This window comes from Macaca fascicularis, chromosome 13 (genome assembly GCF_037993035.2).
Source record: "Macaca fascicularis isolate 582-1 chromosome 13, T2T-MFA8v1.1".
NCBI classification, from domain to species: Eukaryota; Metazoa; Chordata; class Mammalia; order Primates; family Cercopithecidae; genus Macaca; species Macaca fascicularis.
The window spans coordinates 52994407-53066495 of record NC_088387.1 but is presented as its reverse complement, the minus strand read 5'-3'; the positions used below and the strand labels follow the sequence as shown (position 1 = coordinate 53066495).

The following is a 72089-nucleotide window of genomic DNA, read 5'->3' as shown; positions in this document are numbered from 1 at the left end:
TGGATGTAAGCATTTGGATTTATTTCTGGGTTCTCTATTATGTTCCATTGATCTATGTGCCTATTTTTATACTAGTACCATGCTGTTTTGGTGACTATGGTCTTATAGTATAGTTTGAAATCAGGTAGTGTGATGCCTCCAGATTTGTTCTTTTTGGTTAGTATTGCTTTGGCTATGCGGGCTCTTTATTGGTTCTGTATGAATTTTAGAATTTTTTTTCTAATTCTGTGAAGAATGATAGTGGTATTTGGATGGGGATTGCATTGAATTTGTAGACTGCTTTTGGCAGCATGGTCATTTTCAAAATATTGATTCTACCCACCCATGAGCATGGAATGTGTTTCCGTTTGTTCGTGTCATCTATGATTTCTTTCAGCAGTGTTTCACAGTTTTCCTCATAGAGGTATTTCAATTCCTTGGTTAGGTATATTCCTAAGTATTTTATTTTATTTTTTTGCAGCTATTATAAAAAGGTTTGATTCTTTGCTTGGTCGTTGTTGGTATATAGAAGAGCTACTGATTTGTGTACATTAATCTTGTATCTGGAAACTTTGCTGAATTATTTTATCAGTTCTAGGAGCTTTCTGGAGGAGTCCTTAGTGTTTCCAAGGTAAATGATCATGTCGTCAGCAAACAGTGACAGTTTAACTTCCTGTTTACGGATTTGGATGCCCTTTATTTCTTTCTCCTGTCTGACTGCTCTGGCTAGGACTTGCAGTACTATGTTGAAGAGGAGTGGTAAAAATGGGCATCCTTGTCTTGTTCCAGTTCTCGGAGGGAATGCTTTCAACTTTTCCTCTTTCAGTATTATGTTGGCTGTGGGTTTGTCATAGATGTCTTTTATTACATTAAGATATGTCCCTTGTATGCCTATTTGGCAGAGAGTTTAATTGTAAAGGGATGCCAGATTTTGTCTAATGCTTTTTCTGCATCTATTGAGATGATCATGTGATTTTTGTTTAAATTCTGTTTATGTGGTGTATCACATTTACTGACTTGTGTATATTAAACCATCCCTGCATCTCTTGTTTGAAACCCACTTGGTCATGGTGGATTATCTTTTTGATACATTGTTGGATTTGGCTAGCTAGTATGTTGTCAAGGATTTTAGCACCTGTGTTCATCAAGGATATCAGTCTGTGGTTTTCTTTTTTGGTTATGTCCTTTCCTGGTTTTGGTATTAGGGTGATGCTGGCTTCACAGAATGAATGAGGGAGGATTCCTTCTTTATCTCGTGGAATAGTGTCAAAAGGATGGGTACCAATTCTTTGAATGTCTAGTAGAATTTTGCTATGAATCTAGTCCTGGACTTTTCTTGTCGGTAATTTTTAAATTACCATTTCAGTCTCACTGCTTGTTATTGGTCTGTTCAGGGTATCTAATTCTTCCTAATTTAAGCTAGGAGGGTTGTATTTTTCCAGGAATTTATCCATCTCTTCTAGATTTTCTAGTTTATGTGCACAAAGGTATTCATAGTAGCCTTGAATGATCTTTTGTATTTCAGTGGTGACAGTGGTAATATCTCCTGTTTCGTTTCTTAGTGAGGTTTTTGGATTTTCTCTCTTCTTTTCTTGGTTAATCTTGCTAATGATCTATCAATTTTATTTATCTTTTCAAAGAACCAGGTTCTTGTTTCATTTATCATTTGTATTTTTTTTTTCAATTTCATTTAATTCTGCTCTGATCTTGTTTATTTCCTTTCTTCTGCTGGGTTTGGGTTTGGTTTGTCTTTGTTTCTCTAGTTCCTTGAGTTGTGACCTTAGAATGTCAGTTTGTGCTCTTTCAGTCTTTTTGTTATAAGCATTTAGGGCTGTGAACTTTCCTCTTAGCATCGCCTTTGCTGTATCCCAGAGGTTTTGATAGGTTGTGTCATTATTGTCATTCAGTTTGAAGAATTTTTAAATTTCCATCTTGATTTTGTTTTTGACCCAATGCTCATTCAGGGTCAGGTTACCAAATGTCCATGTATTTGCATGGTTTTGAAGATTCCTTTTGGAGTTGATTTCCAGTTTTTTTCCACTGTGATCTGAGAGCATGCTTGATGTAATTTCAATTTTCTTAAATTTATTGAGGCTCATTTTATGGCCTGTCATATGGTCTATCTTGGAGAAAGTTCCATGTGCTGTTGAATAGAATGTGTATTCTGCAGTTGTTGGATGAAATGTTCTGTATATATCTGTTAAGTCCATTTGTTCCAAGGTATAGTTTGAATCCATTGTTTCTTTGTTGACTTTCTGTCTTTATATCCTGCCTAGTGCTGTCAGTGGAGTATTGAAGTCCCCCACTATTATTGTGTTGCTGTCTATCTCATTTCTTAGATCTATTAGCAATTGTTTTATAAATTTGGGAGCTCCAGTGTTAGCTGCATATATGTTTAGGATTGTGATATTTTCCTGTTAGATTAGTCCTTTTATCATTATGTAATGTCCCTCTTTGTCTTTTTTAACTGCTGATGCTTTAAAGTTTGTTTTGTCTGATATAAGAATAGCTACCCCGCTTGCTTTTGGTGTCCATTTGCATGAAATGCCTTTTCCACCCTTTTACTTGAAGTTTATGTGAGTTCTTATGTGTTAGGTGAGTCTCCTGAAGGCAGCAGATAGCTGGTTGGTGAGTTCTTATTCATTCTGCAGTTTTGCATCTTTTAAGTGGAGCATTGAGGCCATTTACATTCAATGTTAGCATTGAAATGTGAGGTACCATTGCATTCATCATGCTCTTTGTTACTTGTGTAGTTTTGTTTTTTTTTTTTTTTTGAGACAAACTCTCACTTAGTCGCCCAGACAGGAGTGCAGTGGCACAACCTCAGTTTGCTGCAATCTCCACCTCCTGGGTTCAAGCAATTCTGCTGCCCTCAGCCTCCCGTATAGCTAGGATTACAGGTGTCTGCCACCATGCCCAGCTAATTTTTTTGTATTTTTAGTAGAGACAGGGTTTCACCATGTTGACCAGGTTGGTTTTGAACTCCTGACCTCAAGTGATCTGCCCACCTTGGCCTCCCAAAGTGCTGGGATTATAACAGGTGTGAGCCACTGTGCCTGGCCTGGTTTTTTTGTTTTTTTGTTTTTGCTCTTTAACTTGCATTTTTGTTTTATAGGTCCTATGTGATTTATGCTTTAAAGAGGTACTGTTTTGATGTGTTTCCAGGATTTGTTTCAAGATTTAGAACTCCTTTTAGCAGTTCTTGTAGTGGTGGCTTGGTAATGGCAAATTCTCTGAGCATTTGTTTGTCTGAAAAAAAAAAACAAAACTGTATTTTTCCTTCATATATGATGATTAGTTTCACTGAATACCAAATTCTTGACTGATAATTATTTTGTTTGACGAGGCTGAAGACAGGGCCCCAATCCCTTCTAGCTTGTGGGGTTTCTGCTAAGAAATCTGCTGTTAATCTGACAGGTTTTCCCTTATTGGTTACCTGGTGCTTCTGTCTCACAGATCTTAAGATTCTTTCCTTCGTCTTAATTTTGGATAACCCGATGACAATGTGCCTAGGTGAAGATCTTTTTGCAATGAATTTCCCAGGTGTTCTTTGTGCATCTTGTTTTTGGATGTCTAGGACTCTAGCAAGGCCAGGGAAATTTTCCTCAATTATTCCCCCAAATATATTTTCCAAGCTTTTAGAATTCTCTTCTTCTTCAGGAACACTGATTATTCTTAGGTTTGGCCATTTAACATAATCCCAGACTTCTTGGAGGCTTTGTTCATATTTTTTCTTTTTTTTCCTTTTTTTTTTTCTTTTGGAGACAAAGTCTCACTCTGCCTTCCAGGCTGGAGTGCAGTGGAGTCCGGTCATTGCAGCTTGTTGAGACTGTCTTTGAACAAAGACTATCTACTTCAGAACACCCTTTGGTGCAAAACTTTCATGGTGTTAGTTTCAGATTTATTCCCTTTAACTCTAAGCCACTCAAAATAGTCACAACTATAGACATTCACAAGTGCTATAGTAGAAGAGCTCTCCTCTCCTTTATCTTGCAAAACACAAATAAATGAGCTCCTTCTAGTCTCTTTCTTTCCCTTCCTGAGCAACATTATAACATTTCCCTAAATCCATTAGGTGGGGCACTGCTAAGTAGATACCCATGCCAGGGAGGATAAAGTGAGAGTAGAAATCATTGTTGCCCAGTGCATTAGTCCATTCTTGCATTACTATAGAGAAATACCTAACGCAGGGTAATTTATTAAGAAAAGAAGTTTAGTTGACTCAGAGTTCTGCAGACTTTACAAGCATGTGCTAGCCTCTGCTCAGCTTCTGGGGAGGCCCCTGGAACATGGCAGGAGGTGCAGCAGGAGCAGGCACATCACATGGCCAAGCAGGTGTAATGCAAAGAGAGGTGTCACACTATCACAAGGACATAACCAAGCTATGAAGAATTGGCCCCCATGGCCCAAACACCTGCCATCAGGCTCCACTTCCAACACTGGTGATTACAATTCATCATGAAATTTAGAGGGGGCAACTATCACCCAAGGAAGGGTGTCAGGATCTAAGCAGGCAAGGAGGGTGTCCATATGGTAAGGAGAGGGCCATAGCCAGGGTGGGCAAGCAGAGCCTGAGTGTGGTAAGGAGGGCATCCATGCAGTGGAAGGGGTGCTGCTGGCCATGGGAAATTGGTGGCATGCAGGATGACGGAGCAAAGAAATAAATATATGAAAGATAACAGGAGCCAGGTTTCTTACTGTCAGAGAAGGGAGTTACAAATACGGAAAATGAGAAACTAAAATGAACCCTAGTATTAAATTTAAATTGAATGGACTGAGCACAGTGGTTCACACCTATAATCCCAGCACTTTGTGAGGGCAAGGCAGGAGGATCACTTGAGCCTAGGAGTTTGAGACCAGCCTGGGCAACATAGTGAGACCCTACCTCGGTAAATAGAAAAGAAAAAAGAAATAAGTAAATTGAAGATACTGGTGTGAGCTGATGTTTTCATTAGATAGATAGACATGACATATATATATATGTATATATATATATAAAATAAATTGATAATTTACCAATATGTAAATATATTATGTAGCATGTTTCCATCTATGTCATTATATTTCTACATATATTGGTGTATATGTATATGCATACACATATTCCCTAGCTCTGTCCACTGAAAAGGCCTAGGGCAGACCTACTCCAATAGCAATGAGCATATATTGAGCTCAGATCCTGGCTTCTTAGTACTATTCTCTTATAAAAGGAATCATGCTACTTGAAGAAATGGCTGATTGCAGGATCAGGGCAGGAAAATTATAAGTTGAGCCTGGAATATCTTGTGCCCAGCAGTAGGAAGTACTCAGTGCATAGTAAGAGCATATCTATAGGACATAGAAGTCAGTGTGAGGCAATCCTCTGGGCAAATCAGGAACAATCTGAGCATCAAAATGAAAAACAATCGTAATGGATTACAACCCACTGAATTGAATAGGATGCCACGTCCATGCTGATGTAAATAAAATAAATGAATAAATTGAACATTTGGTGAGAAATGGAATATATACATAGTTCCCAAGTATCTCTCAACAAAATTCTTAGTAAGTACAAAGGGAAAAGAGTAGCTACAGTGGAAAAGCTTGGCAGAAGCCACCCTAGTCAAGTGATCCGAGTGGGCAGAAACAGTGTTAGAACAAAACAAAATCATGTGCCACCTGATGGGAGGCAACAAGAAGAACACAGCAACACTTCAGTGCTATTTCTGACAAGGATGAATCCAACCTGAATGACAGCTGGAATCCAACCATAAGGATGCATCAACTGAACTGTAAACTCAGGGACATTCCACTAAATAACTAGTGTGTAATCTTCAAACGTGCTAAGATCATTAAAATGAAGGAAAGATTGAGGAAGTGTTGCAAACTGGAAGGGACTAAAGAAGCATGACAACCAAATAACTCATGATTCTGAACTGGCTCCTTTTTCTATAAAGGACATTAATGGGATAGTTGGCAAAACTTGATCAGGGGCTTAAAGATTATATGGTAACAATGTACCAATGTCCATTTCCTGATTGTGCTGGCTGTTTTGTGGTTATCTAGAAAAATGTCCTGGTTTATAGAAAATACAAAAAAGGATTCAGGAGGAAGAGGAGGCAGACCAAGATGGCTGAATAGAACCATCCAGCAGTCATGCCTCCCTTAGGAACATCAAATTGAACGACTGTTTACACAAGAAAGCACATTCAATAGGAACCAAAAAAAAAAAAAAAAAAAAAAAAATGAGGTAAGTAATCACAGTACCTGGTTTTAACATAATATCAAGAAAAGACACATTGAAGATGTGTCTTTCTTCATTCATTGCCTACACCACCCTTGTCCCAATCCCAGGCAGTGCAGTGCAGGCAGAATCTGTGTGCTTGGGGGAAGGACAGCAAGGTGATTGCAGGACTTTGCATTGAAACTCCATGTTGCCCTGTCATGAAGAAATACAACACTGGGCAGAAGTCCACCAGTGCCCAAGGAGGAAGCATTTAGACCAGCACTGGGCCAGAGGGAAATCCTCTGCCCCAGAAGGAGGAAACCAAGTCTTAACTAGCTTCACCACCAACTGACTAAAGTGGCCTGGGGCCCCAAATAAATTTAAGTGACAGTCATGCCAAAAGAACTGAAGTTCTTGGGCAAGCCCTGGTGCTTCACTATTCTTAGAGGCTGTGGGTTTGGGGTGCAACCCTGTGTGATACCAGCTGCAGTGACCAGGAAAGTTCCTGCATCATCCCTCCCCTAACTTCAGGCATTGCAGGATGGAGGGAGACTCCTCCTGCTTAGGGGAAGGAGAGGGAAGATTACAGAGGACTTTGTTTTGTAACTGGGTAGCAGCTCAGCCACAGTAAAGTGCTGGGTGGAATCCTGAAGGCTTCTACTCCAGGCCTTTGCTCCCAGAGCATTTCTAGGCTCACCTCAGGCCAGAAGGGAATCTGTTGTCCAGGTGGGATGGACTGAGGTCCAACATGATTCACTACTTGCTGACTAAAATTGCCTTGGATCTTGAATAAATATCAGCAACAGCCAGGCAGTAGCAGGTATGGGCCTTGGATGAGCCTCAGTACTGTGCTGTTCTAGGAGGACGTGGGCTTCAGGCACAACCCAGAGTGGTGCTAACTATGGTAGCAACAGAAGTGCCTGTGTCACCCTTCCCTAAACTCCAAGCAGTTCAGCATAGAGAGACTCCTTCTTGGGGCAAAGAGAGGGAAGAGGGTGATGGACTTTGCCTGGGAACCCAGAGAATTTTCTATCTTCCCCACGTTCACCAAGGCCGTGCATCTGTGAGTCTGCAAGAGCTGCAGAATACCTGGGCTTAGGGTGTCCTCTAGTGCTGAAATGACTGAAATGCTTAAGTGATCACAGGCTTAGGTAAAAACACTCAATCCCCTTTGAATTCTTGGAAAGCCTTCTCACAAAGAATGAATACAAACAAGGCCAGCCTGCAAAGACTGGAATAAACACCTAACTCTTCAATGCTCAGACATTGATGAATGTCTACAAGCATCAGGAACATCCAAGAAAATGTGACATCATCAAACAAACTAAACAAGGCACCAGTTATTAATCCTGGAGTGATAGATATGTAACCTCTCAGACAGTGAATTCAAAATGGAGGTCTTGACGAAGCTCAATTAGCTTCAAGATAACAGAGAAAAAACTCAGAATTCTATCAGAGAAATTTAACAAGGAGATTGAAATAATTTTAAAAATCAAACAGAAATCCAGGAGTTAAAAAATTCAATTGACAAACTGCAAAGTGCATCAGAGTGTCTCAACAGCAGAACTGATCAAGCAGAAGAAATAATGGTGAGCTTGAAGACAGGCTATTTGAAAATATGCACTCAGAGAAGAAAAATGAATTAAAATACACCTACGAGATCTACAAAATAGTCTCAAAATGGCAAATGAAGAGTTGTTGGCCTCAAAGAGGATGTAGGCAGAATATAAGATGTAAGAGATAAAGGCAGAAAGTTTTTCAACGAAATAGTAACAGAGAAGTTTCCAAACCCAGAGAAAGACATGAATATCCAGGCACAGGAAGGTCAAAGAACACCAAGAAGATTCCATTCAAATAAGACTAAATCAAGGCATATGAAAATCAAATTCTCAAAGGTCAATGACAAGGAAAGGATCCTAAAAGCGGCAAGATAAAAGAAGCAAAAAGCAAAACCCAACTATATGCTAAACAAAGTCACTTTACCAATGAAGACACACATAACCTGAAAATAAACATATGGAAAAAAAAATTCTATGCAAACGAAACCTGCCCCCCACCCCTGCAAAAAAAAGAAAAGAAAAATAGCAGAAGTAACTATGGTTATCTCAGATAAAACAGATTTTAAGATGACTATGGTAATCTCAGTTAAAACAGATTTTAAGAAAAAACTGTGAAAGAAAGCTATTAAATAATGATAAAGGATCAATTCAGCAAGAAGATATAACAACTGTAAACATATAGGCACCTGATGCTGGAGCACACAGATATAGAAACCAAATATTATTAGAGCTAAAGAGAGAGATAGACCCCAATACAATAATGGTTAGGGACTTCAACACCCCGCTTTCAGCATTGGAGAGATCATCTAGACACAAAATCAACAAAGAAATATTGGACCTAATCTGTACTATAAACCAAATGCTCCTAACAAACATTTATATAACATTTAGTTCAACAAAATACACATTCTTCTCTTCAGGACATGGAACAGTCTCAAAAATAGATCATATGTTAAGCCACAATACGAGTCTCAAAATTTTTTTAAAAAAGTGAAATCATATCAAGTATCCTTTCTAACCACAAAGAAATAAAACTAGTAATCAGTAACAACAGGAATCTTGGAAACTATACTAATATGAAAATTAAACAACATGCTCCTGAATGATCAATGGGTCAATGAAGAAATTAGGAAGGAAATTTTAGAATTTCTTAAAACAATGAAAGTGGAAATAAAACATCCCCAAATCTATGGGATACAGCAAAAGCAATACTAAGAGAGAAGTTTATAGTATGTATATCAAAAAAGTAGATAATAAGTACCTATATCAAAAAAGGAGAAAGTTTAAATAAACAACCTAATGACAAATCTCAAGGAACTAGAAAAGCAAGAACATACCGAACCCAAAGTTAGTAAGAGGAAAGAAATGATAAAGATCAGGGCAGAAATAAGTAAAATTGAGACTAAAAAATCAATACAGAAGATCAATGAAATAAAAAGTTGGTATTTTGAAAAACATAAACAAAATTGACAAACTTTTAGTAAACAAAGAAAAAAGAGAGAAGATCTAAATAAATAAAATCAGAAATTTTAAAAAAGGAGACAACAACTGAGACCATAGAAATACAAAGAATCATTAGAGACTATTATGAACAACTGTATACCAAGGAACTGGAAAACCTAGAAGAAATGCATAAATTCCTAGACACATAAAACCTAACAATATTGAGCCATGAAGAAATACAAACTGAAAAAAACAATACTTTAAGTTCTAGGGTACATGTGCATAACGTGCAGGTTTGTTACATATGTATACTTGGGCCATGTTGGTGTGCTGCACCCATCAACTCGTCAGCACCCATCAACTCGTCATTTACATCAGGTATAACTCCCAATGCAATCCCTCCCCCCCACCATGATAGGCCCCAGTGTGTGATGTTCCCCTTCCCGAGTCCAAGTGATCTCATTGTTCAGTTCCCACCTATGAGTGAGAACATGCGGTGTTTGGTTTTCTGTTCTTGCGATAGTTTGCTGAGAATGATAGTTTCCAGCTGCATCCATGTCCCTACAAAGGACACAAACTCATCCTTTTTTATGGCTGCATAGTATTCCATGGTGTATATGTGCCACATTTTCTTAATCCAGTCTGTCACTGATGGACATTTGGGTTGATTCCAAGTCTTTGCTATTGTGAATAGTGCCACAATAAACATACGTGTGCATGTGTCTTTATAGCAGCATGATTTATAATCCTTTGGGTATATACCCAGTAATGGGATGGCTGGGTCATATGGTACTTCTTGTTCTAGATCCTTGAGGAATCGCCATACTGTTTTCCATAATGGTTGAACTAGTTTACAATCCCACCAACAGTGTAAAAGTGTTCCTATTTCTCCACATCCTCTCCAGCACCTGTTGTTTCCTGATTTTTTAATGATCGCCATTCTAACTGGTGTGAGATGGTATCTCATTGTGGTTTTGATTTGCATTTCTCTGATGGCCAATGATGATGAGCAAAAAAAAAAAAAAAAAAGAAAAAACAATAACAAGTAAAGAGCTAGAAACAGTAATAAAAAGTCTCCCATCAAAGAAAAACCTGGGACCGGATGGATTCACTGCTGAATTCTACCAAATATTTAAAGAACTAATAACAAACCTACTCAAACAATTCCCAAAAAACCAAGGAGGGGAGAATACTTCCAAATTCAGTCTGTGAGGCCAGCATTACCCTGATACCAAAACCACACAAAGATACAACAACAAAAAAAAGAAAACTATATGTCAATATCTCTGATGAACATAGATGTAAAAATCCTCAATAAAATAGTAGGAAATCAAATTCAATGTCAATATCTCTGATAAACATAGATGTAAAAATCTTCAATAAAATACTAGGGAATCAAATTCAACAGCACAATAAAAAGTTGGAATGTAAAGATGGTTCAACATGTGCAAATCAGTAAACATGATATATTATATTAACAGAATGAAGGACAAAAACTACATGATCATTTTAATAGATGTCAAGATGGCATTTAATAAAATTCAGCATCCCTTCATGATAAAAATCATCTCAAGAAACTGGGTATAAAATAACATACCTCAACATTATAAAGGCCATATACAAGAAACCCACAGCTAGTGTCATACTTAATGGAGAAAACTGAAATATTTTCCTTTAAGATCTAGACAAGACAAGGATGCCCACTTTTACCACTTTTCTTGAACATAGTATGGAGAGCCCTAGTCAGAGCAATTAAACAAGAAAACGAAATAAAGGGTATCCAAATTAGGAAAGAAGAAGTCAAATTGTTCTTGTTTGCACATGATATAATCTTACATTTAGAAAAACCTGAAGACTCAGCTAAAAAATCCATTAGAACTGATAAACAAATTCAGTAAAGCTGCAGGATACAAAAACAACAGACAAAACATCAATAGCATTTATATATGCCAACAGCAAACAATCTGAAAAAGAAACCAAGAAAGCAATCCTATTAACAATAGCTGCCAAAAAACAACAAACCTAGAAATAAACTTAACCAAAGCAGTGAAAGATCTCTACAACAAAAACTGTAAAACATTGATGAAAGTTATTAAAAAGGACACACAAAAACAGAAAGATAGCCCCCATGTTCATGGATTAGAAAAATCCATATTGTTAAAACGTCCATACTACCAAAAGTGATCTGCGGATTCAACACAATCCCTATCAAAATGCCAATGACATTCTTTATGGAAATAGAAAAAAAATCCTAAAATTTGTATGGAACTACAAAAGACCCTGAGTAGACAAAGTAATCCTGAGCAAAAAGAACAAAGCTGGAGGCATCACATTACCTGACTTCAAATTATGCTACAAAGCTACAGTAACAAAACCAGCATGGTACTGGCATAAAAGCAGACAATAGACCAACTGAACAGAACAGAGAATCCAGAAATAATCTACACATTTACAAACAAACTAACAAGTTTGTTTTTGATGAAGGCACCAAGAACATACATTGGGGAAAGGAGAGTCTCTTCTGCAATAGTATTGGGAAAATTGGATATCAATGTCCAGAAGAATGAAACTAGATTCTTACCTCTTACTATGTATGAAAGTCAAACCAAAATGGATTAAATACTTAAATGTAAGACCTGAAACTATGAAACTACTAGAAGGAAACATCGGGGAAATACTTCAGGACATTGATCTGGGCAACGATTTTTTGAGTAAGATCTCAAAAGCACAGGCAACTAAAGCAAAAAGTGGACAAATGGAATCACAACAAGCTAAAAAGTTTCTGTACAGCAAAAGAAACAATCAACAAAGAAGCAGCCTACAGAATGAAAGAAAATATTTGCAAACTATTTAACTGACAAGGGATTAATAACCAGATATACAAGAAACCCAAACAACTCCATAGCAAAAAATAAAATAATCTGATTAAAAACAGGCAAAATATCTGAATAGACATTTCTTAAAAGAGGACTTACAAATGGCCAACAGGTATATGAAAAAATGCTTAACATCACTAATCATCAGAAAAATACAAATCAAAACCATGTGAGATATAATCTCACTCCAGTTAAAATGTCTTTTATAAAAAATAAATAAATAAAGATTCTGACAAGGATGCCAAGAAATGGTAATACTTATACACTGTTGGTGGGAATGTAAATTAATACAGTATAGAAACAGTATGGCTGTTCCTCAAGAAACTAAAATGAGAGCTCCCATATGATCCAACAGTCCCACTGTTGGGTACATATTGAAAAGAAATGAAATCAGTATACTGAAGAGAGATCTGCACTCCCATGTTTATTGTAGCACTATTCACAATAGTCAAGGTATGGAGTTAATCTAAGGGTGCATCAGTGGATGAATGGATCAAGAAAATGTAGCACATATACCCAATGGAATATTATTCCACCATAAAAAGGAATGAAATCCTGTTATTTGTAACAAAATGAATGGAACAGGAGGACATCATGTTAGTAAAATAAGCCAGACATAGACAGAAATATCACATGTTCTCACTCATAGTTAGGATCTAAAAAAAAAAATTGATCTTGTGGAAGTAGGGAGTAGAATGATGGTTACCAGAGGCTGGGAAGGGTAGTGGACAGGTGAAGATAAAAAGGGGTCCAGTAATAGAACAAAAATGCAGTCAAATAGTAGAAATAAGATCTAGTGTTCAATAGCATATTAAGGTACAGTTAACAATAATTTATTGTATATTTTGAAATAACTAGAGGAATGGATTTGGAATGTTCCCAATATAGGGAAATAATAAATTCTTGAGGTAATGGATATCCCAGTTACCCTGATTCAAACATTACACATTGCATATATGTGTCAAAATATCACATCTTCCTCATAAATATATACAAATATTATGTATTCATAAAAATTAAAAATATTCAGGAATAATGGATGTCAAGATGCCAATTTATACTCAAATGAGTAAGGAAAATAAAGCTCTTCTACTTGCAACTTTTGTATAACTTTGTAACTGTGTCAAAATAAAAATAAATGATACATAATTGTTATGGAACTGGTGCCCATTTGTTTACAAAATGTACAATATATTCTACTTTATGTATTATTTTTTCTAATACATTGTTCCTAGCAAATGAGACCATTAAAAAGGAATGTTATTATTATTATTTTTTAAGAGTGTCTTGCTCTGTCGCCCAGGCTGGAGTGCAGTGGTGTAATCTTGGCTCACTGCAACCTCTGCCTGCCACATTCAAGTGATTCTCACGCCTCAGCCTCCCGAGTGGCTGCACCACCACGTCCAGATAATTTTTGTATTTTTAGTAGAGACAGGGCTTCACCATGCTGGCCAGGCTGGTCTCAAATTCCTGGTCTCAAGCAATTAGACCACCTCAGCCTCCCAAAGTTCTGGGATTACAGGCGTGAGCCACTGCACCCAGCCGGAATGTTACTTTATCTGATCAAAATTGCATTTTTACTTTGAACAATAAAAGCCTCTACTTAGTGATTATTCCAGCACTTATCTTTCTTAACTAAGTAATGAGAAGTAATGACATTAAATTTACCAGCAGGCTGTTTAGTTTCTGAAATTAAATACCCTAACAGAAGCTAACTACCTCTGCTGCTCAGTTTTTGATTTAATTCAGTGAGCAAATTGGAGTAGACTTCTTGGTCAGGTGACATCATTGATATGAGAACAAGTTGGGACTGTTACTGGCCCCCCTGAGAATGTTTTTCTCTATGGCAGTTGACGTTGAAAACCTGCGGGGTGCGTGTGCGTGTGTGTGTGTGCAGGGTGGTTGTAGAGGAGAAAAGGGTGGTATGGGGGCCCAGCAAAGGCAGGCATTTACTAATGCATTCTAGCTTTCACCTTCTCAAAAAAAATTTTTTTTGAATGAGATCTGAATTCCCAAATGCAAGATACAGAGCAGCTGTCAAACTTAAGTTCTGAGTTTTCTAATGTAATATTTTAATTTCATAATACTAACTTTGATTTTAAATAAAATCTAATATTTTAATTTCATAATACTAACTTTAACTCTAATTCCATAATTCTAACAACTGTTAGAATGACTCCCTATTGAATCAGAATTCGAGTAAGCTGCAAAATTTGAGTCTAAGTTTCCTCACACTTAAACTAATAACCATAGTAATGAGAATTAAATGAGATGACAAAAGAAGCTAGCATGGGGTTAGATTCATAGGAAACAGTCAATAAATTGTGACTCATGATTATTTGGTTTGAAAGGAGGCACAGAAACAATAGCTATTGGCCTTCAATAAACTACATAGCCTCTCTGATTCTCTTTTTTAATGCACAACTCATATTTAATATTCTATCCAAGGTCATTTTCCTCTCCTGATGGAGGAGGCTAACCTGATGGCCTTAGTAGCTTGGGGTTGAGGGTGCGACGGAATGGTCTATCTCATCATCGCCTTCCCCTCTGTTGTCCTGGGATAGCTGCTCATAAGGAGGGCGGTGTTAGACATGAGGGAGGCAGGTGACTCAGATGTATGCCTTAAGTGAATAGACCTGGAAAACAGGGTATGGACCAGACACTGAATCAAGCCAGACAGAGGCAAAGGGAGTATTTGAGATGAAAGGTGTCAAGTACGTAGTGCGCAGGGCCTTGGAGTGATTCCTACACTAAGAAAGTAGCTGTGGAAACTTTACCCATCCCAATCCCAGCTCCTGCAGGTGGGGCTGGCAGGGGACTTAGAGAAGCAACCATGGTGCTTCTCAAGCAACCAGACATCATGGGTGGCTGCTGAGGGGAGGCCCAGAGCTTTCCCCAGCTGAAGTAGGCTTTGATAAACTCTGGAGTGCTTCTAAGGAGCAGGTAATTGTACCTCTGGAGGTCCAGGACCTCTTCAGTCATACACCTAAGTCCCTATTTTGGATCACTGAAGTGGTTTCCTGAGGGATGGTGTGGAGAATCGGATGAGGGGTGACCTCTGAGCTTCAGCGCATCACAAGCAGCGGCCTTCTAACCTCAGATCTGAGGTCTTCTTCCTCAAGGCACAATTAATGCAGAGCTGCTTACTGAAGGGGGGGAATAAACATCCCCCCAGCTACTCCACACCACCATACTGGTATAGGTGAATCCAGGCTCTGTGTGTTTAAAAGGAGAAGAATTCACAAAAGACAAAAGAGTGTGTACATGTATGTAGAATGGGTGAAGGAAGCTTGTCCCCTGCTCATGCGTGAGCACGTGTGTGTGTGTGTATGCAAACCTCTGATCTGTGAGCAGCCACTTCTCCCTCCCCTCTGAAGGCCTCCCTGAGTCACAGCCCTTCCTTCCCAAAGAATTGCCCCTATTTGCCTTATAAGGCAACACTGAGGCTTCTAATTTCTCTTCTTCAAGCTATCGGAAGTAAAATAGCAGGTGCCAAGAGGCGTGGCCCAGGGTCACATTGCCACAGTGACTCAGCAACAGTCATTTTGGAAAGCAAGCCCCAGTGTGGCTGCTCATTCTTCAGCAGGCTTTCCGAGATAGGCACCGGAGAGGCTGCCCTGTGCTGCCTGCCGCTGCCGGGAGCTGCCTGGTGATTGTCCCCAACTTGCTTGCCTGCTCTGACCGTGCCCTGGAGTCAACAGACAATAATTCCCAGCCCCTTGGAGAAATTTCAGGAGGCTCCTTGTGGGTGTCCCAGTAGGAGCCAGGAGTGGTGCGGTGGGCATGCCCTTGACATCTCTTCCATCGACCCACTAAAATGTTCCCAGAAGGCCCAGCCTGCTTCTGAAGGCCCATCAGCTAGCTCAACCCCAGGCATCTCATTCCGGAAACAATAACCTTGTTTGTCCCCATTTTCCCACCTCTGACTAATGAAAATTTTTACCCTAGCGAAGGGGATGGGCTGGAGGGGAAAACTGGGGTCCTGGATACCAGTCAGAGGTGAGATGGAGATGATATTGTGAGGAGAGGAAAGATAGATGTGAGATATACCATGAAGGACAATGGCCCGGCTTGGTGACTACCTACACAGAGCTGAGTGGCACGTGGAGGCTAAGGCCAGGATTCTGAACATGGGGATGATGGTCTTGCACCCATTTTCCAGCCATTGCTTTAGATTTCATTTCCACTTGTTTTTTATTCTTTTTGGATAGTGTAGAAAAGAGTAACCTTGATACAAGAGGACATGGGCTCTGTGTCCTCCTTGTAGACAGGTTGTCTCTCTTCTGAGGGCTTTACTTTGTCATCTATAAAAGAAAGAGGCTGGGCACAGTGGCTCATTCCTATAATCCCAACACTCTGGGAGGCTGAGACGGGTGGATCACTTGAGGTCAGGATTTCGAGACCAGCCTGGCCAATATGGTAAAACCCCATCTCTATCAAAAACTACAAAAATTAGCCAGGCATGGTAGTGCACCCCTGTAATCCCAGCTACTCGGGAGGCTGAGGTGGAAGAATTGCTTGAACCCAGAAGGCAGAGGTTGCAGTGAGCCAAGATTGCACCACTGCACTCCAGCCTGGGCGACAGAGCAAGACTTCATCTCATAAACAAACAAACAAACAAATAAATAAATAAATAATAAAATGGGGAACGATTGTGCTTCATTTATCCAAAGAAAATGAAAATGAAATGTCTGTAAGCTAGGCCAAATAAGTGTAGATAATTGCAGCCTCATTCTGTCTAGCAAACTCACCCTTGTATCTCGTGCCAGGTCTCAAGAAACACCAAAAAGGGCCTGAGGTTCACCTTCCTTGCTCCTACACCCACCTTGTGGCTGCTTTGGGAATGGCGTGCTACAGTTAAGGGACGGTAAGCAGAAACAAAGAGAAAGAAAAGGCTTGGCAAATTTACAAATAGAAAATGATTTGTTGGTTATCCCCCAATTTAGTTAATAAGTCTAATGCATTGCCAGTCAAAAGCCCTTGATAAGACGGTTCTAAAATTCATATGGAAAAATAAATGAGCAAGAATAAACAAGACAAATTTGAAAAATAAGAAAAAGGGAGAGAAAAATAATATTCAAAAGCTACAGTTATAGGCCTGGTGTGGTGGCTCACGCCTGTAATCTCAGCACTTTGGGAGGCCAAGGTGGGAGGATTGTTTGAGCTCAGGAATTTCAGACCAAGCTGAGCAACATAGTGAGACTGCGTGTCTATTTTTAAAAAGAAAAGAAAAAAGAAAATGATTAATGTGACAGGTGGCATTTTCCAAAGACAGCCACAGTGGTGTCTCCAATCCCACTTGCCCTTGGCAAAATGACGTTTCTATGTTTCATTGGCATTCAAATGTCAGAGTCAGCATTCAAAGCCAGGCAGTTAATGACATCAAACTCAAGCCCATGACTACTCACCAGCATTGTTCTGAGTAATCAATGCCTTCAATAATCCTACTAGGTAAAACTTCTGGTAGACCCATCGGAAAGAAGAGGAGGCTCATACAAGAATTGCAAATTGCACTAGACAGGAAAGGAAGAAATAAAGAACAGAAGACAGGGATTTTATGAAAAAATATTTGATCTCATCAGTAATCAAGGAAATAAAATTGAAACAAAGATGAGATGTGATATCATAACTACTAAATTACAAAACTGAAAAATAAAAGAAATTGTTATTACAAAATTTACATACTCATATACTACAAGAAGTTAAATTTAATACTTTAGAAAGCAATGTGGCAGTGATGATATACATGTATTATATTGTGTTTAAAAAGTTGGACTTAGATTTACTTCTAAGAGTTAATCTTAAGGAAATAATTCAAAACAATAACATTGTTTTCACACAAAGATGTTCTTTGCAAAGTTATGCGTATAATTAGAAAAAGTAACCCTATTTTCTATCAGAATGTGAATGAGTAATAGAAATACATAATAAAAGAAATAAGGATATACTTTCACTTATAGAAACTATGTTAATAGATAAATTTGCATAGGAAAATAACAGGAGACATTATGCAAAAATAATCATAGCATGTGAGAGCACTAAAGTCAACTCAATTTTCAAGACGCTTAATAATTTTGCCATTCTGTTTAAAATTTATTTTTAGAAGAACAAAACTGTTTTGATGATGCTCCTGTGCAGGCCAGTCTCTTTCTAGATCACAATTTATGTCTTAAAGAGTCAAAACCAGGAAATCCCCCCCTGTCATCTGGCACAAAACAGGTTTCTTCCTGCCCTGTTGGGATATGGTAGCAGCCAGCAATCAACTACCCAGGGCCATCCAGAAGTTCACCAGCACTGCCCCTGTGCCTTCCACAGGGAGGAGTCAGGCCTGGAGCGTCCGCGGTGCCTGCCGTGGGTGTCTGACATTCTTCGTCATCAAGGCCTGTCTGCTGGCAGCTGAGGTCCTTGACAGTTGGTTAATCTGCAATGGAGTTTAAAGCCAAAGTCGGTAGTTGAATTATTCTGTTATCCAGATTGAGGATTAACACCTCTATTGAGTTGATGTGGAAAATGGCTCAGAAAGTCCCCTTGACAAGCTCTCTCTTTATCAAAAAACCACTCCAATCTCACCTACTTTGCAATTTGCAGTAAGTGCTGGTATTAAACAAAATTATAATAGGTAGATTCAGAGCCTGCCCACTCTTCCCAGCACCCAGAGATGAGGAAGCAATAACTCAACCTTGGCCCCCTCCGAATCCCCTAGGGTGAATCTGATTAGGTCTTCACAGAACCCAAACCACCTTTCACGACCTTCCTCCCCTGGAGAAAACAGGTCCCCACGCTTCTCTCTTACTGGGCTCCAACCCATCCTCCACATGAGAGCTAGAAAGGGTTCTACAAAAATCCTCTGGTGACCTCCCATTGCACAGGTGATAGAAAACACTGCTGCCGCACCCTACAGGGCTCTGCCTAGCCTGGCCCAAGGCTTTTCCAGCAGAGTACTTGAACTTGTACCACCCTCCACCAGGGACATTCTCTTCCCCTTCTCCTAAAGTCACCAATTCATCCTGGTTTGCCTGGCACTTTCCTTTTAGCGTTGAAAGTCCTACATCCTGGGAAACCTCTCATTGCCCAGCAAACCAAAGCAGTGGATCAAGCTACTTTTTATTCCCCAACCCACACTCCTAAGGTCTTATCTTAAAATCCACTTGCCAGAGGGCCTGGCTCCTCCCATCTCCCCCACACCCACCATATCTAAAGTGGGTCCTGATTGCTATTCTCTCTCATGACACTCTTCTTTTGCTTGAGGCACCTTTTAATTATTTGCTCCTTCATTCACAATTATTGAATTTCTCTTAGGTGCTCTGCATGGTGTTATGGGCTAGGGCTAAAGCAGGAAGCTGAGTAGACAAAGCCCCTATCTTCATGAGCTTACATCCCAGTGAAAGGCAAGAGTATAAGCAAAGGAATCCGTAGGTAAAACACATAGTATGTTAGGTTACATTCGGTGTGCGAGAGAAAAACAAAGCAGGGAACAGGGATAGAGATGTCAGGGTTAAGGATGCCATTTGCAGTTTTCGATAGGGCCCCCCCGGGAGGCCTAATTGAAGTTACATTTTTATAAAGACCTAAAAGAACAGTAGAGAAGAAGGAAAAGAATTCCTGAGGGGAACTATTCTGATGGGTTGAACAGAACATGCAAAAGCCCCAGGTAAAGAATAGCAAAGAAGCCAGGATAACAGGAGCTGAGGGTGCAGAGGAGAAGTAGCAGGTGGTGAAGGCAGAGGAAGTGGAGGCCTGACTCTGTGGGTGTGGGACCTGGTAGGCCATGTGGCTCATGTGGCTTTTCTGCTGAGTGAGACGGGAAGCTAAGCTGGGTTTGAATCAGGGGAGTGACATGATCTGCCTTACAGTTTAAAAAGGGCACTCTGGCAAACACCTGTTAAGAGACTTTTAAAATATTCTGGGTAAGAGATGGGGGTGGATTAAATAAGGGTAGAAGCAGTAGAGTTGATGAGAAGTTATTTAATCCTGTATATATTTTGAAGGTAGGGCTGGGGAGATCTCCTGATACCGTGGATATGGGTGGTGTGTTAGTCTGTTCTCACACTGCTAATAAAGACATACCCGAGACGGGTAATTTATAAAGGAAAGAGGTTTAACCGACTCACAGTTCCACATGGCTGGGGAGGCCTCACAATCATGGCAGAAGAAGAAAGAGCAAAGGCATGCCTTACATGGTGGCAGGCAAGAGGGCTTGTGCAGGGGAACTCCCATTTATAAAACCACCAGACCTCGTGAGACTTATTCATTATCACAAGAAAAGTATGGGGGAAACCGCCCCCAGGATTCAATAATCTCCACCTGGCCCCACCGTTATTACAGTTCAAGGTGAGATTTGGGTGGGGACACAGCCAAATCAGGTGGGAAACAGAGTGGAGATGGTTCCAACGTCATAGTGCTTCCATTCCCTGAGATAAGAAAGACCTGCTGCCTGTGATGCAGCAGGTTTGTGGGGGGTGGAACAATTGGAGATCACTTTTGAACAGGCTGATTTATAGATCATTAGACATCAAGGAGAACGTTAGACATATGAGTCTAGAGCTCAAGAAAGACACCTGGGCTGGAAATGTATATTGGAAGTTGTCAGCATAGAGATTATATTTAAAACCACGACACTGAATGCAATCACGAAATGAGCTAAATAGAGACAGAAGAGAGGAAAGGCCCAGGAGCTAAGGTTGAGGACACTTCTTAACTTGGGATTGGGAAGATGCAAAGCAGAAGGAGTGGTCAGAAGGATAGAGCAAAGCCACACACGTGTGGTGTTCTGGAGGCCCATTGAAGGGTTGGAGGGTACTCAGCTGTGTCAAAGACTGCTGGTTGGTCAAGGAAGAGTGGGGCTAAGAATTGACCATTGCATTTAGTATTGTGGAGGTCATTAGATGTATTTAAGGCAGTTTCAGTGCACTGTTCGAGCTTAAGCCTGATTGGAGTAGGTTCAAGGGAAATCAGGAGGAGACAGTATGAACCACTCTTTCAAGGGATTCTGCTGCTAATGGAAGAATAGAAAGGAGGGTAGTACTTAGGGTGGGAAGTGCAGAAAGGAGAGGAATTTTTTTCTGTTTTATTTCTATCATTATTGTCATTTTATTTTGTTTGAATGTGGAAGGCAAAACGCATACATTTTTTGCTCACAGGAATGATCTGGAAAAGAAGCAAAAAAAATAGGCAATGCAGGGAAGAGAAATTGATGATGATAGAAATGCGTGAGTGAGTCAGAAGCAATAAGGTCTAGGATCAATGCAGAGGTGGAAACTGGGCTAGGAACGCAGACAGCCAGTCCTAAGAAATAAGAGAGAAGCTAGAGTTTATACACACAGATGCTGGAAGGTGGGTAGACATAGTGGTAGGAGGATATGGAAGTTGTTTTCAGATAGCTTCCATATTCTCAATGAAATAAGGAACAAGTTTTATCAATCAGTGACCAATTTGGAAAACATGAAACATTCTCAAACAGAGAGAATTTTAATGGAAGGAATTGGGTGCAAAAGGCTGGAAGTACTGAAGAAGACAATGGGAGAGAGGGGACCTGTAAGGCGACCAGCGACTTGCAGGCTAAACTGCTGCCAATGCTGAGCAGGAGCTACCTCCTCTGTAGGTGCTGGAAATGCTGGTGTGGCTGGAAGCTGCAGTTGCCTGCAGGCAGCTGCCATTGTCAAATCCAGAATAAGAATGATTTCTCTCTTCCTCCTGCTTTCTAATCTGTGTCAGGGTCTCCTTGGCAGATGCTAACTGGAAAGCAGCTGACAACAGTTTGGAAAATAGAGTTTTGAGACTTCTGCCCCCTGCAATACAAGGAATATGTTGAAAAGTCAGGAATCAAGCTAAACACCACAAACCACACAAGACTGTCATCTGAGAATGAGGATGGGGGAGAGATATCGGAAGTTTGGGGAGAGACGAAAAACATGCAATAGTTGTCTGGCAGAATAACAGTGTGATTGGACTTGAAAAATACAGTATAATTTCCTGTGAGTTTTAAGTTCACCCTAGAGGTAAGTGAATGTGAATTTAAAGCTAGACCACTCAGCATAGCCACCAAGTAGGCAACGATGTGGTTTAATTAAGAGAGTTCACTGAAGCAAGAATGGGACAAGGGAGTGGAGGGTATGTTCAAGAGAGTGATTATAACACAGGAAGGTAATTGGCCACAGAATTTAAGCTGCATATGGAAGGAAGTAAAGACATGGAGCAGGAGTAGATAACAGACATGTTTATGTACTAAGTTCTTACCTCCTCCACAAACTAAGAATTCCTTGACATGAAGGATCAAATCTATGTAGCTCACCATTGTGTTCCTAACACCTAGAATTCCACTTAGCTCACAGTAAGAACTCAATAAACATTTGTTTGGTAAATCAATTGAATAAATGGATGCCATACTCCTTAGTAGGCTGTAAGCAGCATCAGGTCAGGGACCAGGTCTAACGTGTTCATTTCTGTCTCCTCAATACTATTATAGTGTCTGGCACATTGTACATACTTTGATATATTTGTTAAAATGAAATGAATCCATTGGAAAGGCAAAAAAGCAAACCCAGCAAACAAAAGAAGATAATATCATAAAAGATACAGGGTAGGCTGTGTAGGACTTGTAGACTCTAGCCAAAGAGAGAGAGAACAAATGAAGGCCTGGTGGTGATCAGTATAATCCAGTAAAATGCCAAGTTCAACTTGAGTCTGAGAAGATGTTACACTTCCCAGTCTGTCTCAGCGAAGGAATGTAAAGAAATGTGGCAGCACCAGAACAGGCAGGGGTCATTCTTGGCACAGGCAAAGACTGTTATTGATGCCAGGGGCAAAATGAATGAAGCCTGACTCAAAGTCCAGGCTCGGGGTTTGAAATTGAGAGTTGAAAGGCCAAAAAAAAAAAAAGAAAAACAAAACAAAACAAAATCCAATCCTCTCTCCTACCAACTCCCCCAATCCTAAACTTAGGATACAAGCAAAGCAGTTGTATTGCCAACTGGGCTGTCCTCCAGGAGAGGGAAAGCCAGGCCGCCCTGGGGAGCCCAAACGTGCTGACAGGCAAAGGGGAGTGGGTGGGAGCCATGGCAAGTGCTCACTTACTCAGCCTGGGAGGGTTTAGCCCTGGACAAAATCATGAAGTTGGCAATGTTGGTTCACGAACTCTCAGAAGCTTGGCTTCTGGATCCCAGGCAAGTCTTAAATCTGCTTTCCTTAATGTGAGGTTAAGTCCTCTAATGCTTCCCCATGTCTGTTTCAAAACAGCTTACAGTTGGAATAGATGACAAGTCTCTGCTATGATAAACATCTCATCTCCCCTCGTTGACAGAAGTCTCTTTAGGGGAAAAGACTTTGTTTCATTCAACTTTGAGAACTCCACAACCCCCAGGACCTATTCTGTAGAAGATGCTCAAGGAATGTTTGTTCAAAAAGTGAGTTAATTAATGAGTTAATGACTGGGACACTTCAATGTATTATTTCTCCTATGGACCAAATTTATGCCTTCATAGCATAAATTTGGAATAAGTTTTAAATAACTTATTTCTTCATTAGGAAAATGCAAATCCAAACCACAATGGGGTACAATCTTACCCCCACTAGGATGGATATAATCAAAAAAATAAGTTTTGATGAGGATGGTTTGATGATTCCTCAAAAAGCTAAACATAAAATTACCATAGGACCCAGAAATCCCACTCTCCTGACTGTGTGCATACCCAAAAGAATTTGGGTATACACAAATTTGAAAGCAAGTACCCAAATACATACATATACACACATGTTCATAGCAGCACTATTCACAATAGCCAAAAAGTAGAAGCAATCCAAATGTTCATCGCCAGATCGATGGGTAAACAAACTATGACATACGCATACAAAGCAATAGTGTTCAGCGATAAAGTGGAATGAAGCACTGATATTGCCATGTGAATGAACCTTGAAAACACACTATGTTAAGTAAAAAATCCAGACACAAAAGGATATATATTGTATGATTCCACTTGATAAAATACACAAAATAGGTAAATCCATGCAGACAGAAAGCAGATTGGTGTGTGCCAAAGTCTGAGGGAAGGAAGAATGAAAGTAACTGCTTAATGATTATCAAGTTTCCTTTCGGGGTGATGAAAATGTTCCAGAGCTAGATAGACATGATGGTTGCACAACTTTTTGACTGTGCTAAACGCCAATGAATTGTCACCTCAAAATAGTTAATTTATTTTATATGAATTTAACCTCAGTTTTTAAAAAATTAGCATAATAAATTATAAATAAATAAATAAATAAATAAATAAATAAATTCTCTTATGGCATAATAAATTATCCAAAACGTGAACACAATTAACATGTATTACATTACCCAGTTTTTGAGAGTCAGGAATCCAGGAGGGCTTAGCTGGGTGGTTCCAGCTAGACTAGCTCATTGGGTTTTAGTCAAGATGGTGCCCTGGGCTGCAGTCCTCTGAAGGCTTGACAGGGGCTGGCAGATCTGCTTCCAAGATGGCTCCTCACATTGCTCTTAGCAGAAGGTTTCAGTTTCTTGCTACATAGACCTCTCCATGAGCCTACTTGAGCATCTTAAAACATGGCAGCTGGTTCCTCCAAAGCGAACGATCCATGAATGTACAAGGCAGAAGTCACAAATGTCTTTTATGAACTAACCTAGAAAGTTCCATACCATTATCTCCACAATATCCCATTGGTTGCACAGGTCAACTCTATTCAGAGTGAGTGGGACCTATACAAGGATATGAATTCCTGAAAGCAAGTATCCTTGGACACCATCCGGAAACCTAGTGACCACACCCTATTCTCCCTTACATAAGAGATAATAATGAATTAATGCATCATCCACTCAGCCTAAATTTGACCACCAAAAGTGGAGTATAGGAGGCAGCCTTAGGAACACATGACAGAAAGCAAGGGAAACATTGCATGTGAATAGTATCTGTTGGGGGAATGAGTAGATCATGACTGAGTATGTGCAGAAGTTGCTTCATGCACATGTGTTATAATGAGAACATATATCTTGCAACAATTTCCTGAAAACCCAAAGTTTCTTTGAGGCAAGAATCTCCTAAGTAGTGGGAGTACTGATCTCTGATAACAAGACATCTAACTCATAATAGCATATTGGGGATGTTATAAGGGAACTAAGGAAGGGGATCTTGTCCCCTCTTCCTGTCTCCCAGTTTTCTTTCATGGGTTATTACATGCTAGCAGATAGCTTCCTCAACCCCTCCTAGGCATGTCCTACTGCCCAAGCTGAGGGCCACTTCCTTCCCTTCTCTGAAATGGCAGCTTTGCCAAGGTTACAACCCTTAGCTCCCAGAATGTACTCCAATAAGACAATAGGCACGGCTGTGTCATCTCATGAGTCAGAGCTTCCAAGATCCTGCCCCAATCAGATTGCTGATCAACACATTCCTGAAAGTTAGGCAGATCACTGAAATGTTACCAAAGTCTTGACTTGGGTGCGACACTATTCGGATGCCTTCATGGAAGCAAGGGAGCCAAAGGCTGGCTGCTTTTCATTTGGAGAGAAAAAAAAAAGTGATCAGGCTGTTTGAAGTTTTCAACTGAATAAAAACATTAGAAATAAGAGAATTCAGCTTTGTAAAAGACTGTGTCAGCTGCCTAACAAGATGGGGTGGGCTGGGAACCCTGGCTGCCAATTTACCTGGAATGAACCTCAGAAAGAAGTGGGGTAAATCAAGCCGTTAAGATTGGGTGCACATAGAGAGAAAAATAAGTAGCTCAGGATAGATACAAGACGCCGCAAGATAATGGGTGCTAAAATACTGTGCCTACTCAGAGGTTCCTGCTTTAGAGAAAGTATTAAGGACAAAAGAAAAGGCACAGAAACATCCAGGGAAACTGAGCCAGAAGGAGAAGAGCTAACAGTGCGGTCAGGGCAGTTGGTGTCCTGGAAGGCAGGAGTCCTGGGTTCCTGGATGTATATAGAAATGCAGGAGGCGAAGAAGGTGAGAGAGGAAGAACCGCAGGGTAGAAGAGGGAGAGGGTTGAAAAGAGCCATAGAAAACAAATGAATATAATCATAATTGAATATAGAGATGGAAAATAAGTAGCACATGCATGAAGAAGGCCAGGCGTCCTCATGTGTATCAGACTGAATGGAAAGAGCTAATGAAAAACAATCAAACCAAACCAAACAAGAATATGAGAAGGAGAGTTTGTATGTGGGCCATGATGATGTGATTGGGTTACTGACTTACATTTTTCATTTGCTTAGAGATTAGGGAAGAAATACAAGTATATGGGCCAGGCACAGTGGCTCACGCCTGTAATCCCAGCACTTTGGGAGGCCGAGGTGGGTGGATCACCTGAGGTCAGGAGTTCGCGACCAGCCTGGCAAACATGGCGAAACCCTGTCTCTACTAAAAATACAAAATTAGCCAGGTGTGGTCCCGTCCCTGTAATCCCAGCTACTCGGGAGGCTGAGGCAGGAGAATCGCTTGAACCCGGGAGGTGGAGGTTGCAGTAAGCCGAGATTCACTCTAGCCTAGACAACAGACCGAGACTCCATCTCAAAAACAAACAAACAAACAAACAAAAACAAACAAATACAAGTATATGAAAATACAAGTATATAGTTTTGCATGGGCAACGTTTACTAATTAAAAAAATAATTCCTTGGTTGTGATGCCCATGGAGTTCTGCAAAGGTGGAAAGACTAGGGAAATAGCAGTACTATTACAGGGATAAATATAGAAGCCTGCATTTCAGGATGAAATTAGTAAGTCTGGCCGGGCGCGGTGGCTCACGCCTGTAATCCCAGCACTTTGGGAGGCCGAGGCGGGCGGATCACAAGGTCAGGAGATCGAGACCACGGTGAAACCCCGTTTCTACTAAAAATACAAAAAACTAGCCGGCCGCGGTGGCGGGCGCCTGTAGTCCCAGCTACTCAGGAGGCTGAGGCAGGAGAATGGTGTGAACCCGGGAGGCGGAGCTTGCAGTGAGCCGAGATTGCGCCACTGCACTCCAGCCTGGGCGACAGAGCAAGACTCTGTCTCAAAAAAAAAAAAAAAGAAAGAAAGAAATTAGTAAGTCTGAAATAAGGATGAGGAAGTTTCTGGTTCACAGCAGGCAATAAGTACATTAAGGAGAAGATCAAAGCATGTTTAGCAAACACAGAACAGAACCAGGGATCCAGCAAGAGTCTTTTTCTTGTCAAAGGTTCCAGGATGCGAGATAAATGGCAAACAATTTTGTAGACACCTGACTTTCATTTTCCTTTTTCTTCACCTCCTACCCTCAAATCCAAGAACAAAAATATTAATGATGTCTCTCTGCCAACCTTACAATTGACCCATACTGGAGTTTATAAAGAGGATCATTTTTCCCTGTACATGCTATGCTGTTCAGGTTTTAATTGTCTTCCTCATTCATATTGTCATACTTGATTCCATTATTTGCCATTAAATTCAACAGATATTTACTGTGCACTGACTATGTACCAGACACTGCCAAGTACTCCAGGAGATTCAGAGATGAATAGTATGCCATCAGTGCAATCTGTTCATTTATTCACTTAACATAGATATTTTTAAAAACCTACTCTGTGTGGTCGGGTGCAGTGGCTCACGCCTGTAATCCCAGCACTTTGGGAGGCTGCGGCGGGCAGATCATGAGGTCAGGAGTTTGAAACCAACCTGGCCAACGTGGTGAAACCCTGTCTCTGCTAAAGATACAAAAAATTAGCTGGGTGTGGTGGCGCGTGCCTGTAATCCCAGCTACTCAGGAGGCTGAGGCAGGAGAACTGCTTGAGCCCGGGAGGCCAAGGTTGCAGTGAGCCAACATCAGGCCACTGCACTCCAGCCTGGGTGACAGAGTGAGACTCCACCTCAAAAAACAAAACAAAACCTACTCTGTGTCAGGTACTGTTTTAAATATTAGACACTAGAACTACAGCAGAGAACAAAACAAAGTCTCTAACCTCACAAAATTGATAATCAAGTGACATAAATGTCCAATTTAACATCCTGACCAGACCAACCGTACAAATAGATATAACACAATAAAACATATAAACAGCCAAAGTAAGGTACAGGCATGGAACTGTGATGATTCCAACTTCTTTAATAACTTCATTAATAATTCAATAACTATTGAGTTTGTGGTCTGTGCATGGTGTTTTTGAATTACTGAGAGCAATAGAGATATGAGTATGCTATTATCTGAGCCCTGGGTGACGTATAGCCCCCAAAATGCAACTACTTGACGTTCCTGTGGCCAATTTTTATTAAGCACTGTAAGGACTGAGCTGTCTGTTTTTCCTCCCTGGGTCATTCCAGTGCCCAGACTTGCCCATACAGAGCATATGTTCTCAGAAGAAGTGTCTGTTTAGTTCTGGTCTTCTGGAATTTGATCCAGGTAGCTGGGCCACCACCAGTCAGAGCTTGAGCAAAAAAAAAACCAAAAAACAGATAATGTATGAAAAGGCCTGAATTGATTCTTGACTTATTATATAAAGGCAATATTTTCCTATGTCTCAGGACTTCCAGGGCTGGTCAAAATGTTCTTTATGGAAAAACGTGCCCTGAAATAAGAGGTCAGAGGAGAGAAACAAACCATGTAGCAGGAGCAAAATATCAGGACATCCGGAAAGTCCACCAGGGTGGATGTTTGAAGAAGTGAAATTAGGTCAGCTTGGTGGGTAGACAGAGGGCAGCGCAGGACCCACCACATGATTTTTGGTTTGGATGAAGAGCGAGACCAGATTGCTTTTCAATCAGTCTAATTGTGCAGTGCAGGCTGTCTATTTTGGTTTCATGAGGTTTGTCTCAATCACCCACACTGTTAGTAAAAACACTTTTAGGGAATTGAGAAGTAGAAACAGTGAGCTCATTGATTTTTTTATCAGAACCATTTTGTGAGATCAATGTTTGCAATGTTCACCTTAGTTGCTGAGGTCATGGGCATACCAGCCCACAAAGACTTGCTCATATGACATGTTTACCTTGGAACCAATGTTTACCTTGGTATCAGGGTGAAGAGAAATACTCAGATGTAGTTAAAGAAAAGCAATAACTGTGATTACATAAACTTGCCTTTTTTCCTCCCTAAATGGTATCCAGATCACAGGAAACTACCCAGAACCCCTTATCATGGCAATAGTTGAAAGGCATAGGACTATACAAACCAGATTTAGAAAATAAATGGGACATGGAAAATTCTCCTATGCATGCTGTTGCGTGGGGCATGAGACATCATGAAACACCTTATAAGTATATTTTCTAATTTCAAATGTAGGTGATTATGTTCTCAGAACCAAAATAGCCATGGAAAAGTTCTTTTTTCCCCATGGACTCTTCAAATTAAACTCAAGTAGAATTTAGAATTTTCAAATATTAATTCGAAAAAACATAGCCTCTCTGTTTTGGAACGTCTGAACAAAGAGTCTCTCCCAAAGGAGGTAATAACTAAGATCTTAAAGGTCCAGAATCCTTGGGGGTTACGTAGATATTCATATTTTAGGGTCTTCTTTTCCTAGACTTGTCTTATTTACAAATTTCCAGTGAAGGAAAGTTTCAGACATATTTAATATATACCAACACTAATAGTTTCATAACATAGTGTTGCTATTTGCAGCTCATATATTTCCTCTATTAGCCTTGCAGTATCATGATGATTATTCATAGAGTAGCTGTTTTCTTTTCTTTTGTATATGTATCTCGCCTTTGTTTGCTTTCGTTACATGTGGGATGTTGTGTGGGATATTGTGGGGTGGGGGAGAAGGGGAGTTCCGGAGCCTTCAGTAGACCAGATGAGGCTGAGGATGGAATGTAGGGAAACATTCATTGTGCACTTTCTCACTTTGTCCTGTTTCTGCTCCCACCAATTCTCTCTGACTTACTCTCTGATGATTAAAATTCCCTCAACAAGCAAGGAAGGCCACACTGAGAAGAAATTATTAACTGCAAATATCCAATAATTAGTCACATTTAATTAGCATAATCTATTTCAAAATAAAGTGCAAATAAGTGGTTCATGGTCTTTTATTCTCAGGCAAAGTGGAGAATCTAGAGGAAAGGAAATCAGGAAGATATCAGTTTCCAGAGAGGGCAGAGAGGGAGTCTCAAATGCTTGGAAAGAGAGGGGAAGGTGCAGAAAAAGAAGACTGAGAAACTGAGGTCTCATCACTTATTTTACGATTTGGCCTGAGATGGTCCTTCCCCAGGTGCACATCAAGTGGCTGGGCAGGCTGCCTAATATTTAGCCCAGTGATTAGCAATACATGTAGAGTGAAGCAAAAGGTATCCCTGACTGAACTATATAAAGCTTTGTCTCCTGAGTAGCCAGCATATCAACCATACTGAGTGACAGTCTCCTGATACACTGGGTCCCCCACGCCATGAAAGATGATGGGAGTTAGAGATCATTTAAAGAAGGCTCCAGCCCCAGCAGGGCTTGGGGCTCTGGACTCTGAGTTCACCCGAAGCTAAGGCAAAAATGCCTTGATATTTGTTTCCATTTCAGTTTGCATCTTCTATCCTTGTGGTCTTCTTCCTAGCCCCATCCCTGGCCATGATAGTGAGTAAGGATGGAGAGAGTTCAACCTGTCTAGTCCTCCTTTAGCAGAAGCATTTAAAAAAGTGATAATTAAGGGCAACCTTCTCAAATTTCCTGTGGGTACCTCTAAAACCTGCAAGGCATGGGCAAAGTAGGAACTCTGAACTTTCAACTTTTCTCATTGTTGCTTGGTTTTCTCCAGAACATCCATGACAACCATCCTCTTAATGGATCTGTTGGGACTCAAATTATCCATGTCAGTACCTTTCAAGGTATGGTCAGCATCCGAGACAATAATGTTTTCAGTGAGTGGGACGGAATCCTAGACTACAAGAATGTAAGATGAGAAACTCATTCATTACAATGTGAAAGAAAGCCATGTCTGGTCCAAAATGTAGCCTTGTGCTTTTCCAGAGAAAAGAGGACATTTGCCTTCTCTAGGTTTAGGTCCTTGATGGACATGCACATTATTAGGTAAGGGAACAGCTTTTCTGCAGTTGCAGTGACTTCTTTTTGAGCCAGAAAATATAGGAGGAATTCCAGCTGGTCTATAGGGATCCTACATCCCCTATGTTCCTGTGAGGTGTTGACTGTAATCGGCCACTGAAGGTCTCTGATCTCAGAAGCCTCCGTGTCTTGTAACTGGTATGTGCTGTAGAAGTTATTTTGTCTTGACTCCTGATTTTAATGCTAATTTCCTAAGAAAAAGAATGATATATTTTCATTTTTAGAAATCTGACTGCAACTTGCCCATCACTTTCGATGGTAAGACCTAGCAGAAAGACCCAATATTGAGGAGGCTCCACCTGTGTGCTTGGCCTGGCTCTCTGAAAGAAAAGCACTATAACCCCAGGGACATCACTCAGCCTTTGTGTGTCTCAGTTTTCCCATCTGCAAATCAGCACCAATAGGTACCATTTCTACCTGGCAGGATTCTGAAGAGTTAACTGAAGTAGAAGCACACACTCCTTGTTCTGTCTGGCAAGGCCCTGTCCCATCTGGCCCCGCCCTCTCCCATCTGGCCCCACCCCCAGTCACATCCATGACATCCCCTCCATCACTCTGGGCATCTCAGGAGGGGCACCTCAGACACAGGCTTTCTCTCTGCTCCAGCCTGTATCTGCTCTGCTCCCTTCCCTGACCACTTTCCTCACTAGTCACCTAACCCACTCCTGATTTCCTCAAGGTAATGTCCCCCGAATCCCGCTAGAGGGCACACAGTCTACACAGGCAAGTGATTTTTAACTCTGCTCTATGCCATGGAGACTTTTCTTCAAACAAAAATATTCCATGGTAGTCTATGACATGGAACAGAAGAAGCCGGAACTACTCCGGCAGGCGAGCCTTAGGCTCAGTCAGACGCAGCTGGAGAACCACTGCTCTACTCCAGGCTGTGAGAGGCCAGATGAAAGGCCCAGGGACTCATGGAGTCAGTGGCAGACCCAGGGCTAGAATCTGAGTCTAGAGGGCCTGGCCCAAGGTTCCTGACAACCTCGTACGTTCAGAGAGCACTCCGTAATTTTCACAGTGCCCTCACCAGCTCTCACAAGCAGTTAGTTTCTCCTGTCATCTTCACAGCACCCCTGTGGGAGAGGGGCTATCATTATTTCTGCTTTCGGATGAAAAAACAGAGGATTGTGGAGCCCACTGAGGACCATGATGGTTGCTAAGTGGCAGAACAGGACCTGCAAGTCAGCCTTATTATTAGATCTAACTCCCTATCCCTCCCATCCCACCTGTCCATTCACTGTGTGCAGAATGCCCTGAGAGATTCCTTTCCTCACCCACATCACAGGACAGTGCCAAAAGCCCCGGGAGTAGCAGGGCTCTGCACATGTCAGCAGTCCTGATGCTGGCGTTTTTCTGGTGCCCAGAGTGGCACTCTGCTGGGTGCTGTACATCACAGTCAGAAGAGCAGTCGTGCCACACTGATAGAGAGTGGATGTCCATTGATATTGTGACTGCAGGAATGACGTGTTTCTCCTGTGCTGCTTTAAGGCCCTGTTGGCGGCTAACATATTTAACAAGATAGCCTGTGTTCTGGCCAAGATGGACCAAGTAGTCTTCCCAAGTTTGGATGACATTAGCAAGGCCCTGGACAAGCAGGTAAGTGAGGCCGGTTCACTGTGGTTCCCTTTTAGTTTGGTGTTTTCCAACTCTGCATCCAACGTCCTAGGACAAGGCTGTGCACACAGAGAGACTTGGGTCAAGCTTGTTCTTAAGGCCCATGAAATTCTACCATCATACCAAGCACTCCAGGTGCAGTTGATGGCTCATTCAAGTCAAGTCATAATTTAATCAAATAACAGTTCTATGGGGTGATCTCATTTTGATGAATTCCAGAAGGGTTTGAGCTACATGTTAGTGAATATAAATTGTTGAATGCAAATACCAGAGTGAATTGATAGAATATTCACATTCTCCTACCTTCTTTCTCTTCTGCCAACCCCCTAAACATATCCACACATATTCTCTTCAGTCGAAAATAAGCCCAGGACTGCTGAAGCTCTCTTCCCCTCGGCTTCTTAAATGACAAAAGTAGTCCAGTAAGTTAAAAATCAGCAGGTGGTCCTGGGCAAGTCATTGAAATCTGCTGTCATTTGCTTAAGTAGCCTGCACAGCACACTTGGCCGACACTGATATCCATGGCAGGAGGTGCTGACTCTCCGGGGGGTAAAAAACAATACACTTCAGGTCACATAAAAATAAGGCAACTTACCAATTTTTTTTTAAGAGAAAAGCTGAAAGTATCCCATCTGTTTTAACAAGCAAAAACATAATATAATGCAACAAAAAAATTAAAGCATTCTATATTTTCATTAGAGATGAGAAAGCATTAAAGAGCGAATGAATTATTAAGTTTAAAGGGTGAAAGGAGTGGACAGGAAAAGTCACCTGAATGCACGGGCAGATTTTTCTGGAGGAATGTCATCACCTTGTGGCCAGAGAGGATATTGCTATTAGAGACTTCAAGGTTCAGAGCTATTCTGGTCAATTCTATCACCCCATGCACTGCCTCCACTTACTCATGGGCCAGGGTCTCAGATCCTTTTTGTCCTGTCTGCTGTGCCACCTGCAAATGTTGTCTCATCATTTTGATGTGTCACCCCTTCCAGGCTTTTAAGCATTACCCATCAACTCGCGGCCTGACCCACACTGTTTTACCCAGTCGGGTCTAGAACTTAGCACAATATGGAATGCCCATTAAGGACATGTGCAGAGATGACCCCACCTACTTTGCCCGACAGCAAAAAGAAGGTATGTTAGCAACCAAGACCAAGACCATGGGTGAGTCAAAAGGCACAGTATGACTTTTAGGTTATTGACAAATTCTAATAACAGTTGTTGGGTTTGTTCTATTTATTTGCTACTGGATATAAAAACAATGGGGCCTAGGATGTATTCACCTCTGGTTGCAGAGATGATTTCCTGACAGCGGGGCTTGTTGAGAATGGGGAGCTAACTTAGCTTTATCGGGAGGTTAAGTTCAGTCATCTCATCAGTGGGATTTGACAGTGGGTAGATATCCTCGCTTGACCCAAAGCCTCATCGCCCCCTGCCCAAGCAACACAGTGTCCAGCATCCCATCATTAGAGTCTCATTGCTTTAGGATCTCCAGTTTCCTCTTCTGCAAGCTGCCCAGAGGTTGGAAGGCAAAACTCTAATAGTTATAGATCACTCTGGAAAAGGAACATCTCAGTGGCTGGCACTCCTGCTAGGGATGCGGTAGGGGAGCAGTGGTAACCAGTTGGGAAAACTACTAGGCAAGACTTGAAGAGCCGCTTTCTAGCCCAGATAGTCAATAACCACTTCCCATTAGGCTGCTGCCAGTCACTTACATCTTAATATAAGTTAACCCAATGAACAAGGTTTCTTCATAACAGGAAGATCCAGCAGGAAAACAGGAAGAACTTGAGGGGCTGGGGTTCAGAAGGATGATCAAGGATCATCCTCCTCTGCCTACCCCCTGAATGGTGTGCCTGAAAGTGATGGGGAGAATGGAACCAAGCTGGAAAACACTCTTCAGGATATTATCCAGGAGAACTTCCCCAACCTAGCAAGGCAGGCCAACATTCAAATTCAGGAAATACAGAGACCACCACAAAGATACTCCTCAAGAAGAGCAACCCCAAGACATATAATTGTCAGATTTGCGAAGGTTGAAATGAAGGAAAAAATGCTAAGGGCAGCCAGAGAGAAAGGTCATGTTACCCACGAAGGGAAGCCCATCAGACTAACAGCGGATTTCTTGGCAGAAACTCTATAAGTCAGAAGAAAGTGGGGGCCAATATTCAACATTCTTAAAGAAAAGAATTTTCAACTCAGAATTTCATATCCAGCCAAACTAAGCTTCATAAGTGAAAGAGAAATAAAATCATTTACAGACAAGCAAATGCTGAGAGATTGTGTCACCACCAGGCCTACCTTACAAGAGATCCTGAAGGAAGCACTAAACATGGAAAGGAACAACCGGTATCAGTCATTGCAAAGACATGCCAAGCTGTAAAGACCACTGATGCTAGGAAGAAACTGCATCAACTAATGGGCAAAATAACCAGCTAACATCATAATGACAGGATCAAATTCATACATAACAATATTAACCTTAAATGTAAATGACCTAAATGCCCCCAATTAAAAGACACAGACTAGCAAATTGGATAAAGAGTCAAGACCCATCAGTGTGCTGTATTCAGGAGACCCATCTCATGTGCAGAGACACACATAGGCTCAAAAGAAAGGGAGGGAGGAAGATCTACCAAGCAAATGGAAAGCCAAAAAAAAAAAAAAGCAGGGGTTGCAATCCTAGTCTCTGATAAAACAGACTTTAAACCAACAAACAAAGATCAAAAGGGACAAAGAAGACCATTACATAATGGTAAAGGGATCAATTCAACAAGAAGAGCTAACTATCCTAAATATATATGCACCCAATACAGGAGCACCCAGATTCATAAAGCAAGTCCTGAGAGACCTAAAAAGAGACTTAGACTCCCACACAATAATAATGGGAGACTTTAACACCCCACTGTCAATATTAGACAGATCAATGAGACAGAAGGTTAACAAGGAAATCCAGAACTTGAACTCAGCTCTGCACCAAGCAGACCTAATAGACATCTACAGAACTCTCCACCACAAATCAACAGAATATACATTCTTCTCAGCATCACATCGCACTTATTCCAAAATTAGCCACATAGTTGGAAGTAAAGCACTCCTCAGCAAATGTAAAAGAACAGAAATTACAACAAACTGTCTCTCAGACCACAATGCAATCAAATTACAACTCAGGATTAAGAAACCCACTCAAAACAGCACAACTACATGGAAACTGAAAAACCTGCTCCTGAATGACTACTGGGTACATAACGAAATGAAGGCAGAAATAAAGATGTTCTTTGAAACCAATGAGAACAAAGACATAATGTCCCAGAATCTCTGGGACACACTTAAAGCAGTGTGTAGAAGGAAATTTATAGCACTAAATGCTCACAAGAGAAAGCCGGAAAGATCTAAAATCAACACCCTAACATCACAATTAAAAGAACTAGAGAAGCAAGAGCAAACACATTCAAAAGCTAGCAGAAGGCAAGAAATAACTGAGATCAGAGCAGAACTGAAGGAAATAGAGACACAAGAAACCCTTCAAAAAGTCAATGAATCCAGGAACCGGTTTTTTGAAAAGATCAACAAAATTGATAGACCACTAGCAAGACTAATAAAGAAGAAAAGAGAGAAGAATCAAATAAATGCAATAAAAAATGATAAAGGGGATATCACCACCAATCCCACAGAAATACACACTACCATCAGAGAATACTATAAACACCTCTACACAAATAAACTAGAAAATCTAGAAGAAATGGATAAATTCCTGGACACATACACCCTCCCAAGACTAAAGCAGGAAGAAGTTGAATCACTGAGTAGACCAGTAACAGGCTCTGAAATTGAGGCAATAATTAATAGCCTACCAACAAAAAAAAGTCCAGGACCAGATGGATTCACAGACAAATTCTACCAGAGGTACAAAGAGGAGCTGATACCATTCCTTCTGAAACTATTCCAATCAATAGAAAAGGAGGGAATCCTCCCTAACTCATTTTATGAGGCCAACATCATCCTGATACCAAAGTCTGGCAGAGATACAACAAAAAAAGAGAATTTTAGACAATATCCCTGATGAACATCGATGGTGAAAATCCTCAATAAAAGACTGGCAAACCAAATCCAGCAGCACATCAGAAAGTTTATCCACCAAGATCAAATTGGCTTCATCCCTGGGATGCAAGGGTGGTTCAACATAAGCAAATCAATAAACAAAATCCATCACATAAACAGAACCAAAGACAAAAACCACATGATTATCTCAATAGAAGCAGAAAAGGCCTTGGACAAAATTCAACAGCCCTTCATGCTAAAAACTCTCAATAAACTAGGTATTGATGAAACACATCTCAAAATAATAAGAGCTATTTATGACAAACCCACAGCCAATATCATACTGAATGGGCAAAAACTGGAAAAATGCCCTTTGAAAACTGGCACAAGACAGGGATGCCCTCTCTCACCACTCCTATTCAATGTAGTGTTGGAAGTTCTGGCTAGGGCAATCAGGCAAGAGAAAGAAATAAAGGGTATTCAATTTGGAAAAGAGGAAGTCAAACCATCCCTGTTTGCAGATGACATGACTGTATATTTAGAAAACCCCATCATCTCAGCCCCAAATCTCCTTAAGCTGATAAGCAACTTCAGCAAAGTCTCAGGATACAAAATCAATGTGAAAAAATCACAAGCATTCTTATACACCAATAACATACAAACAGAGGGCCAAATCATGAGTGAACTCCCATTTACAATGGCTACAAAGAGAATAAAATACCTAGGAATCCAACTTACAAGGGATGTGAAGGATCTCTTCAAGGAGAACTACAAACTATTGCTCAATGAAATAAAAGAGGACACAAACAAATGGAAGAACATTCCATGCCCATGGATAGGAAGAATTAATATCATGAAAATGGCCACACTGCCTAAGTTAATTTATAGATTAAATGCCATCCCCATCAAGCTACCAATGACTTTCTTCACAGAATTAGAAAAAATTACCTTAAATTTCATATGGAACTAAAAAAGAGCCTGCATTGCCAAGACAATCCTAAGCAAAAAGAACAAAGCTGGAGGCATCATGCTACCTGACTTCAAACTATACTACAAAGTTACAGTCACCAAAACAGCATGGTACTGGTACCAAAACAGATATATAGACCAATGAAACAGAACAGAGGCCAGAAATTACACCACACATCTACAACCATCTGATCTTTGATAAACCTGACAAAAACAAGAAATGGGGAAAGAATTCCCTATTTAATAAATGGTGCTGGGGAAACTGGCTGGCCATATGTAGAAAACTGAAACTGAATCCCTTCTTTACACCTTATATAAAAATTAATTCAAGATGGATTAAAGACTTAAATGTTAGACCTAAAACTATAAAAACCCTAGAAGAAAATGTAGGCAATACCATTCAGGACATAGGCATTGGCAAGGACCTCATGACTAAAACACAAAAAGCAATGGCAACAAAAGCCCAAATAGACAAATGGGATCTAATGAAACTAAAGAGCTTCTGCACAGCAAAAGAAACTACCATCAGAATTAACAGGCAACCTACCGAATGGGAGAAAATTTTTGCAATCTACCCATCTGACAAAGGGCTAATTTCCAGAATCTACAAAAAACTTAAACAAATTTACAAGAAAAAGACAACCCCATTGAAAAGTGGGCAAAGGATATGAAGAGACACTTCTTAAAAGAAGACATTTATGCAGCCAACAGATACATGAAAAAATGCTCATCATCGCTGGTCATCAGAGGAATGCAAACCAAAACCACAAGGAGATACCATCTCACACCAGTTAGAATGGCGATCATTAAAAAATCAGGAAACAACAGGTGCTGAAGAGGACGTGGAGAAATAAGAACGTTTTTACACTGTTGGTGGGAGTGTAAATTAGTTCAACCATTGTGGAAGACAGTATGGCGATTCCTCAAGGATCTCGACATAGAAATACCATTCGACCCAGCCATCCCATTACTGGGGATATACCCAAAGGATTGTAAGTCATGCTGCTATAAAGACACATGCACATGTATGTTTATTGTGGCACTATTCACAATAGCAAAGACTTGGAATCAACCCAAATGTCCACCAGTGACAGACTGGATTAAGAAAATGTGGTATATACACAGCATGGAATACTATGCAGCCATGAAAAAGGATGAGTTCATGTCCTTTGTAGTGACATGGGTGAAGCTGGAAACCATCATTCTGAGCAAACTATCACAAGGACAGAAAGCCAATGAAATAAAAGAGGACACAAACAAATGAAAGAACATTCCATGCCCATGGATAGGAAGAATCAATATTGTGAAAATGGCCACACTGCCCAAGTTAATTTATAGCTCATCCCCATCAAGCTACCAATGACTTTCTTCACAGAATTAGAAAAAAGTACTTTAAATTTCATATGGAACCAAACAATGTGGGAACTAAACAATGAGAACAGTTGGACACAGGGTGGGGAACATCACGCACTGGGTCTTATTGTGGGGTGGGCGGATGGGGGAGGGATAGCATCAGGAGAAATACCTAATGTAAATGACGAGTTGATGGGTGCAGCAAACCAACACAGCACATGTATACCTATGTAACAAATCTGCATGTTGTGCACATGTACCCTAGAACTTAAAGTTTAATACAAATAAATAAATAAATAAATAAACAAATAAGAACCTAAGCTTCTTGCTGAGTCCATTGAAATAATTTTTTAGTCTCTCTGGGAGTGCCTAAAAATAGCTAAGAATGAGCCCAGTGATCTTCCAAGCAGGGAAATCGTCTCTCTTCTTTTCTTCCTCCCTTGGGGCAGCCCCTGTCATTGACATAGGCTGACATATTCAGTGCTGCACAACTGGGAGAAGGGGCCAGGGAACCCACAGCCCCCAGAGTCCTCAGCCGAGCTGTCTCCACTTGCTGCCCCTCCATGGCGTCCTGCCTTTGGGCAGACACTGCCATCTCTGCCACTAATCTGGGGAGCCTCAGGGGGCTTAAGGAGCATGAGCCCTCTGGACCCAATGTAGAAATAAGAAAAATGAGTCTCTCCTCACCCTTTGGCATCTCAATCATTCATGTATGCCCTGTGTATTAGTCTGTTTTCACATTGCTATAAAGAACTGCCCGAGACTGAGTAATTTATAAAGAAAAGAGGTTTAATTGACTCACAGTTCTGCATGGCTAGGGAGGCCTCAGGAAATTTACAATCATGGCAGAAGGGCAAGCAGGCATGTCTTACATGGTGGGAGGTGAAAGAGAGAAGGAGGAACTGTCAGACATGTATGAAACCACCAGATCTCATGAGAACTCACTCACTATCAGGAGAATAGCATGGGGTAAACTGCCCCTATGATCAATCACCTCCCAACAGTCCCTCCCTCAAAATGAAATTTGGGTGAGGACACACAGCCTAATCATATCACCCTGCAATGTATACCCTAGTTTCTTAGAGAAACTAGTGAAAAGAAAAGGGAGGACTTTTCTCATCTGTGGCTACTGTTGTTTTTATACTCAGTCCCCACCCACCACCCTGGGACCTGGAATATGAGTTCCCTGGGGACTGGACCAGGGACAAATTTGAGCCTGAAACATCACAATGTGATTGAACTGCTCCTTCCTCTCCAGAGTTTACTGGATTAGGACTGTGTCCCAGCCCCCTCTTTCCTGAGCAGGTCTGCCCTGACAGAGTCTTTAGTCCTGCAAATGGGCACTCGGAGGATTACCAAGAAATCTTTAAGTAATGTCTAAATCCCAGCTGGGACCCACTCAAAACTCTCTCGCAATAAATAAAACTATCCTGCAGGAATTCCATCCTTGCTCAAGAGTCCTTTCCCAGAGACAGCAGATCTAAAACAGAGGTCAAATTTCCTGGCCTCCTTGTTTCAAGAAAGGCACTCCATTGACAGACTTCCCTTTAGGGGGAATATCTTAATTTCCTTACTAGTCCTTTCCACTCCTGATGGTGTCACTTCTAATTCTCCCTGTCACTCCTGCTTCTCTGCAGCCTAGGGAAGAGCCAGCTGTGTCCAAGCTCAGGACCGTGGGTATGGGCGAGCTGGCTTGCCAGCCCTGGAAGGCAGCTGCCCAGTGTTCATTTTCTGGCTACCTGCTCGCTCTGTGCTCTTAGTTTCCTTCCCAAGAGATCAGGAGCAGTGCACCTTATCCTTCCTGGAATGTGCTGCTTCTCCTTGTCCTGCTGTCTGCTTGGGGCAGAGAGACCCTCCCCACAACTTAACCCATATGTCAGTAGTTATTCCTGTGGAGGCCCTCCATTGAGCTGAGTTAGTTTGGGCAATGCTTTACACACAGGCAGTACCCCAGCCGTCCACAGCAGGCAGAGCTGTAGCTGTCCATTGACTCACATCCTCCCCATCCCTGAAGGGAGACCACAGCACTGGGTCCTCTGGCCTGGCTCCAGGCCACAGGCAGCTGGAACCCGGGCCTTTCAGCGCTGATAGGCTCTAGCCATGGCCAACTTCTGTGTATCTTGAGACTGCTGAAGACTGAGTGGGCCTCCTTTTTATTTTGCGTTTTAAATTTTAAAAATATATTAACATTTTTATCGAGCTATACAATAAAGTGCAGATTTTAAGTGCACAGCTCAATGAATGTTTACATATATACATTCAATGTAGTCATCAACCAGAGGAAGACATAGAACATTTCCAATGCCCCAGAAGGTTTTTTCATGCCACTCCCAGGTAATACCCAACCTCACCCTTGGCCCCCAGGGAGTGGAAAGGGAAAGTAATAGAATTATCCTTTAATTTATCCTCAGCATAATGGAATACGCTGAGGAGTTCTCAGCAAAAATCAAACACACGCTGGCAAGTCTCTTGAGGTGGGGGTCAACGGCAGATGGTAAGGGGTTGGCAAGTAGCCCCAGAATTCTCCCTATTGTGATTAGTTTGGGTCAAACAGGAGAAAAGAGAAGCTAACAAAGGTCATGAATAAGAGGACAGGATGATTGTCCATTGACCTGGTGTTGTGTACCTAAGGCCATGCCCTTACGGGTGTAGCAACAGTAACTTTTTAGAGGAAGACTGAAGGGTGAGCTGCATCATTAGAAGCAGTGAGGGGTGAATTCCTGGGCTGTCCCTTCTTGGGGTCATATACTGCTGCATGATCTGGAAGGGCCATGCTGCAGCCAGGGAATCCTTCCCTAGTGGTTAAAAGCATGCTGAGGAAATGGACTTACCACCTTAAAATAGGGTACACCTAGACCCTAAACCCCAAGAAGCACTTGATTCCATTCTTGAATGTGTGCTGAGCCCTTTGCTGCAACATCAGACATTTCCTCAAGAGCCAAGGGAGAATTAGGGACAGTGTCTGGACTGATAAGAAGGAATGGCAGGCCAAACAGAGCTGGGCAGTGAGCTTCAAGTGACAATTGCTTAAAGTTGTCCTAGGAATAGCCCTCGGTATTGGGTTTCCACAGCATGAGTACAGGAATGTGGTGAGCCTGGAATTTTCAAAGGGGCTTTAGGGGTTAAAGAAGTGGAGACCCCAGTGCTGGGGTGGGCCCAGATCTAGAGGCATGTGTACTGATTGGATTTATCCAGCCTCTTTCAGGTGTATCTGTAAGGAATGCTTTCAGCTATGAAAAAAGAGAACTCAGTCACAGTGGCCTAAACAGACAGAGACTGATTCAGACTGATTCAGATCATGTGAGTACAGAGAAACGTAGTCCCAGCTGGTGCAACTCGGGAATAATGCAGTCAGACATTCTAGCTCTTTCTTTCTTTCCTCAATCTTCCTTCCCTAGGATTGTTGCCTTATGGTCCTAAAATGGCCAATCATCTCCTGACTCCTCATATCCTCATTGAGGGGAGGATGACAGGAACGCACAAAGGGCAAAGTCACATGCCGGCTGAGTCTGTTCCTCCTTATCAGGAATGAGAAATCTTTCCCGAAAGCCCCACTTAGCAATTTCTACTTACAACTCATTGGCAGGAACTGAGATCATATGGCCACCCACAGGCCAATCACAGGCTGAAGAAAATGATATTGCTTTATTGTCTTAAAAGAAACCAAGATCCGGCCACTGCACTCCAGCCTGGGCGACAGAGCGAGACTCCGTCTCAAAAAAAAAAAAAAAAAAAAAGAAACCAAGACTGATTTAGCCCAGGCTTTCTCAGTCTTGGCACTGTAAACATTTGAAGCCAGAACATTCTTTGTTGTAGGGCGGTGCCCTGGGCATTGTAGAATGTTTAGCAGCATCTCTGGTGTCTACCCATTAGCATACCCTCCAGCTGTAACAATCAAAAATGTGTCCAGACACCACTAGATGTCTTCAGGGGAGGGGAGAAAAATCACACCCCAGTTGAAAACTACTGATTCAGACCAATCATGATTAATTCCCTGGAACCAAAGGAATGTATTTTCTAAAATTAAGGTGGTGGTTGTTGTTGTTGTTGCTGCTACTTAAATTGGAGCCGTGTTAGAAGGAGAGAGGGAGGTGGGGAATAGGGATTGGGTAATCAATGGACTGGTTTTGCCACAGAATATTAGACAACTGTTACCAGCAACAGATGAATAAGCATTTCTTTTAAAGGTCATATCCTCTTTAGTTTCTGCCTGTTTGGGGTAACTTTATTGTCTTCAAATGGCTACTGTTTATATTTTTTTCCAGGTTTATAATTGTTATGGCAGGAAGGTTAGTCTGATATCAGCTACTTCATCATTATTAGAAGCTAGAAGTCTCAATATTTTATTAATTCACCAATTTATGTTTATTATATTTGAGTTAACAAGTGCTTGAATTCATTCATTCAGTCAGTTATCCAAACAGATATTTGTATAATAAAGTATTTGTTTGGGTCCATGTGTTCTAATCCTGGGAGCTCTGAATGAACAAATCCTATTTAATTCTATCTCAGACGAGCAAAGGAGTTTGCATGACATGTGGCATGTCATTTACTGTGAGAAACACAATTGTATGGGAAATAATAAAAATAAGAACCTCATCTACATGCCTCACCCAGCTTCCTGCAAAAGCTCCATTGGCACACTCATATCCTGGGCCAGGCTGCTCCTTCAGGCCAGCTTTTAAAACACACACACACACACACACACACACACACACACACACACACACACAAAAAAAAACATCAGTATATTTTATGGGCACAAATAAGAAAAGGAAGACAGAGGGACCAGTGGAGACACAGAGCAGGCAATAGACACACACACTGGTCATGTGTCCTTTTCAAGAGCTGCCCATTTGGGAGACAGTCTCACCCACCTCAAAGGTCTTTTTGCAGAGCCAGGGCCTGCAGCTCCTCCAGGTCTGGGGTGGCCTCAAGGTGGAAGGCACTCTCCCTGCCATAGCTCCTCTCAGGGCTGGGCTTCTCACTTGTCTTCACCCCAGGATGATGCCTACACAGTCCAGAGCTTCATAAACGCAGTTTCTCATGAACCAACCCACTCAGCTGTTGCCTTCCCAGGAGATCCATATGGAGCGAGGGACCAGGACCAAAGGGCTTCGTAGGCACTCCCTAGGTATTATTGCTGTGAATAAGCACTGGCTATTGTGACTCACTGACCTCGAAGAAGGGACAGGCACATGGAACAGGATGCCTAGCAGATGTCAGAAGTGGTTCAAACATGCAGGGCAGCACATCGCCGTCTGTAACTTAGAGACGCTGCCATGTCCAGTGGAGAGAGACTCAGGACACCAGAGGTTCATGAACAGCCAGCAGACACTCCCCACCAGCACCCCTACTGTTTGACTGGGTTGGGATTACTCCAAACTTTAAATCCCTGGGCATTAAGGGATTAGGGATCTAATACTCTGAAAAGCAAGTTGAAGTCTGGGCTATCACTAGTGGGATCTGAACTGGTAGATTCCGTGGTCAGACAGGCAGCATTGTGTTTGCTGTCTCCGTTTGCTGAAGGCTTGGTGTCCTATGAGGGGAAATGGGAACAACAGAGCACCTAGATGAAGGAGCAAACACAATGCTGGATGTTGCCAAGCACACAGGTGTACCAGGACCTCCTGCACTTGGGAGCTTACATGACCCCTCCTGCACTTGGGAGAAAATAGTACCAGGGAATGCCCACAAGGCCACATCTGAAGCAGCGAGACCTGCTGGGCCATCCGAGGGCTACCTCTGGCTGAGAATTAAGGAAGTATCAACGAGCTGGCCACTGGGCTCATTTGTGGAATGGGAGTGTGAAGGTGGGTGGTGTGGTCTAGGGGCCCACATGGAAGGCCTGGAGGGGTATTGGGATCCAGGAGACTGAAACAACATGGAGCTGGGGAGAGAACCAAGGAAACAACTCAGAGAGAACAGTGAAGCCAGACAGTATTTTCCTTCTGGAATCTTCTCCAACTGTAGAAGAGAAGCAGTCTACCTCCCCCCGGCCGCACCCCACTGGAAGCCTGCTTCCCTGTAACCCTCGAGGTCCTAGAATTGGCACCATGATAAAATCATAAGGAGGGCTGGCCCTGCAGAAAGTATTAATAGTTCATCCCTGGATTTGAGGAGCCTGCGCAGGCAGGAAACAGGCTGGGAAATTCCCTTCATTCTGCCCAGGAGATGGCTAATTACAGAAAAATCCTGCCAAAGGCAGTCTGCAAGCCTTTCTCTGGAACTGGGACACAACTGCTTCCCTTCCCACCACACCCTGCCCCAGCCTGCACCCTGGGTGGTGCTATCTACAAGATGTGGGTAGGGGAGCAGCAGGGAAGAAATTAGCCTTCTTGTTTTTAAAACTCATTTAAAAAGTGGCAATATCTCCTGTGGAAAGTGGTAGTGCCACTTTTTAAGTGATTCATAAAAAGGGAAAGACTAATTTGTACTTGAGTCCTAGTGTGGGCAAGAAGAGACCATGTACCGTGGGATGGGTCACTTTCTAAAGGTCACTACCCTTTGGGGAATGAGGAACAGAGACGAAGTAGGCTGGAGTAAGGATTTTACCTGTCCACTACCAGCAAAGGACCTGTCACAGGAGAAAGGGGGTTGGGGAAACCAAGATGACAATGCCTATGAGTGTGGCATGGTTAATACTGTGTAAGGAGTAAGCTCAAAGCATCAGCCCCACTGGGAGGGGTTTGGAGAGAGGCGAAGCCCTGAGGAGGTTTTGCTACAGGGCTGGGACTATGGCCCAACCAGAATTAATCCCCTTCCACAAAGGATGCTCCGAAGAGCCTTCCGCAACTGAAAGGTCCTCCTCTCTTTCCTTCTCCCTCATTCTCCATGGGTTTCCAACGCTGGATACCTGCTCTTCCATCCCATAGAAAGCTAGATTGCTCAGCTGGCTTGAAAATAAACTAGTCAGGGCACAGATGACCTAGACCTCTGCCTTTTCCCTACCGAACTAACATGCCTCTAGGTCCCCATTGTGGATCCACAGGGCCATTCCAGGCTGACTGTGCATTGGAGGGTACCATCAGTTCTCAGCTGGGCCACTAGGAGGAGAGAGCACTGCCAGAACCCACTAGACTCTGGGCAGGGAGGCATAACTCAGCTCAAGCCAGCTTTTGTAGTGTGACCAACTCTTCCAACATCCTGGGTGCTTTGTGGTGTTCGGTCTAGGTTTGCTCCTTCTCCCTGATGGCCCAGAGAGGGTCTCTGGCTTGAGCATCCAGTAAGTTAACGAGTCGATATCTACTTTTTTCGGCCTTTAAGAGGGGGCTAATTATGGAAAAAATATAACCAAAGCCCCAGCTTCATTGTAGCTTCCATTTAGACACATTCCTTTTAGGGAGTGCCTGTTATGCTCCACTGACTGCTCCTAACATGTATTCAGCATGACAACAGCAAAGAGGAGAGTTAGGGAACAAATGCTAAAAATAGGAGCAATGCTACAAAAAATTAATGAGGATAACACATCTCTAAGCAGTAGATTCCAAAGGAAGTTACCAGTCATAACACCCCTTCCTATACCCCACCTTCCTACCCCTAATGCTGGCCACAGGATTGTGCCCCACATGAGCCAATCAAGATCATATACAAAGATTTTAAAATTAAAAGTAATTTGAAATTAGAACTAAAAGCAGTCCTTTTCTCTCTGATGATCAAGGTGGGAAGATGAGGACCAATAGCGGTTGACTATAGTGTAGTTGACAGTGGTATTGGCTCTATCCTCATGGAGAAACCCAGTGTAAGATACTGAGGTTGAATGTAGAGAGGAGAGTTGGGACACAGAAAGAGAGTGTGTGGTCACCTTCAGGCATCTAGTTCTGCTACTCAAGACCAGAATATCTCTTTTCTTCCATGGTTAGTTCTATGAGACAGTAAATTCCCCCTTGGCCTCAGCAAATTTGGTTTGGTTTGCATCACTTGCAAACACCAAAGCCCCAGCTCAGACACTCTTCCATTCATTTGGCACTTTATTATGCATTCTTTACTGTTGTTATCAAATGTTTTCATACAAATGCTTATTTCCCCAACAAGAAAATAACTTTGGCAGCTATGGTAGCTTTGCCTTGGGCCTCTTGCCCCAGCATACCTGTCCCAGTGCTGAGTACATGGAAAGTGCTCAAAATGTATTCATTGATGACCATTAAGAAGTAGATGTACAGTTTTAGAAATAAAAATAGTAAATGGCACATAGAAATTATTATTTTTTAATGTTATTAAACTCCTTTTACAAGACAATCAGAGGAACTCCAAAACTTTTGTGGCTAGTTTTCAACTGTATTTGAGTTTCCACAGTGACGATAAGGAGAATTGGAAAAACCTACTTCTTGTTGCATTTTTAAAAATAAGCATTTATGGCCGGGCGCGGTGGCTTAAGCCTGTAATCCCAGCACTTTGGGAGGCCGAGATGGGCGGATCACGAGGTCAGGAGATCAAGACCACCCTGGCTAACATGGTGAAACCCCGTCTCTACTAAAAAATACAAAATATTAGCCGGACGTGGTGGCGGGCGCCTGTAGTCCCAGCTACTCGGGAGGCCGAGGGAGGAGAATGGCATGAACCCGGGAGTCGGAGCTTGCAGTGAGCTGAGATCCGGCCACTGCACTCCAGCCTGAGCGACAGAGCGAGACTCCGTCTCAAAAAAAAAAAAAAAAAAAAAAAAATCAGCATTTATTTTATATGCAGGGAGTACATGTTCAGGTTTCTTTTTTTTCTTTTCTTTTTTGAGATGGAGTCTCGCTCTGTCGCCCAGGCTGGAGTGCAGTGGCCGGATCTCAGCTCACTGCAAACTCCGCCTTCCAGGTTCACGCCATTCTCCTGCCTCACCCTCCTGAGTAGCTGGGACTACAGGCGCCCGCCACCTCACCTGGCTAGTTTTTTGTATTTTTTAGTAAAGACGGGGTTTCACCGTGTTAGCCAGGATGGTCTCGATCTCCTGACCTCGTGATCCGCCCGTCTTGGCCTCCCAAAGTGCTGGGATTACAGGCTTGAGGCACCGCGTCTTACATGGGAATATTGTGTGATGTTGATGTTTAGTATACACATCCCATCACCCAGGTAGTGAGCATGGTACCAGATAGTTAATTTTACAACCTGAACCTTCTTCTCCCCCTCCTTCCTCTAATAGTCTATAGGGTCTATTGTTCCCATGTTTGTGTCCACGTGTACTCAATGTTTAACTCCCCCTTATAAGTGAGAACACGTAGTATTTGGTTTTCTCTTCCTGCATAAATTTGCTTAGGATTATGGCCTCCAACTTCATCCATGCTGCTGCAAAGGACATTATTTCATTCTTTTTCATGTCTGTGTAGTATTCTGCGGTATATATGTACTATGTTTTCTTTATCTAATCTACCATTGATGGGCACCTGGGTTGATTTCATGTCTTTATTATTGTATACAGTGCAGCAATGAACATATGAGTGCATGTGTCTTTTTGGTAGAATGATTTATTTTCCACTGAGTATATACTCAGTAATGAAATTGCCGGGTCAAATGGTATCTGTTTTTTAAGTTCTTTGAGAAATCTCCAGACTGATTTCCAGTGGCTGAACTAAATTGCATTCCTGCCAACAGTGTATAAGTGTTCCTCTTTCTCCACAGCCTCACCAACATCTGTGGATTTTTTTACTTTTTGATAATAGCCATTCTGACTGGTGTGAGATAGTATCTCTTAGTGGTTTTATTGGTGTTTCTCTGATTATTAGTGATGCTAATTTTTCATATGTTTGTTGGTCACTTGAATGTCTTCTTTTAAGAAGTATCAGTTGATCTCCTTTGCCTGTTTTTAATGGTGTTATTTGTTTGTCACTTGTTGATTTGTTTAAGATCCCTAAAGATTCTGGACAGATATTTTGCCTTCATCAGATCCATGGTTTGAGAATGTTTTCTCTTATTCTGTAGGTTGTCTGTTTACTGTGTTAATAGTTTTATTTGCTGTACAGGGGCTCTTTAATTAGATCCCACTTCTCTGCCAAGGCTAATGTTGCCGAGGTTAATGTTGTATTTCCTAGGTTGTCTTCTAGGATTTTTATAGTTTGAGGTCTTTGAGGTCTTTGATCCATTTTGAGTTAATTTTTGTATATGGTGAGAGGTAGGGGTCCAGCTTCAGTCTTCTGCATATGCCTAGCCTGTTATCCCAGCACCATTTATTGAGTAGGGAATCCTTACCCCATTGCTTATTTTTGTCAGCTTGTTGGAGATCAGATGGTTGTAGGTGTGTGACTTAATTTCTGGGTTCTGTAACCTGTTCCATTGGTCTATGTGTCTGTTTTTGTACCAGTACCATGCTGTTTTGGTTACTGTAGCTTTGTAGTATAGCTTGAAGTCTGGTAGTGTGATGTCTTCAGCTTTGTTTTTTGTTTGTTCATTTGTTTTGTTTTGTTTTGTTTGCTTTAGGATTGCTTTGGCTGTTTGGGCTCTTTTTTGTTCCATATGAATTTTAGAATAGTTTTTTTCTAATTCTATGAAGAATGACATTGGCAGTTTTATAAGAGTAGCAATGAATCTGTATATTGCTTTGGGCAGTATGGCCATTTTAACAATATTAATTTTTCTAATCCATGGTCATGGATTTTTTTTCCATTTTTTTGTGTCACCTATGATTTCTTTAAGCCTTGTACAGATCTTTCTCCTCCTTAGTGAAAACTGTATTCCTAGATATATCATTTTGTTTGTGGCTATTTAAGAGAGTTTGTGTTCTTGATTTTACTCTCAGCCTGGACACTGTTGGTGTATAGAAATGCTACTAATTTTTGTACATTTATTTTGTGTCCTGAAACTTTACTGAAATTATTCATCAGTTTTAGGAGTCTTTTGACAGAGTCTTTAGGATTTTCTTGGTATACAAATGTATCATCAGCAAAGAGAGATAGTTTGACTTCTTTTCCTATTTGGATGCCTTTTATTTCTTTCTCTTGCCTAATTTCTCTGACTAGTACTTAGAGTACTACCTTGAATAGGAGTGGTGAGAGTAGGTATCCTTGCCTTGTTCCTGTTCTTAAGAGGAATGGCTCAAGCTTTTGCCCATTCAGTATGATGCTGGATATGGATTTGTCATAGATGGTTCTTATTATTTTGAGGTATGGTCCCTTTATAGATGTTGAATTTTTATCGATAGCTTTTTCTGCCTCTATTGAGATGACTATGTAGGTTTTGCTTTCAATTCTGTTTATGTGGTGAATCATATGTATTGATTTGCCTATGTTGAGCCAGGCTTGCATTCCTGGAATGAAGCCTACTTGATCATGATACATTAACTTTTTGAGGTGCTGCTGGATTTGGCTTGTTAATATTTTGTTAAGGATTTTCACATCTATTCAATCTTGGGAGATTCTGTGTTTTCAGGAATTTATCCATTTCCTCTATATTTTCTAATTTGTGTATGTTCATAGTAGTATCTGAGGATAAGTATTTCTGTGGATCAATTGTAACACCACCTTTGTCATTTCTGATTGTGTTTATTTGGATCTTCTTTCTTTTTTATTCATCTAGCTAGGTGGGTCTATGAATTGTATTTATTCTTTCAAAGAAACAACTATTGGTTTCATTTGATCTTTTGTATGGATTTTGCATCTCAATTTCATTCCATTCTTCTCTAACTTTAGTGACTTCTTTTCTTCTACTAGCTTTGGGGTTGGTTTGTTCTTTTCTGTCTAGTTCTTTTAGGTGCAAGGTTAGATTGCTAATTTGAGATCTTTCTAACTTCTTTATTAAGGCATTTAGTGCTATAAACTTTCCTCTTAACAATGCTTTAGCTGTACCCCAGAGATTTTGGTAAGGTATATCTCCATTTTTAGTAATTTCAAAGAATTGTTTATTTCCTCCTGAATTTTGATGTTCATGCAAGAGTTATTCAGGAGCAAGTTGTTTAATTTTCACGTATTTATGTAGTTTTGAAAGATCTTCTTGATATCGATTTCTTTTTAATTGCACTGTGGTCTGATATTAAGGTTCGTATGATTTCAATTTTTTTGAATTTATTGAGACTTTCTTGCCTACCTAGCATGTGGTTGATCTTGGAATGTGTTCCATGTGCAAATAAGAAGAATGTATATTCTGTCTTTGTTGGGTAAAGTTTTCTGTGGATATCTATTAGGTCCAATTGGTCAAGTATCAAGTTTAAGTCCAAAGTTCCTTTGTTAGTTTTCTGTCTCAATGATCTGTAAGTAGGATGTGAAAGTCTCCCACTATTGTTGTGTGACTGTCTAAGTCTTCTTGTAGATCAAGAAGAACTTGTTTTATAAATTGGGTGCTCCAATGTTGGGTGTGTATATATTTAGAATAGTTAAAACTTTTTGTTGGATTGTACCCTTTGTCATTATGTAATACCCTTCCTTTTTTCCAATAAGCCTTCTGTGGTCCAGGCAATACCCTTCTTTGTCCTTCTTAATTATTAAGAGTTTAAAGTCTGTTTTATCTGATATAAAACTAGTGAATCCTGCTCTTTTTTGTTTTCTATTTGCATGATAAATCTTTCCCCAACTCTTTACTTTGAGTCTGTGGGTGTCATTACATGTAACATAGAGCTCTTGAAAATAGTGGATGGTTGGGTCTTGTCTTTTTATCAAGCTTGACACTCTGTGACTTTTAAGTGGGGCATTTAGCCCCTTTACACTTGGGGTTAGTATTGATGTGTGAGATTTTGAACCTGTCATTGTGTTGTTATGTAGACTTACTGTGTAATTGCCTATAGTGTTTGTGGGCTATGTGCTTAAGTGAGTATTTGTGGTGGCAGGTGTTATTCTTTTGAGTCCATATTCAGCACTCCCTTAGGACCTCTTGTTAGGCTGGTCTAGTTGAAACTAATTCCTTCAGCATTTGCTTGTCTGAGAAGGGTTTTATTTCTCCTTCACTTATGAAGCTTAGTTTGGCAGTGTATGAGATTCTTGGTTGGAATTTCTTTAAGGATGACAAAAATAGACAACCCCCCCACCCAACACCTGCATGTCTTCTGGCTTGTCAGGTTTCTGCTGAGACGTCCACTGCCAGCCTAATGAGAGTCCTTCTGCATGTGACTTGACCCTTCTCCCTAGCTGTCTTTAAGACTTTTTTCTTTTGCATTGACCATGGTGAATCTGATGACTATGTGCCTTGGGGATGGTCATCTTGTATATTATCTGACCAAGGTCTTCTGTATTTCTTGAATTTACATGTCAACCTCTCTAGAGAGATTAGGAAAATTTTTGTGGGCTATGTCCTCAAATATATTTTCTAAGTTGCTTATTCTCTCTCCTTCTCTCTCAGGGATGATAATGAGTCATGAATTTGGTCTCTTTACATAATCGCTTATTTCTGGGAGATTGTGTTCATTTCTTAAAGCTCTTTTTCTTTATTTTTGTCTAAGTTGATTCAAAGAACCAGGCTTCGAGCTCTGTGATTCTTTCCTCAGCTTGGTCTATTCTGCTGTTAATACTTCTGATTGTATTATGAAATTCTTTTTTCAACTCAACAAGCTCAGGTTGGGTCTTTTGTAAAATTGCTATTTCATCTTTCAGCTCTTAAACCATTTCACTGGATTGCTTGGTTTCCTTGGATTGGATTTCAGTTTTCTCCTGGATATTTATAAGCTTCATTGCTATTCAGATTCTGAATTCCATGCCCGTCATTTCAGATTGGTTAAGAACAATTGCTGCGGAGCTAGTGCGCTCATTTGGAAGTAAGGGGACACTCTGGTTTTAATTGCTACAGTTCTTGCACTGATTCTTCCTCATCTGGGAGGGTTGGTATTCCTTTAACTTTGGTGTAAACTGAATATAGTCAGTGGCTTCATTTCTGGAAGTTTTCAGAGGGCTACGGCTCTAAACAGTCTGTTGAATTCTAGTCCTCAGCCTGGCAGGAAGGAAAATTAGCAGTTTTTCGTGTTGTAGTTTGGGCTGAAATCCAGTAGACGGCGCCTAAGAGCAATGGGCGGTAGCTGGGCTCTCATTCTGCCACCTGGCTCGTTTGTGTATCCGGGCCTCTGAGGCCGTGCTCTGTGGTGCAAGGATGAGAGGGGTAACCCCTCACCAGGTCCCCTCCTGGGTTTTGGGGGGAAGGACCCCTGATCACTGGCACTGTGGCCGCGACTTTTTGTTGTTGTTAGGTGTTCCAGGTCGTGGGGCTCCTTCAAGCAGAGGTCCAGCAGGGAGACAGGCCCCACCCTTACGGGACCAGCTCTGCAGAGGGAGGCACGCCTAGGTTCCACACCAGCCCACGAACCTGTGCGGCTCACCCCTCTCTGAGAGTTTTCTGAGAGTTTGGGTTCCTCTTCTGATGAAGCACCGGGCCCAGTTCCGCACTCCGCACATCGGAGCCATAGACCGTAGCCCTGGAAAGGACGGACCTGCTCACAGCTCCCTCCCTTGGACCCTGGGATCTGTGTGCACTGGGGGGATCCAAACAGCTCCCAGGCTGCCGGAATGCACTCAAGTGGAGCAAAGCACCCGGGATGAGCAGCTGAGGCTGCACTGTGTACACACTCCTGTGGAGTGGCCGGGCAGGAATCCTGGGAGGGACTGGCAGGCAGGTGGGCCTGCGGGACGGATATGCCCTAATCCCACGGGGAAGCCCTTCTTCTCCCATTCTGGTGGTTATATGGGGCCAGAGCCTCTCAGAGGGAGACAAGGAGCCCTGGGGGATGAGTGCTCCCGCAGAGCTGTCTCACAGACAAAGTCTCCAGCTCCGTGCCTGCTGAAGCCCTTTCTCCATCTAATCTCTAGTGAGAGTCCCATGTCAGCTCAAACGCAAAGGCCGGGGGTCTCTGCAGCTAGAATCCCAGAGGTCTGCCGCAAGAGAATAAATTGTTGTTAAAGTAATTCCTCTTTGCTCTGAATTTGCATTCAGCCGACCGTTCATGTGTGACCCAGTTTCACGATCTGAAATTTGTACACAATGTGCAATTTATTTGAAACATCGGAAGTTGCTTTTCTGCTATATATTGACTTGGCTTTTCTAGTTACGTTTTCACTCCCGTTACGATCTTCAGTATGGTGCATCTTTTCCTGGGTGTTAGGTGCTCCTTCCTCTCTCCCTTTCTCCTTTCTCACTCCAGGACAACACATATTATAATAATGTTTATTCAGGTTGAGTCTACTGCTTTGGTGAGTTAAAAGACATTTTAAATCATATGAATGGCCCTAAAAGCCTTCACCTGAGCATTCAAGTTGTTTGATAAGGGTATGCCATGTCCCTCCCCTGGCCAGGTCAATGCCACCACTATGTGAGCCTCTGCTCTACCCAGTTGCCCCCATATATTTGGATGGTTAGATGGGAAGCTGGTCCAGACGGCAGATGCAGAAATGGAAGTTCGACCCCAGCTGACTAGTCCGCATGTGACCCAGTGGTGTTATCTGGGAATTTTCACACATTATGCACCTTATTTAAAATTCTGGCAATTTTATTTCTTCTGTATAGTGACATACACATTGCTTGTATTCCCTTTGCTGCTTTCAAAAAGCAACAAACACCAAAAAAATCTGTAAATACAGCATTTATGTTTTCTGACTGAATCTCAAAATTAGTTGGGGCATTGGGAAAGAATTTAATTTGACTTTTGAGTGTAAACCAAGTATGTATTTCTTTGAAAAGATAAAACAAGAGGGCTGATCATCCTAAACATGAGTGTCTGCGCAGATTGAAATTCCCAAGATGCCCAGGAACCCAGCCTTTGCACAGTCTCCAGCACCGACATTATCTGGAAAAGGGGAAATTTTTCAAAGAAAGAGCATTAAAAAATATATTATTGGAATTATTAGAATAATAACATATTTGCTTAAATAAAACCGACAACTTTTGGAAGTGCTGGTTGGCTCAATCCCAGTGATATTATGCCATTCTGTATCAATGGCATACCTGTGTGCCTTTATTTGCTTTATGAATGAGCACTTAAAATTTTTTTCTGGGCAGTAGATGTATAATAAACATGAACTCTTCTTTATCTACCTTCCACTACTCTGAGAAATTTCCTTTGTTGTGTTCATCATCAGCTGGCCCGACCTCTTTCACTCTGGCTGCTCTGCCATGTTTAGAAACTTTGTATAAAAATGACAGTAATATCTGCAGTGGCATATGTTACCCAGATGAATCAGGGTTTTTACTCCCTGTCTGTAAGTTCACTTTGCCTCCTCTTTCCTGCACCAATTCTATTCTAGATGCTGAGAGCATTTCTTAGTGACTTCCTTCTTATTATCTTCCAAAAGATGCTATTCTAAGGGCCCAGAAGACTTTTTACTACTTGAAATTCTTACATATGAAAGTAAACAAGAATTGAGTAGTTTTTCATTGGCACCCAGGAATCCTTTATTCCATCCTCTCTTTTCACTTGTCAGCTTCTTCACTAGATTATATGTTCCTTGGAGACAGTTTAATTCATTTCTGTATTCCTAACATTTAGCACAATTTACACACATGGCATGTAATGAATTCCCAAAACAAACTGAACTGAGTACTGTTTCCATTTATTTGCATTTCACATGGAACTCAGCAGAGCACCTGGCACATAGTAGCTTTCAGAAAATATTTGGTGAATGAATGATTTATTGGTACTCACGTGTGTTTTCAACCACTTCCCCTTTATACAAGGGGATATGTTTGCAGAGTTTCTCAATGGGTGACCCAAGCAGGAACCAATCAATGTCTTTGATCAGAGACTCCAGAGGGTTGTACTTGACCCAGGTATATTTGTTGGAGAATATGTTGTCCAGAGCCTAGATCGGTATAACAGAAAACAACATAAAATAAATTGACCAAAATTGGTGTACCTTATTCTAAATTGTGATGATTTTTCTGTTTCAGATTATTAAACAGAAAGAAGTTAGGGATCTCAAGGCGTCATCTCTTTTTGAGCACTCTGTCAGTGAAGTAGCCTCATTAGTAATTACCAGTGTTATTTTACCTCTGGTGGCAATGAAGCCCAAAGAAGGTAAGTCCCATGTCAAAGGTGGCACCTATAAGAAGTTGTGGAGGGAGACTTAAACCTTGGGTCTCTAGCTGAAGTGCAGTGTTTGTATATGTTCACTATACTGTATTATTTCTTTGCATCTTTGTGTCATTGAATATTAGAACTCCTCTTATTATTCTTCCAATCATCATTTCTCATAGCCCTGCTCTGAGAAGATAAGCTGATCAGTCCTTGCTATGTCACTGGAATTTATTATAAGTTCTTGTATTTAGGACTATGTAGTGGAAATCAAGCTGAGATTTGCTCCTGCTCTTAAAAAATAATAAAATAAAAGTTAAAACACTTTAATAACTTTAATAAGTTGAGTATCATATTTATGGTAAGGCATGATAGTATGATCTTCTCCCTCACTCTCTTCATTTCTCCATAAATACCAGTATTGCCTGGCTTAAGAATAGAGAATACTCAAGAGTGCCCCAGAGTTACCTGTTTCTCATAGCTGTATCGTTGAAGATTGTTCAGAGGAGGGGTGTTCTGAAGGTCCATCTTCAGGATAAAGCAGGCTCCTCGGGAGAGCACCCTGGATGCAATGTAGCCCTGAGGCACCAAGAGTACAGTTACTGATCCTCCCCAGTTCCCTGAATCTGAACTTGGTGAAGATGATGTCTGAACCTTGGAAGAAAGACTTGAATATATGATGGGATTGCTTTCCAACCTGCAATCAACTTTATCCACTTGACTTATTTTACATAACATTTTCGTTTTTCTTCTTGTCATTTCTACCCCTTTGAAATTTTTGCAAACCCATGACTGTATTCTGCTTTTCATGTTATGGAACCAGAGTCTGCAGTTTGAGGTTTGAAAGATTGAGAAGAAGCACTTCTCTGTCTCTTTCCATTATTTTATTATTATTATTATTATTTGAGACTGACTCTCACTCTGTTGCCCAGGCTGGAGTGCAGTGGTGCAATCTCAGTTCACTGAAGCCTCCACCTCCCTGGTTCAAGCGACTCTCCTGCCTCAGCCTCCAGAGTAGCTGGGACTACAGGTGTGCACCACCACACCCAGCTAATTTTGTGTGTTTAGTAGAGATGGAGTTTCACCATGTTAGCCAGGCTGGTCTCGAACTCCTGATCTCAAGTGATCCACCCACCTTGGGCTCCCAAAGTGCTGAGATTACAGGCGTAAGCTACTGCATCTGGCCTCTTTCCATTAATTTTATTCTGCCTCCTCCCCAATTTGGGATAAATAGAATATTCTTTAGAACTGTGCTGTCCAATATGATAGTTTTTAGCTGTATACCACTATCTAAATTTAAATTCAAATTAGATAAAATTTAAAATGAACTTCTTCCGTTACACATTTTGAGTAGTCAATAACCACAAGGGCTGGTGGCTTCCCTATTGGAAACACAAATCTAGAACACTTCCAGCACTGCAGAAAGTTCTATTAGACAGTGCCGCTTTAGAAACTCTCATAAGCATACCCACACCCACACTCATGCACCCCCCCACACATGTCTCATCTATCCTCTCCTCATTTACCATCTTTTCTTCCTGTCCAGTTTTCTTCATCCCTTCTCCACCTCAAACCCAAGCTGGCTGGATAGAGATGGGTTGGAATAAGGTGGGATTGAAAGAGCAATGGAGGGTGAAGACCCTGGGGCCAGAAGGGACCTAAGGCCACTGAGTCTTCACCTGGAGTGAAAATTGTCTCTAGAGAGTTCCAAATAATGATATACCCTAGAAAGCTATATCTAATAGAAATCTTTCTGGTTCCTATTTTTCAATTCTCACAAATTGTCGGTTCCTAAAATTCAAAAATAGATAGAGGCTGAGCCTGGTGATAATGGAAGAAGCTTAAAGCAAGTCCTCACTACTCTATTTTTTTTAAAGACAGCTTTGGGATTTCCATGACAGTTGCTTAAAAACAATTTCAGTGCCACTTCCTTTTAAACCACATCTTCTAATGACTCTGTACTTTCAAATGTGCCATTGAACTTCCAACACCAATGGAAAAGAGGAATGTGAAGACATTTCTAGAAGAAAAGGGACAGAGAGCGTGTTCAAAAGTCTAGTGAGATGAGCTGGAACCTACTTATATCCATAGTGAGTATCTCGGAACCTGGGTAGAAGCAGGTTCACAATTGGTTGGTGGAACAAATGGAAAACAAATGAATAAATAAATGACGAAGGGTAAGTTTTCAGAGCAGGTTTCTGTGACTTATTGTTAATGCCAGTATCTAACACTTGAAAATAGTTTAGTGCTTTTAGTTAGCAAACTTTCTTTCTTACAGAAAAAGTACGATTTATTGCCTAGCCTATGTATATAATTAAATGTGTACAGTTGCTCTGGATTTCTGCTATGTTGTGATTGCTTTTTGATTGTTCTTTTTACTATCTTTTTATTTATTTATTTATTTATTTATTTATTTATTTATTTATTTATTTTTGAGACAGGATCTCGTTCTGTCACCCAGGCTGGAGTGCAGTGGTGCAATCTCAGCTCACTGCAGTCTTAACTTCCTGGGCTCCAGCAATCTTCCCACCTCAGCCTCCCGAGTAGGTGGGACCACAGGCATGCACTATCACACCCAGCTAATTTTTGTATTTTTGGTAGAGATGAGATCTCGCCATATTGCCCAGGCCAGTCTCCAACTCCTGGGCTCAAGAGATTCTCCTGCCTCAGACTCCCAAAGTGCTGTGATTACAGGCATGAGCCACTGTGCCCGACCAAGTGTTCTTTTTCTGCATGATGTTCTGTGTTAGAAGCACTATTCATTCATTTATTCACTCAACAAATGTGTTTGAGTGTCTGCATGCCGGGCTTTGCTTTGTACTTTGGTTACTCTTCTCTGCACTTTCTGAGCCTGTAGTGGGATAATAGCATCACTCTTTCAATTTCTACCTGAAAAGGTCAAGCAAATGCCTATGTTTCCTGTCATATGTTTTTCTTCAAAATGGTTTTGTTTTTTAACCAATTGCTTGATTATTTAAAGAGAAAAGTGAAAGTGAGGAATTCTTAAAGAATTACAAGGTTAAATCTAAGAATTCAAGTATGTATGATGCCAGATAGATAGATGATTGATAGATAGATAGATAGATAGATAGATAGATAGATAGATAGATAGATAGATAGATCTCTCTGCTCTTTAGAAAACTCGTCCTGAAGAATATGAAAATTCATTTGCTGCTTACATGTTTATAGTCAAAAATTGTGGTAGAAGAGCATGATCCTGCATGGATGTTGACAATGGCGGTATTTTTTTCATTGTCAATTGTCACTGTCTCCTGAACATTGTCACCATTGCTGCTTGGGCTGATGATGTTAAAAACCTAGATTGAAAAGAAAGACAAAATGTTTTTCCATAAATCTTATACATTTGAAAGGCAACTCTTTCAACAAAATTAAGCCTCTGCCTGCTATGAACAAGGGATTAAAAACTAAAACTCTCCACTGGGGTCCCAATCCAAAAGCTTGTGATGCCATAAGAATGCAAAGCTTTTCCTTGGAGTTTACTATATTATATATGGGAGTAGCAGTGATATCACAGGAGAAATGAGACTGACTAAATTTTAAAGCAATGGCTTACATTTGCGAAGGTATTGTGGTTGGAAAGGAATAGCCAAGCTCATTGTTTCCATTATTGGTTATTTCTGAGATTCCATCCCAAATAAGGTATATGGCCTCTCTGCCGTCTTTCAGGCTCTCTTGTACCTTCCTTTTCCTCTCTCAACATCTCTAAGAGATAAAGCCCATAGGGAACCAACTCACCTCATATCCATGAGATTGCATCCCAAAGATGGTCAGCACCACCAGAAATGCCACCTGAAAAACAGACCCACCACATCCATTCTCTATAGGGTAGTCATCGAGGGTGGGGACAGGAGAGAACACTGGACAGGAAAGGCACAGATATCTCAGAAAATGTACACCTAGAGACAGTGATAGCACTCCCTTTCCAAAGTGTGAAGCACACACATTCACTCATTTGACAGGCATTTATTGAGTTCATTCTATTTGCCAGGCACATGGTTCTACATTTGCCACCTAATTCCAAACTCTTTCTAGCATTATCACCATCTAGATAATAGGAGAAACTTGGGGCAGGTGAGCAGTGAAGGACTCATTTTACTATGGAAATACCCTGGTATGAGTCACACTGGCTTTGGATAACAGTGGTCAAATTGTGTCCTCTTGTAAAAAAACAAAACAAAACAAAACAAAAAACCAAAAACAAAAACTTTAATCCCTTAAGACTGAGAGGGTAATACAGATTTAAAATGAATCATGGGTGATAAAGACACAACAGGTTCCTAAGGTAAACTATGAAGATAGAATGCTTGAGAGCACAATTCACTTTTGAGGCTGACATCAAGGAAAACCCTCATATTCTCCTACAACCCACGCCTTAGTGATACTATCATACAAGTGCTGGGCCCACAGGTCGTGAGCCGACATTGAGGCAGTTCTGATATTTTGCTGTAGTTCTATAGGAGTCTGCTCCAACATGCTAACCCAGGTTTTGTGCCCTCTCTTCTGAACATCAGTGAACTGTACTATCACTGAAAACTACATCAGTACAGAGTTGACTGTGCTGTCATTGAAAACTACTGATGAAAGGAGTCTTGGGGAAGGGGGATATTTTTAAGAACTGTCAGTGGGACTTTCCTACTTCCCTTTCCATCCCACCCTTAATATTTCTCTTCTGGGGACTGGGAGTAGAGCATCTAACAGAGAACTGTGTGCAGATATTCAACCTTCCATAGGGATACATCTTCTCTTACCACAGACCAGCTCTAGCAACATATGATACTCCTGTATATTCTATTTAATGAGTCTAAAATAGTGGTTTGAACAAGTAGTTGAAGGGCTAAACCACTTTAATGGTATGATTAGAGAGAGCTTGGGGAGTGTCCTCTGCCCCCAAATGATCTCCCATCCAACACTGTGGTTAATACACCATGGTTATATAATAATTTTGTGCTTCAGGGTTAGGTCTCAGTTTGGAAAATCAAGACAGCCCTGAGAGAGGGAGCTCTTTAAGCTGACAATCTTTAACACTTTAGAAAGAAGTACTTAACATTTTGCTTTCCCCCTTAGCAGCTGAATGAGAATAAAGGACAGAGACTGGGGGAGTGAGATCCATTCTAGGTCGGAACATAGCCCACTGTCCATGGGGCACTGCAATGTGGAACTATGGAGGCTGGGATCAGATGGAGGAGTGGAGTGGCCATAGAAGGAACGTTTTGTCCCAAGGGAGAATTTAGTCATAACAGGAGGCCATTGAAGACACTCTGGCTGCTTAAGTTTGCCATGATAGTGCCTGCAAGTGGGGATTAAGATGGATAAATTACATTCTAAATCCCACATTTATGGGCTTGGGAAAATCACAGTCCTCTGACTCTCAGTCTCCTTCTCTGTAAAATGGGGAGAATACTACTCAGCTCATAGGGTTGTTGCAACGAATAGATGAAATTATTCACATGAAATGCTTAGTCTAAGGCTTAGTATGCATTTGAGAAATAAGAGGTACTATTATTACTACTACTGATATTATTTTTAAATTACAACTTTTCTCTTAGATAGCAAATGTAGTTGTTTTAAATAGCCCAAATTCCCTATGAAGCTCATAATAAAGGATTATTATCAAACATCCTCCAAATCAAAATTATCTAGAGATTTCTTTGTATTTTTGTATTTTCTTTTAAGTAAACATCTCAAAACAGGCAAAGGACAAAAAAAGTCAGACTTATTCAACACTATTTCTGCCAAAGGTATCATTAATTCAATCACAGAAGCTTAGAAGCATGCACAGTATCTGTCTAAGACTCCCAAAATCCCTGGCGTATTAGATATGAGCATTGTCTGCAAGCAGGCACTACAACAGTGTCAAGAAGCAGAAACAAATACTCACAAGGATTTTCATTTTGCCTGGGGGAGGAAGGTGCTGGAGTAAGTAAAGCTGTCCCATGCAGGTTCTATCCTTTATATGGGCTTGAAGATGTGGATATCTCTTTTTCAAATGATCACTTTGGAAAAGACCATGTCTATATCTCTGGCACACCCCAGCAAACTCCTTTATCAGAATTGAGATCCAATCACATACCTGATATCAATGAAGTTCATTAGTCAGTCATGAAAATTCACCACTTGGTCACTCTGTAAATATTCCCTGCTATCTGTACTGTGCTGCACTTGAGATTTTAATTTCCACCCTTTAAAAATATTGCATGATGCTTGTTCTATGCATACATTTTGTAGGTCTATAAGGACAAATTCCTAACATCTCCTCCTAAAGGAAGGGTGCTTCCTTAAGGTCTGAGTTGGGCTCCAACTCGATGTCTTTTCACCACTGTTCTGCTGGCTGAATTCTTCCACAGAGGGAACGGATATGAGACTGGGTGCCAAGACAGTGGCTGGGGAGGTCTGCTTGGAGAACAAACAGTCTAGGATCTAGGACTTTCTTCATTCTTCCCTTTAGATTTGGTGTCAATTTCCAGAAATTCATGAGGAACAAGACCCAGAAGGCGTTCTCCCCCATTATCAGGGTTAACCAAATTTTTACATTAAGCTTCGCCCAAAACTGTACGTTAGAGAGGTCTAGTTATTTTGCAGAATGTTGAGAAATTCTCAGATTGAAAAAAACAGGAGAAAATAAAGTTTAATTTGTGTAATTTTTTTAACATGACAACTAGAAATGGCTAGTTCATGTCAGGGTATAATCATGAACCCAGGAAGGGAAATTTAAAAACAAAACAAACAACAACAACAACAACAAAAAACAGTAAATTGTGACTGGGTGCAGTGGCTCATGCCTGTAATCCCCGCAATTTGGGAGACCAAGCTGGGCAGATCACCTGAGGTCAGAAGTTTGAGACCAGCCTGGACCACATGGTGAAACCCCGTCTCTACTAAAAATACAAAAAAATTAGCCAGGCGTGATGGTGTCCGCCTATAGTCCCAGCTACTCGGGAGGCGGAAGCAGGAGAATTGCTTGAACCCGGGAGGCAGAGGTTGCAGTGAGCCGAGATCATGCCACTGCACTCCAGCCTGGGTGACAGAGCAAGATTTCATCTCAAAACAAAAACAAAAAACCCAGTGAAATGCAAAATGTAAAATATTGAGAATCACCACCGTAAGCAAAGAGATAACATAAATAATAGCCTTGTTCTGCAGCTGAAACAACTTCCTAACTAGCAGCTTTAAACAAAAATGGGGCTCTCAAAAAGTAGACATCTGGGCAAGTTAAGGGCCACCTAGTTCACTGGAATCCCTCTACCCTGGCTGTTCAGTGGGGGTGGATGTAAAACACACAGTTTTATTAAATCTTTCTGAGATAGCAGTTGCAGAAAGGATTACAGTTTTGTAATGCACCTGCAAATTTTCTCTCATATCTGGCTTCAGAGACTCAGAAAAGCAAACCAGCAATGCCCGTAGACATTAGGCTAATGAAAGTATTACATGCTATCCTCTACCATGTCCCCTTCCTGTCCTCAGGAGTTCTGGGTCTATAGTCTAATAATGATCATTGCTAGCGTTTGTAGAGCACTCAATATGTTTCAACACTTTCCAAACACTTTGGATATATTGATTCATCTGATTCTCAAATCAACCCTAGAAGTTACCTTCTATCCTGTTCCATTTTACAGATAGGAAAACCAAGGTGCAGGGAAGTTAAGTAACTCTCTGGGATCACACAACTTTGAAAGGCAGGGATTGGGATCTGAGCCCAGTTTAACTCCAGAGTCCACACTCTTAACTCTGAAAATGATACAGCTTCTCTGATTAGTTGCTGGGTCACTGTAACTCCTTGCCTTGCTGAGACAGGAGCATTAGCAAGGAGGCTTCTGCTTCCAGAATACTCCCTGAATGAAAGATAGACTTGGAAATTGTCAGGCCTACCCACAACTCAGAAGTGAAAACTAAAATGAGAAGTGGTGCTTGTAAACGTTGTTATGAATGCAATTCCTGTCTTCACTCCCAGCTCCCCGCTGAGGGGGTGAAATTGCTGACCTGGAAGGGCCTGGTGCTGACCGTGCCCACCTTTGGATACCCTGACGCAGTGGGTCTGAGAAGGGGTGTGGGCATGTGGACTTCTAAACTTCCGTGGGTTATTCAGATTGAACGCTGTTTCAAGTCCCATCTAAACCTCTTACAAGGAAACTAAGAGCCAAACAGGTTAAGGAATTTGCCTAGGATCATAGCTCATACTAGTTAGTATATAGTTTCTGGTAAAGATAACTCTCCCTCAGGCCTTCTGGCATTCAGTCCAATATTCTTCAGTTGGTAAAGCACCAAAAGGTTTAAAGTAATACTTCAGTGAATGAAGGTATTCATGTTCATTTGTCCACTCTTTTGAAAAAATTATTATTATACTTTAAATTCTGGGATACATGTGCAGAACATGCAGGTTTGTTACACAGGTATACACGTGCCATGATGGTTTGTTGCACCCATCAACCCGTCATCTACATTAGGTATTTCTCCTAATGCTGTCCCTCCCCTTGTCCCCCAGTCCCCGACAGGCTCCGGTGTGTAATGTTCCCCTCCCTGTGTCCATGTGTTCTCATTGTTCAACTCCCACTTATGAGTGAGAACCTGCGGTGTTTGGTTTTCTGTTCTTGTGTTAGTTTGCTGAGAATGATGGTTTCCAGCTTCATCCATGTCCCTACAAAGGACATGAACTCATCCTTTTGTATGGCTGCATAGTATTCCATTGTATATACGTACCACATTTTCTTTATCCAGTCTTTCACAATAGCAAAGACTCGGAACCAACCCAAACACCCATTTATTCACTCTTCTATATGGGCCATTGCTTTGCTAATACAAACGGTGCTGACACAGATGTTTTTGTACATGTTCAAAAGTGTCCTGTAGTGTATGGCTTGCTTGGGCCACAGGAGTATGCAGAGTCAACTATTTGCTAGTTCATATCCTTTCCCCTTTTTCTAATTCTTGTCCATTTTTTATTGCTATGTAGGAGTTCTTTTCATATTCTGAATAAGAATTCTCTAATAATCTCCTAGTCTATGTAGCTCATCATTTAGCTTTGTTTATGGTGTCCTTTGCTATACAGAAGTTTTATTTACATTTTGATGTTGTTGAAATGAGCAATATTTCCTTCTCTAATTTGTGCTTTTTAGTCTTGCTTAAGAAATGCTTCCAAGGTCTTTAATGTATTTTCCGACATTTTCTTAAAATCTTGCATCTTACATTTAATTTTACTGCTATGTTTTAATATAGTATTAGGTTGCAATCTAATTTTTTTCTTCATTTGGGTATCCAGTTGTCCCAGCATCCATTATTGAATAATTCAGGTTTTTTCACTAATTTATAATGTCATATAGTTTCCATGTATGTGTTAGTCTATTTATTGTCTATTCTATCATTCTATTTGTCCATCCAAATGACAAATGCCTCACAGTCTTAATTTCACTGTCTTTATAAGTAAGTTTTAATATCCGGCAGAGCAAACCTTCCTCCAGCCTTGCTATTTTTAAACACTGTCTTGGCTATTTTTGTGAATTTTCTGTATTGCTTAGTTGTTTTTCATTTCATTGATTTCTACCTTTATTAGTTTTTTTTAAAATTTTCACTTCCTTCAGAATTATTCTGTTGTTATTTATGTAACTTCTTGAGGTGAAAGCCACCCATTTCTATTAAATCTCTTGCTATTTTTTAAAGCATAGCATTCAGCAATAAATATTTACCTCTAAGTACTTTTTATTTGCATCTCACAACTATTTTGATCAGTTCTTAATATTTCTTAATTTCCATTGTGATTTTCTCTTTAATCCACAAGTTGTCGAGAATATTTTTCAGTTTCTTGAGTAAAGATGGTTCTCCTTTCTGTCGCTCTTTCTTCACCTTTTCCTCTCTTTTCCCTCTCTTTCTCTTTCATCATCTATAAACATTCCAATGTTTGAAATAAATGTATATTTTATATCATCAGATTGCATTTAAAATGGATATTTCCCTTAGATCAAGCTTGTTAATTTTACTTTTCAAATATTCTATGTTATTCCTAATTTTTTATCTACCAGATCTAACTAATTCTACTAGAGGCATGTTAAAAACCTTTCTTAGGACTGTACTTTTGTCTGTTTCTATGTCTTGTTTTTGAGTTTTTGTTTGATGACATTCACAACAACGCCCTTTGGAATATGCAAATTCATCTTCAGTGTATCGTACTGGAGAACTGTCTTTCATTCTTATGTAATGTTACCACTGTGCCTCTATTTATGTTCATTTCTTTTCACCTTTGGTTTGCCTTTTTAGGACTATCTGGGTAGTAGACTTCTTTGTTCATTTTATTTTTAACTTTTCTGTGTGGCATTACCTTAGATGTTTCTCTAGCTTATAGTATTTTACTAAGTTTTATTTATTCTACAGTCTGAAAAACCCTTTTAATATGTGAATGTCATCGTTTCCTATATTGTGATTACTAATACAATTTAGACTTTTTTCTAGTCTTATTTTATTGTACACTTATTGCTCTCTTTCTTAGCATTCATTCCTATATTTTTTGCCTTCTTTGTACTGATAAAGATTGCATAGTCTCCTTTTTCCCTTATCTTTCTGAAATACGTATTTTTTTTAATTATTTAGGGCTTCCTTTGAAATTTTAACAAATATACTTAATTATCCATATTCCTTCAAATCCAAAAATCATCCTATGTTTTGTTCTTCCTCAAAGACATAGAAACTCAGTACTTTTATGAGCATGCTTTCTATCCCAAGAATGCTATAATTATGTAGTTTTATTTTCACCTCTAAAAAAATCACACAGGCCAGGAGCAGTGGCCAATGCCTATAATCCCAGCACTTTGGAAGGCTGAAACCAGCAGATCACTTGAGGTCAGGAGTTCGAGACCAGCCTGGCCAACATGGTGAAACCACGTCTCTACTAAAATACAAAAATTAGCTGAGCATGGTAGTGCATGCCTGTAATCCCAGCTACTTGGGAGGCTGAGGCTGGAGAATCGCTTGAACCAGGAAGGCGGAGTTTGCAGTGAGCTGAGATCGCGCCACTGCACTTCAGCCTGGGCAACAGAGTGAGACTGTCACAAAAACATACACACACACACACACAAACAAACAAACAAACAAACACCTCAAAATAGTTAAGTGTACCATCAATGGATAATTACATTTACTAAGACATTTTATCAACCTTATGCTAATTATTTCTTATAGCTCGAATACTCTATTTTCTTTTTGCTTAAATATATCTCTTAATAGTTCTTTTATTGGAAGCTTATTTATTTTCCTCTCACTTTTGGATAGTAGTTACAGGTTGACAGTTATTTTCTTTGTAGCATTGTGAAGATATTACTAGACTGCCTTCTGGCACTTACTGTTGCTTCCGTGAAACCTGCTCCCAGTGTAATGGAATGTTTCTAGTTTGTTTTTTTCACAGTAATATGCTGTTTTATTTCAGCCTGTTTTATTTACTAATTTTACTCTTCCTTATATATGTAATACCTTTGTTTATGTCTTTAAGTATCCTAGACATCTTTACAGATGTCTTTTTCTCACTATTGTACTGTTCAAACCAAACAGTAACATCTACTCTCCCTATTGATTTGGTTAGTTGCCTTTCTTGACAATTAGACCCATTTAGACCCATTATAACTATTAGTTTTTAAATTACAAAATAAATCCTCTGTTTTTACAATATTTATCTGAAGCACACTCATGCTCTCTGTCTCTCTCTCTCTCTCCCTCCTTCTGCAACTCTGTTCTTATTTTCCAGGCAGCATATACTATATCAAGCTCACCATGTCTAAAATAAAAATTGTTGCACTCCTTTCCCAAAGCTATTCTTTTTTCTGAACATTGTTATTTCTGTTGACAATTTATCAGGTCTTTGGGCTACCCTTGAGTCATCCTTGAGTCTTCTATCTGTTTTCCTCTGTAATGCCTCTCTCATTTATATCTTTTTTTCCAATCCATCAGCCCAAGCTCTATTGCACATTCTTATTACTGTACAGTGTCCCTATGACAATGACCTTCATTAGTCAGAATATTGGCACTAACTACTCCAACAAACAATGCCTAAATCTCAGTGCTTTCACAAAATAAACTTCTATTTCTCACTCACATAAAGTCCAAAGCAGATGATGCTTATGGTGGGTAACTCTCCTCCATGGAATGTTTTGTGGATTCTAGCTTCCTTCTTATGTGGCTGCCATCTTCCCACATGACTTCATGTTTTTCCTGGCATCACTCAGCTGGCAGATGGAGGTTCAGACTGACAACATGGAGAAGTCACACCTGCTTTTAAATTTTGCTTTAAAAAAAAGCAATTAATGATCTTTTGCATTTCATGCAGTTAGGCTTATATGTCTTTTTCATATGATTTATTTCAATATTTTTAGGCTTAGAAAATCCTTTTCATTGCCAAAATCAGATTAAAGTTTACCTATATTTTCTTCCAGTTTTTTATGGATTTCATATCATATATATTATTCACATTTATTTTTAAAATTAATTTGGAATTAATTTTTGTTTATGGTAGGATCTATTATGCATCAGCTTTTCCCACATAACTAAACCCTCATCCCAAGGCTATTTAAAGCAGAGTCTTTTTCCTCCCAATAGTAGTTTTTGAGCCCTTGCTTGGGGTATGGAAGAAAATGGCATGGTAATGAATTAAAATACTTCTAATGTATGAGGGAGACAGTGAGTAGTATCTTCAACTTACATAAAGTTTTAATAAATCCACAAGAAAATAGTTGACACATAGAATTTTTTTTTTTTCTTTTTGAGACAGAGTCTTGCTCTGTTGCCAAGGTTGGAGTGCAGTGGCAAGATCTCGGCTCACCACAACCTCCACCTCCTGGGTTGAAGCAATTCTCCTGCCTAAGCCTCCCAAGTAGCTGGGACTGCAGGCACGCACCACCACGCCTGGCTAATTTTTGTATTTTTAGTAGAGATGGGGTTTTACCAGGCTGGCCTGGCTGGTCTCTAACTCCTGACCTCAGGTGATCCACCCACCTTGGCCTCCCAAAGTGCTAGGATTATAGGCCTGAGCCACCGCACCTGGCCAGGTGTTTTTTTTTTGTTTGTTTTGTTTTGTTTTAATGGGCGAATGACCTGATTAGAAGGAGAGGAGCAATCATAGGAGGTGGTAAAGAGTTGAGGCCTCAGAAACATCCTACCTGGATTTGAATTCCAAGTTCCCTAACTTCTCACTGTGTGCCTCAGCAACCTCATTGGGAAAGAAAGAACAACAAAATGCCTCCTCAAAGCATCAACGTGAACATTGAAAAGTTCACATACATAAAATATTTAGAATAATTGCTCACATAGACTAAGCTCTCAATAAACTTATCTAATAATATTATCAATATTTATTACAAGTAAAACATACCAAACCTCATAAATGATTAGGGAATTATACATTTAAACAGCAGTATTAAATTAAAATGGAACTAACACATCTAAAAAATCCCCAATTATTATTTTTTAATCACTTCTAAATAAGGCATGGCCTGAACAGGAAGTCACAGGGAAATTTAAAAAATATTTTTAATTCAGTGGAAGTGAAAATACAATATATGAATATTTATGAGATGCAGCTTAAGTAGTACTTACAGAGAAATTTATAGCATTAAATACTTAGAAAAAGGAAAGATCTCAAATAAATTATCGAGGCATCTACCTTAAATTTGAAAATAAATATCAAATTAAACCTAAATCAAGCACAAAGCAAGAAGTAATAAAGATAAGAGTAGGAATCAACGGAATTGAAAATAGAAAAACAAAAGTAAATCAATGAAAAACACCAATGTCTTATTTAAATAATCAATCAAATTGATAAATCTCTAACCAGACTGTTCAAGAAAAAAAAAAAAGAGGACATGCACTATTCATATCAGCATTAAAAATGGGGACATCAATACTGATCTTACACCCATTAAAAGAATAACAAGGAAATATTACAAACAATTTTATATCCACAAATTCAACAACTTAGATGAAATGGAAAACTTCTTGCAAGACACAAACACCAGATCACTCAAGAAGAAATAAATAGCCTGAATGGCCCTATATCAATGAAAGAAATTGAATTTGTAGTAAGAAACCTTTCCCCAGAGGAAGCTCCAGGCCCAGGTGACTTTACAGGTGAACTCTACCAAACATTTAAGGAAGAAATAATCTGAATTCTATACAAATTATTCTAGAAAATACAAGAGGAGAGCATACTTCCCAACTCATTCTATGAGGCCAATATTACTTTGACACCAAAAATAGACAAAAATAATATAAAAAAAAGAAATTACAGATCATTATTCCTCTTGAAAAAAATAAAAAATATTAGTATATCGAATACAGCAGTGTATAAAAATAATAATACATAACGCAAGTGAAGTTTTTCCTGGGACTGTAAGGTTTGTCTAACATTTGAAAATCAATCAATACACAGCAGGTTATCAAATAACATTGTTTAGTTCAAAATGTTTCATTATAATGCTGATGAGAAAAAAATCGATTTCCAGCCAAGGTCACTCACTGTCTGTGTGGAGTTTGCATGTCCTCCCCATGCCTGTGTGGATTTTTTTCCAGGCATTCCAGTTTCCTCCCACATCCCAGACATGTGCCCATTCAGTGACTAGGCATGTCTACATGTTCCAACATGAGTGAGGGTGAGTGTGTGCGTGAGTGTGCCCTGCAATAGGATGACATCCTGTCTAGGGTGGGTTCCTACCTTATGCTCTGAGCTTCCGGGATAGGCTCCAGATGCCTACCACCCTGAACCAGAACAGCGGCTGGAAAATGAAGGAATGAATACAAATGTTTGTCAAATAAAAAGTCATAAAGTATATGCCAGTCATATAAATGCATATCAATAAGCAGTGCCCAGTGATCCCCCTATATTTGTTATTGTTTGTTTCATAACTGTATGGTGGCAAGAAGTACTCCATATAATTTTCTCTTAGCAAAATCTCTTCCTTGATTTAACCCACCACTACTACACCACCTTCACTCGCTGATTCACCAGAAACTGGGAAAACAATTATCTTACTTGTTTTTATGAATGTTTCTTAAATGTATGTATGTATAGCGTGTATTTATTTCAATGTTTAATATAAAACATGTTTTTGGTCTTTATTTAGAAGTTTGATGATGTTTTTGTGACCAGAAACAGGCCTCAGGAACTTAACTCTCATTTATATCATGTGGCAAAAGTCCTGTGGTAAAATTGACTTTTTTTTTTTTTTTTTTTTGAGATGGAGTTACGCTCTTGTTGCCCAGGCTGGAGTGCAATGGCACGATCTTGGCTCACTGCAACCTCCACCTCCTGGGTTCAAGCGATTCTCCTGCCTCAGCCTCCTGAGTAGCTGGGTCTACAGGCATGTGCCACCACACCCGGCTAATTTTTTGTGTTTTTGTATTTAGTTTCACCATGTTGGCCAGGATGGTCTCAATCTCCTGACCTCGTGATCCACCTGCCTCAGCCTCTCAAAGTGCTGGGATTACAGGCATGAGACACCGTGCCTGGCCTGATTTTTTTATACATAATTTCACCTAAAGTTGCAGTTTCCATGAACCTATTCATGATAGTAAGTGAGGACTTACTATAATCTAATATATTGTATACTAAAAATGAAAAACCATGTGTTCATCTTGATAGATGCAGCAAATCATTTGACAAAATTCAACATACACTCAAGATAATAACTCTCAGAAAACTAGAAGTAGAAAGGAATGTCCTCACTCTAAGAAAGAACACCTATGAAATACCTTGAGTTAACATCATCCTTAAAAATTCACAAACAGAAAATTCATAAATTGGAGCTCAGTAAAGTAAAAACTTTTGCTCTCCCAAAGACAGTCAAAAATATAAAAATAAGAGGCAGACTGGGAAAAAATACTTGTAAAATACATATCTGATATGTACATCTGATAAAGAATTCATATCTAGAATATATATGTAACTCCCATATTCAATAATAAGAAAGCATACATTCCAATTTTAAAAACAGTCAAAGATTTGAAAAGATGGTTTACCAAAGAAGATATACAGATGGCAAATAGGTGCATAAAAAGATGCTCAGCATCACTGGTAATTAGGGAAATGCAAATTAAAACCATGATGCGATGCCACTATACACCAATTAGAATGACTGAAACAACAAATAAGC

The 72089-nt window shown here is 40.6% G+C and overlaps 2 protein-coding genes across 2 annotated transcripts; one reads left to right on the top strand and one right to left on the bottom strand.

The window, feature by feature from the left end:
* The first annotated feature begins 25819 nt into the window (after positions 1 to 25819).
* LOC102115147 (gastrokine-3-like) lies at positions 25820 to 33905 on the top strand. The gene is given in 5 exon segments (XM_065526552.1): positions 25820 to 26017; positions 30534 to 30587; positions 30769 to 30903; positions 32565 to 32672; positions 33683 to 33905. Coding segments are annotated over 5 exon segments (690 nt in total). The 3' UTR covers positions 33878 to 33905.
* A 20503-nt stretch (positions 33906 to 54408) lies between these two features.
* GKN2 (gastrokine 2) lies at positions 54409 to 61893 on the bottom strand. Its single transcript, XM_005575694.4, has 6 exons — positions 61850 to 61893; positions 59707 to 59760; positions 59130 to 59267; positions 56419 to 56529; positions 55582 to 55738; positions 54409 to 54726 (listed from the first exon to the last, which is right to left on the bottom strand). The coding sequence occupies exons 1-6, from the start codon at positions 61859 to 61861 to the stop codon at positions 54644 to 54646; spliced, it is 555 nt and encodes a 184-aa protein (XP_005575751.2). The 5' UTR covers positions 61862 to 61893; the 3' UTR covers positions 54409 to 54643.
* Positions 61894 to 72089: the final 10196 nt, after the last annotated feature.

Excerpts from the sequence above, each read along its gene's own strand:
- GKN2 (XM_005575694.4), bottom strand. Across the intron at positions 59,268-59,706 it reads TGCAATCTCATGGATATGAG|GTTTTTAACATCATCAGCCC; the intron begins GTGAGTTGGTTC and ends TTTTCAATCTAG. Across the intron at positions 55,739-56,418 it reads GATACAGCTATGAGAAACAG|GCTCTGGACAACATATTCTC; the intron begins GTAACTCTGGGG and ends ATACCGATCTAG.